Source organism: Lagopus leucura, unplaced genomic scaffold (assembly GCF_019238085.1).
Source record: "Lagopus leucura isolate 7727_CA_CO unplaced genomic scaffold, USGS_WTPT01 Super-Scaffold_54, whole genome shotgun sequence".
Classification (NCBI taxonomy): Eukaryota; Metazoa; Chordata; class Aves; order Galliformes; family Phasianidae; genus Lagopus; species Lagopus leucura.
Genome location: NW_024962251.1, coordinates 145,710 through 217,798, shown reverse-complemented (window position 1 = coordinate 217,798; position 72,089 = coordinate 145,710). Strand labels below are relative to the sequence as shown.

Here is a 72,089-nt window from a genome sequence, read left to right as displayed (position 1 = left end):
TGCCTGTTCTCCCATGTAGCTAGCAACAGGATGAGAGAGAATGGCCTCAAATTGCATCAGCGGAGATGCAGTCTGGACGTTAGGAAATACTTCTCCAAGAGAGTGTTCAGGCACTGGAAAGGGCTGTCCAGGGAGGTGGTGGAGTCACTACGCCTGGAGGTGTTCAAGAAACATTTAGATGTTGCACTGAGGGACATGCTTTAGTGGGAAATAGTGGAGGTAGATGGATGGTTGGACTAGATGATCTTAGAAGTCTTTTCCAACCTTGGTGATTCTATTCTAAGCACAGGCACACAAGCACATGACATAGGAAGATAATATGCAGGCTTGTGCAGTATCTTGGCAGGGAGTACAGTAAAAAAGTGTATTGCATGCTGTGTGAAAATGGTTCCCAAATAGTATTGTATGAAATCACCAAAAGTTATGTGTCATTAAACATGATCATGCAGTTCTCTAGATTGATTTCTTAAGCAATATTCACTTAGAATTCTTGGCTGCAATTAGAACTTTGTGGTTGCAAAAATAGTTCAGAAGAAAAGGATGATAATGTCTGGATTTCTGATATAGTTGTCTGTAATACTATTTTGTCCAAAAACTTGCATCTAACCTGTGCTGATCAAGAAGAGAGATTAGGACACAAAGTAGAAGTATTAAATATAAATATTTATTCTTGTGCATGAAGTGATCTGGATATATTGGGACATTCTGAGTGTCTTTTACACAGATTTTATATCTTTCAGGTATAATATAAATTAGCCAGTCACTAATTAACACAGACTAATGACTTCCACTCACAGTAAAAATTAGCAAACTCAACTATTACTTATTTTGTAACAGTTACTTATCTGTGATGTCAGACAATGATGAGCTGGGCTGGATTTCAAGAGGGGGCTAAGATGCTAGCACTACCTTGGTTGCTTTGCTTGTAAGTCTCTACTACTCTGGTCATCTGAGTAGCAAAGTCTATATCTCCAGGGCAATGTGCTTGTGCCCTTTTAGTTTGCTTACCCAAGCACATACAATACCAAAGTCCCCAGTAAAATTCCACTGATCAGCATATGAGGCAAACAAATGCACTGTAATATTTAATGATTGATTGGTACTTTTGTCAGGGAGGAAAATTTCATCACAATGAGGAATGTTAATGGAATGGAAATGAGTGGAAAGAGTGAGGTATGTACGTGTTTATCTAGAAGTGGTGACAGTTATAGTCCAGCAGGAAGAGTATACCGACTGAATGCACACAACACGTGTAGGAGAACATTTTCCCCATGCTCACTGTGTTTCAATTGATGAACAACATTCTAGAGGATGGTCCAGCGCCAAGAACTTGACAGGCACCACTGGTGATTCCCTTTTTCTGTCATCAGGGTGGAATAGCAGCTGCTTCTTCTACTTTATGAGAGTCTCTATTCTGCATCCCCACTTATTCTCTTTTATTTACTTCTTTCTCAGTGCAAGTTGCTCCAAGTGCAACTCATATGGTCTTTGCCTGTAGCAAATTCTTTTGCTGATCTCTGTCGATTTGAGTTTTTTTTCTTCCTTTGTAATTTTCCATCTGATACATGATCTGACAGCAGGACAGTGTTGACCTGATAACAGTGGAATGTCACTTTCCATTGTAGGTAGGTCTGAAACAGTCTCTTTAACAAAGGGGGGTAATGCTGAACAGAACCTATCCAAAGCAAAGTGCACACATTCTGGGTGAAGAGCTCTCCTCTTCCAGGCAGACTCGAAGGCTCTTTTCCACCCATGTTTCTCATAGACTGCTAGGGAAAATCAGGTGTCCACATCTGTCATCCCACTCCCCACCAATACAGATATGTTGAGATGGAGAAACTAAATAGCACCTCTCTACCTCTGCATGTGCTTCAGCGGTCTATCAAAACTTGCCTGTTCTCAAAGAAAATTAAAGGCAAATGTCCTGGGAGGAACAGCACAAGTTCCCAAACTTTCTCCAAAAATGGCATTCATCAGAAATAAAGGTGTACTGAACTCATTTTCTGTCTCTTCACTTACTGCTGTAAGCTTGACAGTAAAGCTGTCATCCTTAGGATTCAGAGGAGGTAAACCTGAATGGGTCCTACCTGGAGCTGTGTCTTCCTCAGACACAGGGCTGATTTGGGCAGCTCAGGGTCCATAGGTGATACGTGAGTGATGAATTAGATTAAAAATAAAGGATTGAAATTAAGCTGCTAGAGTTCTACAAAGAGGCACTGGAGGAAATACTTTCCATTCAGCAGTGGTAAGCATATGCAGATTCCTGCTGACACAAAACAGCTATGTGGGGAGAGCTGCATTAGCTATTTTAGATTGAAACCTCCACTGCCCAGATAGGTGCTGAGGAATGGATCCTCCATGGGAGAGTCTCTGTGGATATTTCACAGAGTCATAAAGTCATGGAATGGCTTGGGTTGGTAGGGACTCCAAGAATCATCAAGTTCCAACCCCCCTGACACAGGCAGCACTGCTAGCTGCTAGATCAGGTACTAGATCAGATTGCCCAGGGCCAATAGTGGGGGACAATCACCTCCTTGTCCCTGTTAGTCACTCATCTTCTAATGGAGCCCAGGATATACTGGCCTTCCAGGCTGCACTGACTGTGACCTTCTAACCAATTCTTTATCCACCAGATAGTCCATCCTTCCATACCTCTCTAATTCAGAGATAATGAAATGGTGGGGGACCATGTCAAAGGCTTTGTGGAAGTCCAGGTAGATGATATTTGTTGCCTTCCCTTTTTCCACCAATATCGTCACTCGTAGAATCGTAGAAGGCCACCAGACTGGTCAGGCATGATTTGCCCTTGGTGAAGCTGTGCTGGCTGTCTCAGACCACCTGCTCATCCCTCGTGTACCTTAACATGTCTCCCAGGAGGATCTGTTCCATGATCTTCCCATCACAGACAGAAGTGAGGCTCACCAGATTGTACTTCCCCAAGTCCTCTTCCTTCCTTTCTTATAAATTTTTCCAACACCCAGGGACTGCACCTGACTTTTCAAATATGATGGAAAGCATTTCAGCAGCCACCTCAGACTGCTCCTTTAGGACTCTGGGATGCACATCATCCAGCCCCATAGACTTGTACACATTCAGTTTCATGAGTCCATCTTGGACTTGCCCTTACTGTTTGGGGGTGTTTGCTCTCCCGGTTCCCACTTGGAGGTCCAGGTTCAGGGATGTAAGAATCTTGGATGACAATAAAGACAGAGGCAAAGAACTCACTGAGTATAGAGAGCATTCTCTGTATCTGTTGTAGCCAGTCCTCCTTTCCCTTTTAGCAGAGCAGGTACGCTCTCTGTGGCCTATCTCTTCTGACCTTTGTACATGTAGAATCTCTTCTTGTCTTTAACATCTCTTGCCAAGTTAAGTATTTCATTAAAGACCACCAAGAGTTAATCTCCAACTGAAATTAAATGGAATATCATTTTCTGTATTCTAGTTCCAGGACTGAGGCCCAGGTGGAGTTCAAGCTGCATGTTGTAGAATATTTAAAATACTGAAGCGCTTCATTTTGGTTACACAAGTTTGAATCCTTGGGAAAAGTGGTAGCATCTTTAAAGAGGACTGGGTGTGGGATTTTTGATAAATGGTATGTTTTTTCATCCTCCTGCACCATCAAAAATGAGAACACAAAATTCTTCCCATAGGGTATGAAGTGCCTAGATTTCTGAAGTAACTGGGACATGATATTCTAGGCCCAAGCCCTGTGCTTATCATCTGAATTAACTGAGGCTTTGCTGAATTTCTCCAAAATCATAGTCTGAAAAGGTCAAAGGAGAGAAAACTTGTCTTGAGAATTCCCTGAGATGATGCAAATCTTGAATTAGTTATCATGAGGTGGGTTTCTGTTCTGATGTGGGTTTAGTCATGATAACAATATTGCCAATAAAATTAATGTACTTGCAAAATTCTTTGGGACATACAGATCTCTGTGGCCACCACCATGTCTAGAGTGTTTTGTAGAAGGACAGAACATTTGTGAATGAGTGAAGAATGAGCAGTGCATGCAGGCTGGCATCCCAAAGGCAACCAGGGACCTCCTGCCAGGGTAGACAGGGCTGCAGTAGAGATGAAATCCGTTTAGGTCACCAGATCTTCAGTAAGTAAGTACCAGTTCCACTTTCAAGCTCTGTCAGTGGAAGACTCAGCTAACTTGGAGCACGGATGACCTGTTATGTTTTTTGAACCTGAGGGCAGCTACCCAAGCTGTGCCATGGGTGTCCAAATTTTGGCTTGCCTGAGCCACGCTGAGTGAAGAGTAATAGTCTTGGGACACATATACATAGGTAATTCTGAAAATAATGGCTTCTTAATTATTTCCAGGGAAACTACAACAGATACAAAGAGCACAGTAATACTATTTGATAGACCAAATTCTCAGCTACAAAACCTTATCTTTTCAACATAGTCACAACCATTAGCCACCCATTTTTGCCAGCAATGAAGAGCCCGCATGGCATGCTTATGAAAATCTGTGCCAGCTGAAGTGATCACTCATGCTGTTGCCACTGCTGAAACACAGCACCCATAGCCTCACTGTGCTGACATCCACCGTTTAGTCTGCATAAATGTTCAGCAAGCATCAATGAATGTCTGGGTGCAATTTTTTCCCCATGGAGAAATTCAGTTCCACACCATTGCTCCACCTATACTTCCATGTCAAATGCCATTTTGTCTGACTGTCCCTCTGCTGCTGTCTCTCACATTGCAACAAAATGTAAAGGAATACTGGAGGGAAGTTTCAACCTCTACTGATGTATCACCAACATCAGCCTCTGACTGATGTCATGGGCTAACATCATAAAGTAGGGAGCATTACTTTTGGAGCAACTCTCATAATACATATAATATAGTTAATGTATATAAGTAATGACTTATTTTAATGTTTAATATTTTTTATTAAAACATTTTTTAAAAAAGAGAACAACAAGACCATAAAAGTAGTGGGATATTTGCCTGGAGAAAAAAAGGCTGCAGGGTGACCTGATTGCAGCCTTCCATTACCTAAAGAGAACCTAGAAAAAGGAGGTGAGTCAACTCTTTGAAAGGGTAGATAACAGCAGGACAAGGGGAAATGGTTTTAAGTTGAGGGAGGGAAGATTTAGATTGGATGTCAGGGGAAGTTCTTTACAGAGATAGTGGTGAGGTGCTGGAACAGCTGCCCAGAGAGGTTGTGGATCCATGGAGGTGCTCAAGGCCAGGTTGGATGGGGCCCTGGGCAGCCTGGTCTGTTATTAAATGTGGAGGTTTGTGGCATGTGGCATGGGGTTGGAGATTCATGATCCTGAGGTGCCTTCCAACCTGGGCCATTCTATGTGTCTATGATTCTATGACATCTTTTTTTTTGTGATTTTTTGAAACTAATTACAAAGTCACAAAGTCACAGAACTGTAGGGGCTGGAAGCTGCTTTACCAATTGACAGGGCCAACAGGAAAGACACAGACACCGACAAAACAGATAGGCCTATTTTACAGTCTGTTTAAAAATAATACTAAAATGAAGCAGTGCATATAGTTAAAAGATAAGGTTAACAGTAAAGAAAATAAGCAAATCTATTCATTACTATATGAATATAGTGATTAAGTGATACAGTGATTAAGAATACAGTGATTAAGTGATTGGAAAATACTTCACCAATTGCCCTAATAATTTACCATCAGCCTGATCCAGTTGCCGGGGTGCTCCGGTTGCAGCAAGGAACTGGAAAACCTATTCTGGCAATTGGAAAGTTTTATGGTGGTGCATCCACCCCATAGGTGCGGCCTCCAAAGTCACTGCAAGCAGATCCAGCCCTTATACCACTGAATAAAAAAATCTATGTAGCAGCATAAACTAGGTGTTAGGTATGTCTAGACAGAAAAGGTAATCAGTGCTTTTCTACACATATTGAATAGGACAGACATAGATGGCTTGCGTTTGGAAAAGCATTCTACTTTGAGTACTCCACTGGCTGCTTGTTTGCAGCCTCATGAAGTATAGATGTCCTGTGTTCACTGCCAGTGAGCGCACCTGCTGAGAGTAAGCTGCTTAAGTGTGTGCAGAGCTGACGGTAAGCTCTGACATGAGATGCATTTCCTTATCAGGTATACAGGATCTTGAACGTCACTGATTTCACTTCCTGAAGTTGAAAGGAGACTTAAGCTGAAGAGTGGAGGTCTTATTTTTGCAAAGGATTACCTTTACTCACGCAGTGCAGCTTTCTTTCAGCCGTTATGACATTACAGACAGAAATCTTTGCAGAAGGCAAGTGATGCAATTCCTTGAGAATTTGCTCAAATATTCCTGTGGGAACTGAATAGTAAAAATCACTCTGCTTTTAGAAAATAGCACCAATGTAAAAGAAGGGATAACTATATAAATCATCTTTATCTGTGACACACACTTTCATTACTCTGGCCAACTCTCTCACACATGTATTTTGAACCTTGCCTTAGAAAAGAAAGCAGATGCATACAGGCATTTCCTTTTTTTTTTTTTTTTTTTTTTTTTTTTTTTTTACAGTCAAGGAAACTAATAATTTTTTTTCTTTTGTACAGAATGCTTCCATCTACTTGAAATGAAAGTGCTGCTTGTCTTACTCCTGAGAAAATGCTGTTTCCTTTCCTGTATATGGACATTGCTTCCAAGAGAGGGCAGCAAACAAACACAGAAACCACATGCCTGGTGCTACAATAGGTTATATGTGAATTTATTCCAAGGGATCATTAGAACAGAACTTTGCATCTCACCGTAATTATGTTTGAAGCATTTAACTTGCTGCCAACTCATTCCTACTCCAAAACAAGCCTTTGGTTTGTTTCTTTTTCTTTGTGTTTTCTCTCGAACAAAAGAAATGAGCCAAAACATTTGCTGAATCATTTGAAAACAATTGCTGCAATGTGAAAGCACAACCAGATGCACTAAAGGCTGCTCTGGAGTCAGTGCAGAAGGAACAGATTCCACCCTGCATTCCCACTCCTGCAGCTCACAGGGTACTAACAGCATATAATTAATCAACAAGGACACATAAAGCTAAGTTCTGTCTTCATTTCCATGTGTAAGATGTCTTAACTGTTCATGCTGTAACCTTCCCATTGCAGACTTTTACAGATAGTATGTTGTCTTGCTCTGCAGCAGGTAGCACTTTTTCTGAAATCCATCACTGTTGTAATTTTAGACCCATCTCTCTCCTGTTCAAGGCTGCACGACCAGATCAGCACGTGTTATTAAAGACATTTTATTCTAGCATCTGTTGACCATATCTGTGAGAATACAAGAAAAACTGTTCAGAGCAGCAGCTGTGGAACAAGATAAACAGTCTGAGAACCAAGGACACCTCTAGAAGAAGAAAAAACATCTCACGGCTCTGATTAGATAAGCACCTGCATGAACAGTTGAAGAGTGTTTGTAGAATGCTCTGTTGACATGTAAAGGTGGATGGGAAAGATGTAGGGGCGGATGGGAAAGCTAGAAAAAGAAAACTTGTGAAGATATGTAGAATCATAGAATCATAGAATCACTAAGGTTGGAAAAGACCTAAAAGATCATCCAGTCCAACCGTTCACCTATTCCCCATAGCTCCCACTAAACCATATACGTGATGTGAGAACTTGTAATAAATTATTTGGATTGTTCATGTCTGAGCTCGTGCATCAGATGCTGTACATATCTAGGCTGAACATGTTTCAGGCACAAAAGCAATTCAGCTGGGGCAGCTTGTACTTTCAAGATCTCAAGATCAGAGCATCATATTCACTTTAGGCCCTCACTTAGAGGGAAGTGCCACATTCCAGTAGAGGACACTTGCTCCACAACAGGCCTTTTCCTGCTGCATGACACATGCACTGTGGCTGCCCAAGCCCTGCTCCTCCAGTGCCAAACAAAGATAATAGTATTTCACACAGCTGTGGGGAACACCTGAGGCTGTAGTGGTAAAGCAGAGCTAACATTTAGTGACGGAAGGAGCAGAAACCAGGACCCAACACTCCATACAGAACTGAAAGGATTTAGAACCATGGGACAGCACAGTATAGTAGATGATTCCTGTCACAGGTCCTATGCTTGGACCTGAATGAATTTATGTGACTTAATCTTGTGCCCAAGGAAGGAAAAGCTGCAAGACAGACTTGACACAGGAAGTAGCTGTGAGTGCTCTTGATAGATGTCTCAGAGCAGGTAGGGCAGGACAGCACCTAGCCCACCATCAGCATACCCAGACCTAGGGTGCTTGCTTAAGAAGCCTCAGCCTGGTAAGGGAGGACATCCATGGTGGATTTACCTGTGGATTTGCTCATGTCTGTAAAATGTGTCCATGGTTATTAAGCATCCCTGCTCTTCCAGCTTATTTGCACAAGGGGAGGATGCCCCTATATGTTTAGCTTCAGCGATATAAACAACAATTAAAGGAATAAACAGGAATGAGACAGCTCAAAGGCTGTTTGTGTGAGTTTTCCAGTGTGTTCTCCACCTCATCAACTTTATCTGGAGCGGAGCACAGAGGGATGGATAACCCTCCAGCCTGCACTCTCAGCAAAGCATCTCCCTTCACGGGACAGGCTCCATCTATGATGACAGGTGTGTATCCACATGATACATCAGACTTATTCATGAGTGACAGAGGGCTCAGCATCTTATTCATCAAGGAAGAGGGCTGGCAAGTATTGAACTGGAAGTGTGGCTTTTCTCTCAGTTTTTCTTTCATTGCATGATAGCTTCCTTCAGACAAACCGGTATGTGGCATTTTAAAAAGACAGAGAATTCTTCTTCAGCGTTGCCCTAACACTTTGTAGCTTTTTTGCTTTCTTATTTCTTTTTTTGTTTGTTTGTTTTCAGAGAGGAGACAACAGATGCTAGTCACATCAGCAAACCTTTCCAGAGCATGACTATTGTAATAGGCAGTTCTAAGCCCAAACAAACTTCCCTCACCAGACAGCTGAGAGAGGCTAGCAACCAGAATACAGGCCAGAGAGACTCTACGTTAACTGATAATCTGCATGGTCAATCTATTGAAATCAGAGCTGCTACTTTGAGAAATAGGTATGTAGATATTTTGACTTTGTTGCATTTGTGATGTTTTTATATACAAAATCATTTTCAGTTGTGCTTTGTTATTTCAATGGAAACATTCTGGCTCATTTACATTAAATACAGGTATGTTTTTTAGAGGAAAAAATCAGACAACTGTGGTGGAGATAATGGTCTTCAGGGTAACTGTTATGAGCTGAAGTGGGAAGACCCACAGAACTTGCATTGTTTTGAATCACTTTTATTTTTGTTTCCAAATATCTAGGCTCTTTAGCCATTATGGACAGAGTTAAGAAAAACTTTCAGTGGTGCTTTTTCCTCCTGTGTTTGATAAAACTGCCACCTGTAATTCAGTAATCCACCTTATCTTAGTTTTCAGAATAGTTGGGTATTGCTGGTATAGACTGCAACTGCTAAAAGAACATTGGAAATCTTAGTGGTTTTTTGTTTGGTTGGTTTTGTTTTTTTTTTTTTCCTGGAGGAAATGCAATCAAAGCATAGCAGATTATTATTTTCTGAAGAACAACAAAAAAAAAAAAACAAAACATATTCTGAACGTGAGGGCAGTCATCTCCTACAGCTGTAAGCAAGGATAGCAATTCATATGTCATCTCCGGCCAAAACTGTGCTTTGCTGAAGAGAAAAGACTGTGAGAGGGGCTCCAATGTTGGGATCTGTACTGACACTGCAGTAGTGAGGAGGCAGCCACCATGGTACTTGTGCCACTGCCTGCATTGCAGCATGATTGTGGACATACGGTTTTGCATTCTGCCTCTGTTCTACTTTGCAAGAAAGGAGAATATTAGCTGTGTATTTCTGCCCCAAAGCTGGGGCAAGAACCATTTACAAACACACAAAGTGCTCCAATGCTCCAACCACCTGCAGGTCATACTCCTGTGCCATGGGAGAGGAATGCACAGACCTGGGGACGTGCTGGGGCAGCCCTGACCCACCAAGCCCCAGGTGTCAGGTGCGCTGCCCACGTGGACAGGCAGCTGCCTTCAGACAGAGGCACACTTCACCATAAGTGGAGGTGATATGCTGCGTCCCTGAATCTCTCATCCCACTGGCACTGCTGGAGCTGCTGGAGCAGAGCCACAAGGAAGGTTCCAACTGTGGGTGTATTTCTGAGTTCCTCTCCTGGTGCTGATTGTTTTAACTTTTCTTACGGTATCTTTTTCTTCTGTCTGGTGTAAATTTAGATTTTCCTGTAATACTTAAATTGGTAAATGTAAGACAGCCCATCTATAGTGTACAGTATATAAAACCACACTTCTGGGAAGATTATGCACAATAGGCAGAAAATAAAAGGAAAGGAGAATTGGAAAAATCTCAGAGGAAACGGAGGAGGAGAGGTGAATCCCCAGCTATTATGCAGCCAAATATTTCCAAAAAGGGAAGCTTATTCTCAGGCTCCTGCTCCTTAGCTACCAAGTCAGTACACCGCTGTTAGTTGTTCTTTCCACTTCTATAAAGTCATTTCTTCTGGCTGCTCCCAGGAGACATCAGTAGCTCTGCAGTAAGACACCAATACTTGCAAGCAATATCCTACTGTCCTGCTTCCAGGCAACGCCTGGGAGCAAAAGTCTCCAGGTCATGCATGTCTAAATGCTGTTCTCTTTCATGAGCCATTTCAAATGAAAAATGTTCCCGCAGTGTAATACTATCTGCTGATGCTGCTGCATACTCCCTGCAAGAACCACACTTACAGCTATTCTGCATGCTAGATGCCTGCCAGTAAAAATTATCATCTCATTTTAGTATCGACAAATGCAGCTTGTCATTACTGGTGCCATGCCCAACCTCTGTTTCAGAAATCTTTACCTTTCCCATTGTATGATATGTGCCTGTAGCTGAGCACTGCTGGACTTACTGGGCTGCTTAGTGTGCTACCCAGCAGCAGCCAGCTGCCCAGCCATTAAGAGCCTGCCAGAGAGTTTCAGACCTCAGCTAAGCAAAGCTCCTGTCACAAGATTCAGACTGCACCCTCTGTTGACTGCTGCTTCTACGTGCCTCTTGTAAGTTGGCTGTGTTTGGGCTGTCTGCAGTGTTCTCAGAGTATGTATTTTCCAGTGCTTAAAAGAATGTGTGGAACTATTATGAGATGAAATTTGTATCTGTGTATTTGTATATGTATGCACTAAGAAAAGCCTGAGAAATGTGTAATGTAATCCAGCTATGATCTGCCCTTGCTCTCATGCTTGTGATGTGAGCAATGGAGAAGCTAGCTGGGTCACCTTACCCCATCAGCAATATGGTAAAAGAATTTGTGAGCATACCACCAAGTGAGCAACAGAGCACAATACACTGCAGATATGAAATTAAGTCTGAGGCTGAATTTCCCCTCTGCAGAATATGGAGCGCAGTTGCCATGACAATAACATTTGTAGATTCTTCCTTGCATCCCAGAGCACACTGCAACAGACAGCCCTGACATCACCTCTTCCCTATGAAGGTCCCGGATTTGGAAATCAGTGGTGGTGAGGCTAAGGGCTGCTCCAAGCACTTGCATCTCCCACCCACTCTGGGGCAACTTGTATGAGGATGGAGACACCTTCCTGGTGCCTGGGTATTGAACAGCTCAATTGTTCTGCAACGTGTCTGGTGGGTTAGGTGCTGAATGGCCTCTCAAGGCACAACAGCAACCTCTGTGCCTTATTACTTACAGCTGTAAGCAAGGATAGCAATCTGTATGTTGCTATCTGTATTTTATTTGCCAAAATTTATTAACTGGAATAAGACATATGCTCTTTTTTATCTCACTAAAAAGTATATTCCTGTTGCAAAATTTCTAGCCCAATCAACTTGTCATGTGGCAAACATGAAGCACAGGTGCCATGTCACCTATTCATCCCATAGAGAAAGGGCAGGGTTAAGTTGAACTAGAAGCTCTTCTTCTCAGAAGATAGAAATTCTCATTCAGCATAACTGCTAGGAGGGACAAAAGGCTATCAAGACACAGCTATTCAGCCTTCCCACGCCTTCTCAAATTTCAGTGCCAGGGATGGTTTTCCTGAGCATCTTGGCTGGCAGCCAGAGCTGGGGGTACCTAAGGAGAGGACTGTGGCTATGTATCCAAGGTATTGCTAGCATAAATTCAAGGGATCTATAAATCTTAAATAAACTAAGGCCATCTGTGAAGAACAGGTTTAATAAGCTCAGTGTCATCAGTGTAAAAAAAAAAAACCAACAAGCAAACAGCTCCAATCTGCTCCAGAAGCCTCTTCTGAGGAGTGTTTGTGAGAAGCCCTACTACAGTAAAATAATCTGTGCAAAAAAAAAAAAAAAAGGAGAGAGTAGATGCTCATATATTGCAGCAATGGAACAGGGAGGCCTGATAAGGAGGGAACTGGCTGCCGTGTATCTGCTGGAGATTTGCTCAGAAAGGCAAACTAAGGGTTGCTGCTGAGGGGGTTACACAGGCAGATAAGGTGGCCAACGGTGGCTGTGGCCAGGAGCAAGCAGCTCCATAAGGAGAACTGTCCCCCAGAAGTCCAGTCTTTCTTTGCAAAAAGCCACCAGGCAGACAGGCAGAGGAGACATTCCCATGCAAGGGAACTGGAAATATTGAGAGCGAAGCCTTGTGATGCAATAAGCCTGCTAGCCTAGAGTGAAGCCAGGCTTTAAAATAGCTTTCTGACCAGCCAATACCAATATTTCTCAGCAGTAAGTTGGGAACAGTGGTCAGAAGTAGACCAACAGAAAAGTCACAACTTGCAATCTAATGAGAAATAGCTCCCAAAGATGAGGGGCAGCATATTTGTGTCTGAGCAGCTGCCACTGCAAATGTTCTGAAGGCAAAAAATGAGAAGCCCCTTTTTACCTGCAGACTCCCCTACACACACAGACAGCGCACTGGCCTGCAGGTTTCTGGTTATATCCAGGAAGACAACACTCATTCAAACTGCATGTTGCTGCTGCTGCACACTTCCAGGGACAGCTACAGCTGCAGATGTCTGAAATGCAGGGCTACACATCAAAGCCTAGGGCTGGAGGATAGCAGAACATTCCCAGCCATCCCACAGCTTCTGCTGCAGCTGCTTCATGCTGTGCCAGGCCATGCCATGCAGTGTTGCAGTCCTGCCTGTTGCCTAGCATTCATGTTGTATTGTGTCTATCCTTTGTGCTAGCGCTGCTTACAGCAAATGCAGCATTTCTCTGGTTTCCAACTGCTCCTGTTCTACTGAGTCTACTTGAGGGAAAGCAGCTTTTTACCACAGAGATGCTTGCTTCCAATGCTTTGGACCCCCTAGAGCCTTCTTGAGCTCTGTTTCATTTCAGATGATCTGCTCCCTGCTTTTTCTGAGTGTGATCTAATCAATCAGTGGAGGGATGCATATTATCAAATATCACAGCTAGCCTAATAGGCACCATGGTAGGTGAAATACTTGTACTATATTTAGAAAACAAAGGTTATTTTTTGTTCTACTCACTGAGGAGATCTTTTCAGTTTCATACCTACAATTCCATTTATCTGTATCAAAGCTGTCAGGCCTGGTCTTTGCCTTGGCCTGTGAGCAAAGAAGGGAAAAGAGCAGGAAGATAATATGGATGGGGTAAAGAAGGGCAGGACAGAGACTGAGTAACCTCTCCCAGGATTTTACTTGTGTAATAAACCAGAACAGGTATAGCCTGCAGGATGTAAGAGGCTTTTGGTGTCAAAAGGTCTTGACCTGGATTTGAGCAAATCAAGGGATTAGTCACACCAGCTCACTGCACGCAAAGCCACCACACACAACCAGTGTCTCTCTGGTGGTGGATCCCATCAGGGCACAGCATGTCTTGCTCTGGCCTGGATAGCACCATGAGAATTACCACCTATGTCTAATAGTTAAAGTAGAGCAGACTAATTTTTAATGTGTTTGCTATCTACAGTTCAGTCAACTGCTGTCTTGAAACAACCATACCAATCAATCTGGGAATATTTTATAAGTGGCAAATAGTGCTTAAAGAAAGAATTTTAATTTTGGCAGTTTAAATTTAAATTATGCTGTATTAAATTCACTAGTTTTACTGTTTGGAATAGCACTTGTACACTTTCAATTAGTAGACCACTGTGCACATTTAGGGAAGTGAATCAATAAATCACTTTCCATTATACATGTATATACATGTATATGTGTACATATATGCATATAAATAATTTAAAAGCCTGCAAAATTGGTGTGATTAGTGCATGTTTTTTACATGCATGTCATGGTTCTATGTTTTTTTTTTTTGTTTTTGTTTTTGTTTGTTTTTGGGTTTCAGTATTCCACATCAAAACATCATGTAGTGTACGGGGCATTAAAGTGTCACTGCCCCAATCCCAGGTACCTATCCCTGTACATTACAGCAGTCACGGGATCTGGCCCTTCCGGGTGGGGGGGCGCTCTCTTGCTGCCTTGCAGTGGGTGCTGGAGGGTGCTTTCCTAGCCGTTCGAAGCTTTTCAGGTTTGAATCGGTCCCGGGAACTCTCTCTCTCTCATCTTGAATGATTTATTAATCTCAATTGCAATTAAATTGTATCTATTGTGTTATCTTGTATTCCAATATTATAGTAAAATAAGTTTTCCTCCATAGATTGTTGCCGCTGCTCTTTTCCTCCCTTCCTTCCTTCCCATTTTTGTGGGACTGGGGTGGGGGGGGGGAGGGCAGAGGCCTGTCGCCCCTGTCACGGACATAGATTGATCTGGTCAACTCCGTGACAGATTTTTGGCGCCCAACGTGGGGCACGACTGCTTTTTAGCTTTTAGAACGAATCTCTTTTTCCCTCTGCTCTTAGAGAGCTTCGTTAGGGAGCATTATCAGTAGTTCAGGTTTCTGTGCTGGAAAACCTGACCTTGAAAGATTAGGCGTACTGCCAGTGTTCTGGGATATTTGTAAACTTTGAGCACTACTTCGTCTGGGTAGTGCCTTTTTTTCTTTTTTTTTCTCCTCCTCTTGTTAGCTTCAATTCATTAACCCCTTTTTAGCAGGCACCACTGATGAACCCACTCGTTATCGTGGGGGCACTGTGTAAAGGATTTAAAGCAATGGTGTTACTCACAACCTACTGGCCAATAATCCATCTCACACTTGTGTGTTTTGGAATTGCATCCGTATATAACTATCTAAGGGCACTGATGGAGACACCTATGTTTTACCTACTTGCAATGTGGTATGATTTGAATTTTGACATTTACATCCCAGAAGGAATGGCTAATTTCACAAACAACTACATCCCAGAAGGAATGGCTAATTTCACAAACAGCTACATCCCAAATGGAATAGCTAATTTTACAAACAACACAATGTTCAGACCAGTCTCCGGGTTTTCTTCTCGGTTTATCAAACGTTTTTCGAATCTTGAATTAATACTCATGTTGGTGAGTGTGTCATCAATACTCATGTTGGTGTGCATGTCGTTAATTCTCCTGAATGTACTCCAACGCATTCGTAATAAGGAGTCTCCTCCAAAACTAGAGAATGATGACTGGCAGGGAATATGGAGAGGTTTAGGAAAGGTTTTAGAAGCATGGGGACCCACAGTGTCATGGGATTTTACTCTTGAACACCTGTGGGATCCTGAGAAACTAAGCCAGTATTTGAGTCAGGGACTATGCGGCTTACATAAATCTAAGGAGGTACAACTTATTTGGGGTTTGGCTTGTGCTTACCGTGCCCTATATAATACCATTCTGGAGAGAGAGAGTTTCTGAGCTGAAGTTCAAGCCAAAGGGGAAAATCCCCAAGTCAAATCTAATCAATCACAGGAGACACCAGTAACAATACCGGTTGCTCCTGTGGAGGGCAAGAAATGGAAATGAGTGTCTTCGCGTCTTGAACGAAAAAGAGAAGAAGAGGAGGAGAAGGGGGAGGAAGATCCAGGCGAGGGGCCCTGCTCAGAACCACCACCATCGCGAAAGGCAAAAGCGAAAACTAAGAGACATGCAGAAGAGAGCGATGAAGAGGAAGTCTCTATTACTACTCGCCGGCCTCTAAAGATGGCTGAAATCCAAGGTTCAAGAAAGGAGTTTACACAGCGCCCGAATGAAAGTCTTGTTTCCTGGTTGGTTCGCTGCTGGGACAGTGGGGCCCATAGCTTGTCTCTGGATGGTAATGAAGCTCGCCAACTAGGTGCCATTGCCAGAGATCCAGCTATTGATAGAGGAATTAGTCGATGTTCGGATGAGGCTGCCTCCCTCTGGGAACGAGTGTTAACAGCCGTGAAGGAAAAGTATCCCTTCAAAAATGGCTTGAAGATTGCAATGAAAAAATGGGATACAGTGGAAAAGGGTATCCAGTATTTGAGGGAAATAGGCGTGGTGGAAATGCTGCATGACCCTGACTTTGTTCCTAACCAACCACACCAAAACCGCGACCCTGAAAAGGTGAGGACGACACCTGAGATATGGCAGAAAATCGTGACAACAGCGCCGGACAAATATGCCGCTACACTGATGTCAGCGTGTGACAGATACCAGGAACAACAGAGAACACCCTTAATTTATGAATTAATTCTTACGCTCCAAAACTATGAACAATTGCTGTCCCCATTTCATGCTGCTGTTGCTGCTATATCAAAAATGACGGAGCAAGTGTCTCAACTGATTAACCGTGACAAACCTGTAGCAATATCAGAAACGTTTGATGAAGATCAGGATAATCAAATGAGTCTAGCGAAGGAGGTGAAGGAGATGATGAAATTTATGCGAGCCCACCTAATTAAAGACGATGAACCTTCCTTCTCACGTGCACCATCAAAAATCTCAGCTGTTAGAAGCAAACGCTCTCCAGCTCAAGTAAGGGATAATACACCGCAAATTGTCTTATGGTATTACCTACGTGACCATGGAGAAGACATGAGGAAGTGGCACCGTGAACCTACTGCTGTACTGCGAGCAAGGGTGAAAGAATTACAAGGCAGATCAACCACCAGTGCAGTTGCTCCAGTTACCACAGGTAATGAATAGGGGGGCCCTGCCCTCAGTCAGGGGGGGGGAAAGGGATAATAGAGTATATTGGACTGTGTGGATTCGATGGCCTGGCACATCAGAACCACTGAAATATAAGGCCCTGGTGGACACTGGTGCACAGTGCACTCTGATGCCCTCGAGTCATGAAGGGACAGAATCAATCCATATTTCTGGAGTGACCGGGGGCTCTCAAGAATTGACTGTGTTGGAGGCCGAGATAAGCCTCACTGGTAAGGACTGGCAAAAACATCCTATTGTGACGGGCCCAGGGGCTCCATGTATACTAGGTATTGATTATCTCAGAAGGGGGCATTTCAAGGATCCTAAGGGGTATCGATGGGCCTTTGAAATAGCTGCTGTGGATGCAGACAACATTAAGCAGCTGTCTGTTCTGCCTGGCCTGTCAGAAGATCCGTCTGTTGTGGGGCTGCTGCGAGTAAAAGAGCAACACGTACCGATTGCTACAAAAATGGTGCACAGGCGGCAGTACCGCACCAACAGGGATTCTTTGCTCCCCATTCAGAAGTTAATTCGTCAATTAGAGAGCCAGGGAGTGATCAGCAAAACTCACTCGCCTTTTAACAGCCCCATATGGCCAGTGCGTAAAGCCAGTGGAGAATGGAGGCTGACGGTGGACTACCGTGGCCTGAATGAAGTCATACCCCCAGTGAGTGCGGCTGTGCCGGACATGTTAGAACTCCAGTATGAACTGGAGTCAAAAGCAGCCAAATGGTATGCCACCACTGACATTGCTAACGCCTTCTTTTCCATTCCTTTGGCCAAAGAATGTAAGCCACAGTTTGCTTTCACATGGAGGGGCATTCAGTATACCTGGAACCGTTTGCCCCAGGGGTGGAAACACAGCCCGACCATTTGCCATGGGTTGATCCAAACTGTATTGGAACAGGGCAGTGCTCCTGAGCACCTGCAGTACATTGATGACATCATTGTGTGGGGCGATACAGCAGAAGAAGTCTTCACAAAAGGAGAGAGAATGATCCAAACTCTTCTGAGTGCTGGTTTTGCTATTAAGCGAAGCAAAGTGAAAGGACCTGCCCAGGAGATTCAGTTCCTAGGTATAAAGTGGCAAGATGGCCGTCATCACATCCCGACAGATGTGATCAACAAAATCACTGCTATGTCTCCACCCACTAGCAAAAGAGAGACACAATCTTTTCTGGGTGCAGTGGGCTTTTGGAGAATGCATGTTCCAAACTACAGCCTCATTGTAAGCCCCCTTTATCATGTGACGTGAATGAGAAATGAGTTTACATGGGGCCCTGAGCAGCAGCAGGCTTTTGAACAGATTAAACAGGAGATAGCCTGTGCCGTGGCCCTAGGGCCAGTACGAACGGGACAGGGTATAAAGAACATCCTCTATACTGCTGCTGGAGAGAACGATCCCACTTGGAGTTTGTGGCAAAGAGCCTCAGGAGAGACCCGAGGCCGACCCCTGGGATTCTGGATTCGAGCCTACAGGGGGTTGGAAGAGGGCTACACTCCAACTGAGAAGGAGATCTTAGCTGCTTATGCGGGGGTTCGGGCTGCTTCCGAAGTAGTCGGTACTGAAACACAGCTCCTTCTGGCACCTCGACTGCCAGTGCTGAACTGGATGTTTAAAGGAAAGGTTCCCTCCACCCATCATGCTACTGATGCCACTTGGAGTAAGTGGATTGCACTGATTACACAGCGAGCACGGATGGGGAACCTCAGCCGTCCAGGAATCCTAGAGGTCATCATGGACTGGCCTGAAGGTAAAAAGTTTGGAACACCACCAGGAGAAGAAGTATCACGTGCTAAAGAAGCCCCACCATACAATGAACTACCAGAGAATGAAAAGAAATATGCCCTGTTCACAGATGGATCGTGTCGTATTGTGGGAAAGCATCGCAGATGGAAAGCTGCTGTGTGGAGCCCCACACGACAAGTTGCAGAGGCCACTGAAGGGAAAGGAGAATCAAGCCAATTTGCAGAGGTAAAGGCTGTCCAACTGGCCTTAGATGTTGCTGAACGGGAGAGGTGGCCAATGCTCTATCTTTACACTGACTCATGGATGGTAGCAAATGCCTTATGGGGGTGGTTACAGCAGTGGGAGCAAAATAACTGGCAAAGAAGGGGTAAACCTATTTGGGCTGCTGAACTGTGGAAAGACGTTGCTGCCTGAATAAAGGATATGGTTGTAAAGGTGCGCCATGTAGATGCTCATGTGCCCAAGAGTCAGGCTACTGAAGAACAGCAAAATAACCATCAGGTAGATCGAGCTGCCAGAATTGAGGTGGCTCAAATAGACCTGGACTGGCAGAACAAGGGTGAATTATTTCTGGCTCGGTGGGCCCATGAGACCTCAGGTCATCAAGGGAGAGATGCAACATACAAATGGGCTAGAGACCGAGGGGTGGACTTAACTATGGATGCCATTGCACAGGTTATTCATAACTGTGAAACATGTGCCATCATCAAACAAGCCAAGAGGATGAAACCTCTGTGGGAGGAAGGGCGATGGCAAAAGTATAAATACGGGGAGGCATGGCAGGTTGATTATATCACCTTGCCACGATCTCACAATGGTAAGCATTATGTGCTTACTATGGTGGAGGCAACCACTGGGTGGCTCGAAACATATGCAGTACCCCATGCTACCGCCCGAAACACCATACTGGGTCTCGAGAAACAAGTCCTGTGGCGACATGGCACCCCAGAAAGGATTGAGTCAGATAATGGGACTCATTTCAAAAATTCTCTTGTAAATACTTGGGCCAAAGATCATGGCATTCAGTGGATTTACCATATTCCCTATCATGCACCAGCCTCTGGTAAAATTGAACGATACAATGGATTGTTAAAAACGATGCTAAAAGCACTGGGTGGCGGAACATTTAAGCACTGGGAAAAGCATTTGGCAGAAGCCACCTGGTTAGTCAATACCAGAGGATCTATCAATCGTGATGGTCCTAACCAATCCAGTTCCCTACATACCATAGAGGGAGATAAAGTCCCTGTTGTACATGTAAAGAACATGTTAGGAAAGGCGGTTTGGGTTCTTCCAGCTTCTGGAAAGGGCAAACCTCTCCGTGGTACAGTTTTTGACCAGGGACCAGGATCCACTTGGTGGGTAATGCAGAAGAATGGGGATGTTCAGTGTGTACCACAAGGGAACTTGATGCCGGGGGAGTGCAGTTACTAATTCTATGTATATGTATATAGCCAGGTGTGTGTAATGCATTTTAATCAATTTTCTTTTTTTGTTGTTGTTGTTGTTATGTTTTGTTTGTATATATGTATATATATATTAAGCATGATGTAACGATGTAGAATAAGGGGTGGAATGTCATGGTTCTATGGGTTTTTTTGTTTTTTGTTTTTTTGTTTTTGGGTTTCAGTATTCCACATCAAAACATCATGTAGTGTACAGGGCATTAAAGTGTCACTGCCCCATTCCCAGGTACCTATCCCTGTACATTACAGCAGTCACGGGATCTGGCCCTTCCGGGTGGGGGGGCGCTCTCTTGCTGCCTGGCAGTGGGTGCTGGAGGGTGCTTTCCTAGCCGTTCGAAGCTTTTCAGGTTTGAACTCTCTCTCTCTCTCATCTTGAATGATTTATTAATCTCAATTTCAATTAAAATTGTACATATTGTGTTATCTTGTATTCCAATATTATAGTAAAATAAGTTTTCCTCCATAGATTGTTGCCGCTGCTCTTTTCCTCCCTTCCTTCCTTCCCATTTTTGTGGGACTGGGGTGGGGGGGGGAGGGCAGAGGCCTGTCACCCCTGTCACGGACATAGATTGATCTGTTCAACTCCGTGACAATGCACTATTGTAACTATATTGTAACTAGATTGATTACTATTTCCTTATTTATCTCTCCAATTTTTTAGTACAACTATAGAAAATTAGTGAGCCAAATACTGATGTGGCTTTCAGTGAGGTAAAATCTTAGCTCAGCTGACATTGTTGGAGGCAAAGTTTCATCTTTTCTCTCCAGAGCACATGGGCAGAGGTGCTCATTCACCTGCTGAAGTGAGGAATTAAAGGACCAGACCTCTCCCTCTTGGCCTGTGTCCACGCGTGAGCTACAGAATGTAATTCACCGTTGTGAATTAATGGCCCAGGGAGAAGGAAAGCTAACAGCTTGCAGAGTTGAAGCAGAGAAGGGCTTTCTACCATGCAGCCAAGCACAAACACTACTCAGGATATATGCAGGCTGGGGAGGGGTCAGAAGTTTCTCAAGCCTTCCCTCCAGCTTTGGGGCACAGGTTTACATCCTCTGGCCAGCTCACATGACACAGTCCTATACATTCTTCCTGATTTAACTCTTGGCCAGACCAGCCTGGGTAACTGAGTACTTCTTGAGATAGGACATGAGATATGTAAATGATGAAGAACAGCTGGAGCACACATCTGCCTTGCAAAATGCAGCACAGAAATGTAGGAATTAGCTCAGTATCTAGCAGAAGTATAGTCATGCTGGGGGGTACTCCATGGCCTGTGATGAAAAGTGGGATAAAAAATTTCAAGGGATCTCCATGTTAATAAAGACTTTTAGTGTCTACACTGAGAGCTGAGATACGGCTCCTTCATGAAGAAGCTGCAGGTTGCCATGAGGCCTCCCCTCAGTCTCCTCTCTGGGCTGAACAAACCAAGGGACCTCAGCTTCTCCTCATACATCTTCCTCTCCAGATCCTTCCCCATCTTTGTAGCCCTCCTTTGGCATTCCCCAATAGCTTTGCATCCTTCTTATATCATGGTGCCCAAAGCCACACACAGTGCCTGAGGTGAGGCCGCAGCAGTACAGGGACAGTCCCTCTCTCACTGGCAGTACTGGGTCTGTGCACCCCAGGGTACAACAGGCTCTTTGGCTGCCAGGGCACACTGCTGACTCAGCTTCAGCGTGCAATCAAACAGAACCTCCAGATCCCTTCCTGTGGAGCTGCTTCTCATCTCCCAGTCAGTAGATATAATCATGGCTGCCCCACCCAGGTGCAGAATCCATCACTTGCTCTTAAACTTCACGTGGCTGGTGGCTGCCAGGCCCATGTTTTGTCAGGAACTCTCTACAAGGCTTCTCAGCCATCAAGGCAGCCAACATCTCCTCCCAATTTAGTGTTGTCCACAAACTTAGTATGTCTCCAAGTCCTGAATCCAAGTCACTGATGAGAACACTGAAGAGAACAGTCTGTAAAATGGAGCCTTGCAGAACCCTTCGTGACTGGCTGCCAGCCTCATTCAATTCCATTTACAGAACACTTTAAGCATGAGACTTCTGCTAATTGTTCACCCATCACAGTATGTTTTTGTCGAGCTGTAGGCTGGGTATTTGGTCCAGAAGGATACTGTGAGAAACAGAAGTGGAAGTTTTGCTGAAATGCAAAAATATTACATTCATGGTCTTCTCTTGGTCATCTAGATGGGTGACCTTGTCATAAAAGCAGATTAAATTAGTTAAGCAGGACCTCCCTGTGTGAAGTCACGTTGGCTGTCACCAACTACTGCACTTTCAAATGTTTTTCAGTAACTCTCAGCACAACTGCTGCTACGTTTTATTTAACAATTTATTTCTGTTTAGATCCATTGGTTTATCACTTCCCTATTCCCTAAAGGGCAGACCTGCTCCCTTCCCCCCAGCGCACTACTTATATACACTGTGTGTATATGTTATATATATTATGTAACACTGTGTTATATACACAGCCCAATCCCATTGTAAACACTGTGAAAGCGCTTCCAGAACTTCACAAACGATTCCATGCTAACGGCACCTTCCTACCAGGATATTATTTTCGACGCTCAGCACGCACTTCCCTCTGTTCACATTCCCCCCACACACCGCTGATTAAAACTTGTAAGCCTTCAAATCACTCCTCAGTTCCATCCGCGTACCTCCCAAAGCTTCCCTACCCCTTTATAGCTCCCATTTACACGCTTTTGCCTTTTCCTTGACCCCACAACCCACACTAACAGCCTCCACCTCCAGGCGGGGCCCCACAGTGCTCACTGCGTCCCGCGCCACGCGGAGACCCGCCCCTTCCGCCCTCCGCCCCCCGCCCCCCGCCTTGCCGCTCTCCCGCGGCTGCGCAGTCCCTCCCTCCGTCCGCCCCCAGTGGCTGCCGGGCGCCCGCGCGGGTTCTTCATTGGCGGCGGTTCTGCCTGCTAGGCTACGCTGCGTCCTGGTGTGCGGCCGCGGCTGAGCGTCGGCGGCGGGCCGCGGTCTGTCATGGAGACGCTGGAACGGGGGCGGCGGGCGGCGGGAGCGTCCGCGTGAAAGCGGCGGCCCCGCGGGAAGGTAACCCTTGGTCCGGGCAGGGCGGTGGCGGTTGCGCTGCCGCGGGCAGGGCTCGGTCCGGCCGCCGTCCTGGGGCGGCGCTGCACGGCGCCGGGAGGGTCCGCGAGAGGCCGCTGGGTGGGTCGTGCTGGGTGTCTGCGGGAAGGGTGGAAGCATTCTGGATTGTTTTTCTTGCAGATCTGTCAAGGAGAGGCGGTGATTGGTCTGGACCTCGCTCACGGACTCCATGTTGTCCCGTCTAGGTGAAACCGACCCGAGAGAAATTGAGGGGCTTGCTGTTGAGCGGTTGTGCTGCCGGGAGGTTCGTGCTCGTGACTGAAAGAAAAGAAGCAGGCGTGCATCTGCCCGCAGCTGGAGAGGTGCAGGCTAGATGGATCTAAAGACAGCGGTGTTCAATGCAGCTCGTGAAGGCAAGCTGCGGCTCCTTTCCAAGTTACTGGCAAGCAAAACAAAAGAAGAGGTGGCCTTACTGATGTCAGAAAAAACCGATGGTGCCACACCACTTCTGGTGGCAGCCCGTTATGGTCACCTTGACATGGTGGAGTACTTGTTGGACCATTGCTCTGCATCCATAGAAGTTGGTGGTTCGGTGAGTTTTGACGGTGAGACCATTGAGGGAGCTCCACCGCTCTGGGCAGCGTCCGCTGCCGGCCACTTGAACGTGGTTCAGTCCCTGTTGGATCGTGGTGCTTCTGTCAACAACACAACCCTGACAAATTCAACGCCCCTCAGAGCTGCCTGTTTCGATGGCCACCTGGAGATAGTAAAGTACCTTGTGGAGCACAAAGCAGACCTGGAAGTATCAAACCGCCATGGGCACACGTGCTTGATGATTTCCTGTTATAAAGGCCACAAAGAAATTGCTCAGTATTTACTTGAAAAAGGAGCTGATGTTAACAGAAAAAGTGTCAAAGGTAAGTTGTTTTATGTTCCTAGATAGAATTACACCTTTAGGAGACTGTGAGAATCCAAAAATAGTCTCATGTAGATGAGGAAGAGATGAACTGTACTCAGCTATGTCGTTACTGTTTCTTCAGTGTACACTGTTAACACTGACAAGACAATTTATTTCTAGACTGATTAATATTATTAAGCCTCACATTCCTAAGATGACATATGAACTGACACCTACACACATGCAAAAAGCGCACAAACTTCTGCTGAGAACGACTGTTGGTTAATAGACTCAAGTACTCGAGTGTATAAGCATGTATTTCTAGCTTTTTAACGCTGTTTCTTAAAAAAAAAAAAAGCTGTACTTAAAATTGACTTGTGCCACTAAAACTGGAATAGAGAAAGATGTAAGAAAAGAGAAAAGAATCTTTCCTACTCTGTAAATAAATGAGAACTTTACTCTTCCCCCTCCTCTCCCTTCAAATTTTTGCATCTTTTTGGGACTTTATTTTTTTAAATGTTAGTAAACAAAAGTGTACATTACGATTTAAAAAAAGAAAAGTTGTTTCAGGTGACTGAGCAATAACATCAGGATATCTATGAAATAGAAGCAAAGTTATGCCCTTCACAATTCACACCATTGGCAGTCCTGCTGTTGCAGACTCAAAGTGAAAATTTGACTTTTTGGCTTCAGTAGGAATTGCATAGCCTGCTTGGCTGAAACACTGCTATGTTTTGCTATACATCAGAGTTTTATGTGGTTGTGATATTGGCCTAAAAAAGCGTGTCAAGTATTCCAGGTTGCAGTTAATTTTTATCTCACTGACCCAGGATTGTGTGTTTATTGTGTTTCAGTGGTTTATTTTATGTATTTTTTTCTCCGTGTGTGTGTGTGTATGTATATATATATATATATATATATATATATATATATATTTTTTTTTTTTTATAAATAAAAAATTTTTTTTTTTTTTTTTTTTTTGAGTAACACTTCCACTGCCTGTTTCTGGTTAACTTGTATCTGTTGGAAAATAATGCAGTTAATGGTTGATTCTGTCAAAATTTACTTTGTACGTGGATTATCATATTATACTGGTAAATGCCAAGCATGCAATTAATGTATTTGAAAAAGCTGTTAAGCAACTATACTCTATTTCAGCAAATCATGCAGACATGTGAGGGCTAACGTAAGCAAGATAACACAGATTTGTCATAAGTGTAGGCAGAGAAAAATAAATCCTCCTTTTTAAGGATTTAAGCTTACTTATGAATCATCTTGGACATGTGTTAGGACAAAAATGTCATTTTTCCTCAGAGTGTTCTCGGAACAACACATTGAGCATAAAATGTGCATCCTTCTTGGTTTTGAACAGAACCTGTTCCTTTTCACAATAGGTAAGGGCAGAACAGAGCTGTTAAGTATCTGATGTAATGGGGTGAGGGGGGACGGGGGGGGGCAGGAGGAGGAAATCTGAGTCTCATTCCCTTCATGTTGGTGAAGTAGACTTTGATTTGCTGCTTCTTCTTATCTTACTTTTCTACTCTGTTAGGGTTTTTTGTTTGCTTAAACAGCTGAAGGGCACTCCTGAGAGTTCTCTCCTTACTCTTCATTTCTGTCCTCATTCCTTGCTCTGTTTATGTCCTTTGGTTTCTGGTGTGATTCATACCTTAGGCACATAAGCAAAAGTTACTAAGGTGTAACTGCTCCCTGTTGATTTAAAAGTTGGATTGGATATGATTTAGGTTGTAATAATTCAGTACCTTGAGCTGCAGTACATCGGAATGATTCTGTGTGGATGATATCTCTTGGCCAGGTGTGGCTTGCCTTTTTGTTTTTAAAAGTTCTCTCTTATGTGACATGAGCATGCGTTTTGGCATCTTAAGGTGGTCAGATCTGTGAAGTTATTCAGTAAGCAGTGACAAGGTATAGCGAGAGAGTAAGTGCTGTAAAACCTGAACTTGAGAGATGAGAGAACAGAGCTGAGTAAAACTGAGTAGTATGTAGCAGCATGAGTGTCGCAGTGGCTGAGGCTCAACAAAGTAACCTTCAGAACTTTCTTTTGCAATGATATTCAACTGCAGTTAATTTCAAAGTGACTATTAAGAGCCACAGAATGGTGGAATGGCCTGAAATAAGCCATTGGTCCTGAAAAGGTCCTGAAAATGAGCCAATGGCCTGAAATGGTCCTGAAAAGGACCACAATGCTCATCGAGTTCCAACCCCCTGCTGTGTGCAGGGTCACCAACCACCAGACCAGGCTGCCCAGAGCCATATCCAGCCTGGCCTTGAATGCCTGCAGGGATGGGGCATCCACAACCTCCTTGTGCAACCTGTTCCAGTGCCTCACCACCCTCTGGGTGAAAAACTTCCTCCCTCACTCCATCAAAGTGTATTTTCCTGTTTCCAGCAGGATTTGTGCTACATTGTCGTATTCCACCTCTTCATTATTTTTTCTGTTTCTCCTCCCAGCTGTGTATTAAATAATTGGCAGAATGTAAGGCTAGGATAGTAGAAAGATGGAAGACTTGAGTGTTCTGCTCTTGAATAGTAGAACTTGTTCCTGTACCTGAGCTCTCTTTTTAGATAGCCCCCTTCCTGGGCCATTAATGGGGAAGCCTGCTGTTCTGTGAAAGATGTGAAAGCTGTATTTAATGTAAACTTTGTAGCACTTAGAATTACCAAGTTGTCTATAAAACCAAAGTGGTGCAGCTTCTCTAGATGTAGACCTGGAGAATTGCTGACTGTGGGAGTTTATTACATATTTTCTTACATATACTATTCTCCAAACCAGAAGGGAGTAGGGTTAAATTGCTTGATCTACCCACTGTATTTCTCCAACAGAATTTTATGTTGTAAGATAGGATTTTATTCACATTTTCAAAACTCTAAACATCTAGGGAGAAATGTGAAGGCATCTGTGTTGGCTGTTCCAGGGAGGAAATGAAATATATTCAGATGGAAAGCTGGAGTGTTTGCCTAGTTCATAGGCATTTCCAACACACTATTCCTGTCTTGAGAAGCTATAGAATAAAATGAATAGAAATGAGTGCTGCTCTGAAAGTAATGCCTCCTGTTTTATGCTGTTGGTCCAGAATATCAGAGGTGCATGGTGGTGGTATGGCAGTACTGTCAGGAAGACTCAACTTCTATTCCACTGAATTTTGTTGCTGTGCAACAGATAGCAGTGAAGGGACAGTATAAAAAATGGCATCTGACATGGAAGTGTGTGTGAAGCAAAGGTGTGGACCTGAATTTCTCCATGCAGAAAAAAAAATGGCACCTGTTGACATTCATGAATGCTTGCTAAATGTCAGTGGGGACTTAACAGTGGGTGTCAGCACAGTGAGGTGGTGAGAGGTGTGTTTCAGCAGTGGTGATAGTGGGTCACTTCTAGCACAGACTTTCAATGTGGCTTGCAGGCTGTATTTCACTCTAGGCAAAAATGCATAGCTAATGGTGGCAGCTATCTTGAAATGCAGCATTCTGTAGGAGAGAGTTTGCACTATCAAATAGCATTACTGTGCTCTTTGTATCTGTTGTAATTTCCTTGGAAGTAAACAGGAAGCATTACTTTTGGAGCAATCTACATATTAAAGTTTCAGTGTATAAAAAGTCTTGGGCAGCTACTAATCTGTTTATTTTTTCTTTATTTTTTTTCCAAAGAAAAGCTCTCATAATTTAAAGATGCTCCCAAGTTGCTTGTTAACAAGGAGATCAGAAGCAGATCTGGGTTTTCTTGTGAGAAGTTTGACTGCTGGTCGGTTGAGGAGGAACCTTCCATATTTTTGCTGCATGAAGTTTCCTGTTTGTCTGTATTGAGAATTCTGCAAATGATCTGTAGTTAAGAGGCAGTGCTCTTTTGCCATGTTAAGAATAGTCTTGTAGTTTCTTGAATACATCTTTCACTGGTGAATTTCTTCTAGTTGGTCAATACAGGGAGGAAAATGGCTACTGATGCACTTGAAGTGATAGCTGTCTTTGCTGTACCTTGTGATTACTGATTTGGATTCTCTTGGTGATAGGTATGGAGTTGTGTTTATTGGAATTGGGTTTTATATTTAAATCAAGTATTTCGTGTAATTATTTTGCCCTCTGACTGTTTTTAAGCAAATCTTGTAGTTGGAACTCCAGACAAAACATGTAGATCTTGCATTGCAAGGATCAGTTATACGTGCTCTGATACTCTGCATTATTCTTTATTTCCCCCGTCCAGGCCTGGTGCAGTAATAAATAATATAAATTCATTTGCTTGTTTGAAACTAACAAGTTAAACACACGAGTTAAGCACACAATTGCAGTCTGCTTTAGTTCTGCTATAGTAATGGGAGGGAATAATGTAGTGTTATCTTTGCATTTTCAGAGTACAACTAAAAATCTTGCTCTCCCTAGGTTGTTCTAGCCATAGCACAGAATTTGATTGGGATGACCTTATAAAATAACATGAAGGATGAGTATTGTTTACTTGGCTTGCTTATTCTGAAAGCCATGTAAGGATGCAGACCTCAGTCACTACAAGTTCTTTATCAAGAGTATTCAAACAGTAGTACTCTATTTCAGTTCCATTTTTTGTGTGGGAGCCTGGAAAGTGTAATGCTCAAAACTGTTGGGAATGGAAAAATCTTTAATTATTGTTTTAGCTTTTTAATTTCTCCTTGTTTTGGCTGAGCGCTGCATTTTTGGGTATTCTGTGTATGATGCGATGTGAACCTCAGCGGAAATGACTGTGAGTAAAATAAGGAAGATACAATTCAAAGAAATAAATCATCAGTTCCAACTAAAGAGGAGATTATAGTGAAATTAAATGGTTAACAACTGCTTTGTATTGTTAATCTTGACAATAGAAGTTATCCTGAAATACATTTGTGAGCAAGGGACGCAGTTATTCTTGTTATAGAATATCAAGAATCCACTAAAACTTATTAAGCTTAGCAGTTCTTTGCAATTTGCCCTTGATTTCTTTTTACAAGGAAGACCTACCTGGAGCATTTCTTTGTTACGCATACTGTGTGTAAATAATGTGAAAGTTTACCTTATTTGTATGTTACAGTGCGGTATATCTTTTTTTAATAAAAAAAAAAAACAAACAGTACAGCTGCTGAAGGATTTAATTGCTTCCAGTGCTGTACTGAAAATCAGTGTTACACAAACAATTTCATTTCAAAAAAACTGATTAACTTAATCTGTAAGGATGCTTGAGTAGATACACATGGCTAGTTTTCCACACTAGTCAGTCATTCTAATTAAATCTTTTTTTCTACGATGTGTAATGTTCAGCAGCTTAGTATCCATTCTCACAAACAGATCCTGGATATGAAGTCAGATTGGTAAAACATTTTAATACAAGTTTTACTACCAGAAATCTGGTCTTTTTTTTCCATCCTGTTAGGAAGTGAGTGTACTTAATGTGGGTTGCAAATCAAGTCTAATAATTTTCTGTGTCACTGCCTTGCTTTCTTTTCATTCCTGTGTCACAAGTCTATTCTGGGAATTACTTCTTTCTGACATAGAAAGAGACGACCTCATTATAAATTTGAATCCCTACCCAAATGAGTGTTTTTTAGCACTGGAGACCTAGGGATTTGATCTGTGGTATGGAAGATGTTTTTGTAATGCTTGTGATATGTTAAAAAAGTATCAAAAGAAAAAAGCAGGCAGTAATGATGAGAAATGACTAGCTTTTTCCCTAATCTTTTCTCGCAAGGTTTGGGGAGACCAGAGGTGGGAGTTACTTGCTTTTCATTTTGTTACGGTTTTTAATTAGAATAAGTTATTAGGTAGTGTAAGAGTAATTTTTTCTTATTACAGACAGAAAGTTGTATTAGCAATGTAGTGTCCCAGCAGTAGATCTCTAGCAAAGAACTACCCAGCATACCGTAACACTGCCAGTTCTGTTTTCTTCCTGTGCAAAAATGATGAGCCTCCCATGTTCTTGTAACATCTGCTGTCTTCTATATGTGATTAAATTCCTGCAAATGATTTCAGAATTGAAAATAGACTAGCAGCATTTAGTAATATATCATTTGAAATATCATCCACAACTTTAAGAGAAACAATAAAAATACCCAAACTTGCAAAAAAATATGTCAAATTCAAGTTTTGCCACTTAGAAAGTTGCTTACCAAAGTATGACTTTCAAATGCCTTTCTTTAAGTCTTTTTAATACAGCAGTAGATATGTTTCTTTTAGTAATTGCTAAATAAGTAATGTTACAGGTGTTGGACTGGTTAGCTTCTGAAATGCATAGATAACACATAGCTATGTTTATTCCTGTCACTGGAGATGGTGCAGTATTTTTGAAATGGATGGAATTTTTAAAGTCAGAATAATGGTTTATCACACTTATTTGAACTGTTCATAGAATCACAGAATGGCCTGGGCTGGAAAGTACCCCAAGAATCACCAAGTTCCAGGCCTTCTGCCACACACAGGGCCACCAACCTCCCCATTTAATACCAGCCCAGGCTGCCCAGGGCCCCATCCAACCTGGCCTTGAACACCTCCAGGGACGGGGCATCCACAGCCTCTCAAGACAGCCTGTTCCAGCACCTCACCACTCTCATAGTGAAGCACTTCCTCTTGACATCCAATCTGAACCTTTCCTCCTTGAGCTTGAAACCATTCTCCCTTGTTCTACCACTATGTGATAAATGTTGATTCTCCTCCTTTTTTTTTTTTTTTTTTATCCTCTTTTAAAACCTGAAAGGCTGCAGTAAGATCTTCTCACAGCCTTCTCTTCTCCAGGCTGAACAAGCCCAGCTCCCTCCACCTGCCTTCATAGCAGAGAAATTCTATTTCCTATACAGTATGTAGGATATAGGCTTGATATCTTTAATGTTGCTGTCACAATGTCTTTTAATTATTTCAGTGCTACCTTCTTGTTATTGCACTTTTACTATCTAGTGATAGTAAGTGAGATGTAGATATTAAAAATTGATGGTAATGATCTTCCTTTATTAGCATACACATTGTGGTCTTCAAGCCCTACTACAGTATAGGTAGCTAAAAAGTTACCCTCATTCTGATAATGCTAATAGTAACCAGTGTTAGGTCCTGCACAACGTCCTTATTTCTAAATTGAAGAGATGGGTTTAAAGGTTGCGCTATTCAGTTGATAAGGAATTAGCTGGAAGTTCGCAGTAGTAAGAGAGCTACTGAGCTGGAGAGCTGTGGTCAGTGGCTCTGTGTCCAGGTGGAGGCCAATCACGAGCGCTGTCCTCCAAGCTCTGCCTTGGGACCAGAACTCTTTTCTACCTTTGTCAGAGTCCTGGGTGATGGCACTGAGTGCACCCTCAGCAAGTTTGCAGGTGGCACTGAGTTGAGTGGTGCAGTTGACACAACAGAAGGAAGGGATGCCATCGAGAGGGACCTGAACAGCCTTGGGTCCATGTAAAGCTCATGATGTTCACTGAGGCCAAGTGCACTTGGCTCAGCGCCGTCCCAGCTATGAGTAGAGACTGGGAGAGGAGCTCCTTGAGAGTTGACCGGCTGAGAAGGACCTGGGGGTCCTGGCAGATGACAAACCACATGAGCCAGCAGTGTGTGCTTGCAGCTGGAAAGCCAACGCTCTCCCAGGATGCATTAAAAGAGTGGCCAGGAGGGCAATGGAGGTAATTGTCCCTCTCTGCTCTGCCCTTGTAAGGCCCGACTGATGGAAAAGTTTCAAGAGCAGCAGCTGTTTGTTGATGGATCTACAGTATGTAGTACAAATAGCTTTGTGGATCCTACTCTCAAAGCCAGCAAAATATTTAATCATTGAAGCACTTGTGAGTCCAGTATTACTAATGTATTTTGTCTTTAGTATAGTTAAGAGGAAAAAAATGTCATAGCCTAAAATGTTGACCTGAAGGTAGGAAGCAGATGCAAATTCCTGAGTTCCTGAGCACTGCTTTGAGTGGGGACCTGGGCTTGAAGTGGCTGTATTAACTGATGATTCAGGCAGCACCCAGATGCATCTAGTTTTGCTTTCATCAGTAAGTGCAGATGGCCTTAGGAATCAGCCAGTCTGTAGTTATGGTTTGAATGATGTAATTGCATTTTTAAATAGATTTTCTGTGGCGTAGCCAGACAACACACATAATGTATGTGTTGGCAAGTTTCACTAATTTTCTCTACTTTTTTACTTCATGCCGTCTTAGGAGTTTAGAGGTCAGATGCTCCTATACCTACTGAGTTACCAAAATACAGAGAGAGGGAATTAAATTTGTTTAGCTATGCTTGCCAGACTTATAATCTGCCTGAATTTGGGAAAATCTGTTCTTGTAGTTGGAAAATTTGTTGGTCTTAATAGCACTCTCCATTAGTGACAATAATTGACTACAGTATTAAAGCTTGAAAATCACTTGTCAGTGTGTGAGCTGGATTTAGCTTCAGAAGTCTTGATCTAATAGATAATTTCGGGCACCATTTTGAGTTGGATGTCTTTATCTGCTTACTTGTTTTACTTCTCAGTAGATGATAGTGAAGTAATTGTCCACCATTGGAAAATTTATTTGGAAAAGAACACTTTGCAAGTTCGCTGTCTGAAATCAGATACTGTCTCTTGTTTGGAACTTGTACTTAAAATACTGGTTGATGGGCAAAATACATCCATAGCTATTTTTCTGCTGCAATTGCAGCTTTTTGAACTTTTAAGGTTTAGCATTTGAAAAGAGTTGTTTGTGCTTCTCTGTATGAATTTGATTAGGATGGCAGCAATTTATTTTTGTTGTTATTTGGCGTGCTTGAGTTGAGATTGTTAGTCCTAAAAAGCAGCCGTTTGTCCTTTCCTTTATTTTCCTGTCTGTTGGAAATGAAAGCAAGAATGACGTATTGAAAGTGCTGTCGGATGGGTTGCAAGCTGATTTGAGGAAGAAGCAGCAAACTAATTTTCAAGTGAAGCTTTGAGAAGTGAGAGTGAGAAGGGGCAGTGATTGAGGTAGTTACGGAGGAATCAAGATAGAAGGCTCTGTGTCCTTTATAACATTTTTGTCTAAACAAACCATGAATCTACGGATTTTTGCTATCTGCCAACAGCCATAGAAGTGTTGGATGAATATTTCCTTGTCTCAGCAGTGTACCAACATGTAAAAGCGTACTACCACACAATAAACTGTTACTTGATGTATAGCGACTGCTTTGCACTGTGGATCTAGATCATCTGGTTCTGCTGGTGATAGGGAGGCATGAATTTACAGGAAGTTATCACAGTCTTCGCAGATAATTGTGAATTTTGCTTCTGTAGGGTTTTTCTTCATACTTCAATTTTGTATCTGTTATTTTCTTTTTAGGAAGTAAATGCTCTTAAGTCATATTCTGAAAAGCTGGGAGATTTAAATTTGTGGAGATCTACATGAATTCTCAGAAGGGTAGTAATAAAGGGAAAGATTATTTTTATTTCTGAAATGTAATTTGTAAGTGTGAATCATTTTTTCATGTATGTAGAGACATTCACAGTGCCAACTTCATACATTTTGTGTCTCAATTTACTGTATTTAAAGCAGGAGAAAGTAGAATGGGAGATAAAAGCTCAACTTAGTTTGCTTATATACAGACTTCAGCTCTTAGATGTCCAGATTAACATTTCATTAGTTAAAATATTCAGTTCATTCCTTTTTTTTACAAATCATCTCTCAGGAGAAGAAAAAAAGTTAAGAAAAAAAAAAAAACCAACAAAACCTAAGCTAAATGTGTGCTTTTCCAAACATTGCATTAAAATTTCAAGACTGTTGCTTTGTTTCCTAACCTGCTGTCAGTCTCATGAGGGCCTAGGGGTACAACAAAGCCTGCTCCAAATTGCTGTCTTGTTGGCATACAAAAGCCTAACAGAAATGTAAATGAGACAGTTCTGTGAAATTTCTCTCTCATTTTTTTAAAAGCAAAATCCAGTGACTGTGATCTTGGAAAAGATCTTGGTTGGGAGTGTGGAAACTTACTGACGGTGTAATAGAGATGGATGATCTGGCAATCAGTTAATTAGGATTTCACAGTGCTAATAATATTTAAAAAAAAAAAAAAAAAAAAAACCTAATGGAAGCAATAGGAACAAGTTACATGAGCTTTCTGTTAATTATTTTCGTATTGCTTAGTGGGAGGCTGAAAAGTTAAGTCAGAATCTGTAGTATTCATAATACAGTGTGGGTTTTACTTGTGGTTGTTTCTGAATTCCACAGTGTGAGGTTCTGTACTGGTGGAGGGGATCAGGAAAGCTTATCCACCTCAGTCACTTCTCAGTGATGTATTTGTGTGTGAAACTGGGCAAAGTTATTTGAAATGTAGTAGTTCAATATTTAACTGTTGTGTCTAATGTTATTTTTAATTAGCTTAGTATGTTATTTTTAATCAGATGGTACTGGTGCATGCTACAGCTTTCTCTATAATTTTTAAGACTAGAGCCCTCTTAACTTACAAACTATGCAGTGGCAGGCATAGAAAAATAATCTGAATGTAAATAAGATTCTGTGTGCTGTGTTGAAGGAATTTTCTTACTGTGTTAGCTCACCTTCAGCTTTCATACAGATAACGTTATTTTTAATCATTGGTGAAGATAGGGAGGAAGAAAACTTGACAGGTGAAGAAGGAAGAAGAAAGCATGAAGATAACAAACTTCAGAGTTTTTTGCTTCCTCTTTAGAAGCAAATCTAGAAGAAAAATCTCATGTGTAGTGGGGAAGTCTGTTTTAATTTTCTCTTTATGAATGAGACAGAAAGGCCCGTAAGATTTGCCTAATTCCGTCAGTAATATCAAGCATTCTGATTCCTTTAACTGCCTTTGTAATCTCGATGTTTTAGTCAGATCTTAAAAATATTTTAACTGCCTGCAAAGCCTTTCATGTTGCATAAATGTCAAAACAGACCTTTTAAAACGGTTAAAGCAGTAGGATTTAGCCTATGATTTGATTGTTTGTGTAACTGATTTTCTTCTCTTGTGTAGGAAACACCGCACTACATGATTGTGCAGAATCTGGCAGTTTGGAGATCATGAAGATGCTTCTCAAGTATTGTGCTAAAATGGAAAAGGATGGTTATGGAATGACTCCACTTCTGTCAGCTAGTGTGACAGGCCACACAAATATTGTGGACTTTCTGACCCAGCATGTGCAAACCAGTAAGGCTGAATGCATAAATGCTCTGGAACTTCTAGGAGCAACGTTTGTTGACAAAAAGAGAGATCTTCTTGGTGCTTTGAAGTACTGGAAGCGAGCTATGGAAATGAGATACAGTGATAGAACTAATATCCTGAGCAAACCAGTGCCACAAACACTAATTATGGCCTATGCTTATGCTAAAGAGGTAAACAGCTCGGAAGAGCTAGAAAATCTTATCGCTGACCCTGATGAGATGAGAATGCAAGCTCTGTTAATTAGAGAACGTATTCTGGGCCCATCTCACCCAGATACATCCTACTATATTAGATACAGAGGTGCTGTCTATGCGGACTCTGGGAACTTTAAGCGTTGCATCAACTTGTGGAAATACGCGTTGGACATGCAGCAGAGCAACCTAGATCCTCTGAGCCCTATGACATCCAGCAGTTTACTGTCATTTGCTGAGCTTTTCTCCTTCATGCTGCAGGATAGGGCGAAAGGCCTACTAGGCACTACTGTTACATTTGAGGATCTGATGGGTATACTGTGCAAAAGTGTTCTTGAAATAGAGCGGGCCATGAAACAAACCCAGTGTCCTCCTGATCCAATACAGCTGAACAAAGCCCTTGCCATCATTTTGCATTTAATTTGCTTGTTGGAGAAGGTACCTTGCAGTTCAGAACAGGAGTATTTTAAGAAACAGACTATTTATAAGTTTCTTAAGCTTCAGCCTAGAGGGAAGAATAACTTCAGTCCACTTCACCTTGCTGTTGACAATAGTACTACATGTGTGGGTCGCTACCCAGTTTGTAAATTCCCTTCTCTACAAGTAACTGCTATCTTGGTGGAATGTGGTGCTGATGTAAATGTCAGAGACTCTGATAACAATAGTCCATTGCACATTGCTGCACTGAACAATCATCCAGACATAATGAATTTTCTCATTAATTCAGGTTCACACTTTGATGCCACAAACTCACATAGAAAAACTGCTAGTGATTTGCTGGATGATAAAGAAATAGCCAAAAACTTAATCCAGCCCATAAATCATATTACACTGCAGTGTCTTGCTGCTCGTGTCGTAGTGAATCGTAACATACGCTACACAGGCCACATCCCTGAAAAACTAGAGAACTTTATTTTGCTCCATAGATGATAGTATGAAATGCCAGAGCACTGTTTTCTCTTAAGCACGACTAGGTGACAATGTTTTGCTTTGAACAATGTTGTGATACACCAGCATTCTCTTAGCTTGCTCCATCTTGCTTTCATTAGCTAAAGCATTGTTAGCATCAGTTTGGCAGAGTTGGTTACCTGGTATTTAATGTATGCCATATATTATATTTTGTGAGTTAATTAGAAATGAAATGCCATATTTAGACTTAAAACTGTTTGCCAAAGGCTTGTCTATTTTGGTCTTAATTGCCTGATGGCTGTTTGGAACTGAGTTGAGTGTTTTCCACTGAAGTCTTATACTATAACTGTCGTATGGATTTTATACACTTGGAAGGTCATCTTTTTTTTTTTTTCTTGAGCATTTCTACTCTCTTCTTTTTTATGGACTCACTGTAAAACTGTTTAAGTTGGATGGACTTGTTAACATTTGCAACAACCATAAGTGCTTTTATCTTTTCTATGCACTAGTTGAGTTACGACTGTTGCGTGTGAGCATACTTCTATGCAGCACTTGGCCAATTTTGAACTAAATGTACATTTCATTTTGCAGTTCGTTTGGAGATTTTGTGAGAATGCTGGCTTCATAGTATGACACATTTTGAAACTAATTATCAGTTCTCCACACTTAGATTTTACTTCTCTGAGTGCTGTAACTGAGGTTTCTTTCCTCTTGATCCTCAGGAGATTTGAGCTAAGTTTAGGAGAAGAAACTCTTTCACGTGATAATTTCCCTGAACTTTAAATCTGAAAATCATTCTGTTGCATCATACAGTTAGGGGAAGGGTCTTCATTATATACAAGTGACACCTTCCCCTTTGCAGTCATGTCTTGCTTGTGCTGGTTATGTGACTAGATGTGAAGTTTGTTCAAAGTTTAACTGCAGACTTAATACACTTTAATGAGAAGTAGATCAAATGAATGCTGTAGTTTAAATTTACAAATCAACTTTAGCTACAAAAGAAACTAAAGCATGTTGGTGGCATGACGCTTATCAGTCCAGGTTTAGACGTCACTTAACATTATTTTGACTGTGTGGCTGTATGGCAAGGTATTGGAAGTTCTATAGAAGTGTCCCTTTTTTTCATTTGGAATATCTTTATAAATATTTGCATGTTCTTTTCTCTAGTGTGTCAGCTATACTTTAAAAAAAAAAAGCAGAGGTTCTGTTGTGTATAAAGCTCCTGATGAAAGTACCTATTTTTATAATATTTGCACAACAGCTTAGCTTTTACAACAGAAAGGGCTCTTTTGACTTGTTAAATCTATAAATGGAGATCATAAATGTGCAATTCAGGTAATTAATATAATTCAGCACTTTACTGTTGATTAATAGTAGATTATATTATGGCACATTAGCCCTGTGAATGTCTTGAAGTGAAATTCAGTTCTGTTGATTAGAATACGCTTGTAAGTTTCTTAGCCTAGCATATTGGATATTGTTAAGGCTTCATTCCACTGGTGGGTAGTAAGCATACCTATGGGCTTCTTGCTCCAGAGTTTCAGTAAGTTGGCTTATGGCTTTCGACAGATTTGTAGAAATTTAAAGGACAAATTAACTAGATAAAGCTATTATAGAAGAGTAATTTTTTATTTTCTAACCTTATGTTGGAACATCTTTAAGTTGAGGAAGAATGTATCTTGAGGGAATGTTAGAATAGTTCTTCATTGCTTTCTGACATTTTTGGGGTTCTTTTTAAAGTGTACACTACTAGCTTGGTCATTCTTGAAAAAAATACTGGAATGCTTTTAAACAAAGATATGTTGAAAGTGCCATTGGTGTATTGCCACTTTTAGGGTTTACTAAAAGTGACTTCCACCTGTTTATCCCACGCCACATGTACACTTTTGAAAGTCTGGGAATGAAGAAATCCAGATAAGGCAATGTATTTGGAAGGTAAACAATTGAATTAGCTGGCTTTTTCTGGTTTCTGATTATTAAAACGTGTGCCACCCAAATTGTCCTTTGTGAGAACAACAGCTTGACTTTTATACTCCTTATTTTTATTTTTTATGCTTCTCTACTACTTTGTAAGTAGAGGCAATCAAGAAATGATGCCACAGTACAAATAATCCATGTTATTATACCAAGTCATAAACGTACTTCTCTTTCTATAGGTTACAATTTATTGGTTCTATAAATAGACAGATTTTAACATCTTTGGAATTTTTTAATACTCTGGAATCTTACTTGGTGTTCTTTGTTTAAATTTGTGTTCATAATTTTCTAATAACCAGTTTAAAATGAGTTATTTGGACATGGTTAGCCTAGAAATACAATCTCAAAAAAGTTTACTGTTAGCAAACAATATTTGTTCTATTGAGTGGAAGACATTTCCAAAATGGTTGGAAAGCAGATGGTCATTAAATATATGTAAATCCAGTGGAGACTAAGTTTTCAGGAAGGCCTATTCTGTGAACTACTTGCTTTAATTTTAAAAACTGTCTTATGTGATAAAGTACTGATTTATTGTGTACAGTTCTGTCTAAATACCTGTTGATATGTCAATTCTGAAGCGCATCAGCTCCATTCAGAAGTCAATTTTTCATGATGTTGAGGCTATCTGCTGAACTCAGTGTTGTGATTTTTGCCAGATACTTGATGCATTTAATTGTCTTTTCCATTTCCTTCTTGACCTGTATGTTTACATTAGTCTTTAATTTTTGCTTCATTTAAAAAAAAAAAGAAGTCAGTACAGGGCCTGTGTCAGATGATACATTATGGATTAATTTCAGGATTTTTTGATCAGGAGAGGCATGGCAGGCCTTGTCATGTATGCTCGTACTGTTGTGGCCAGTGCTGATGGGAAGTAACAGATTTTCTTTCAGCTCCTGATTCAGGCCAGTGTTGTCTCCACTGCAATCTAGATATCAACCTTCTGGACAAAAGGTTTTGTTTTGCTTTTAAGTCTTATTACTCATTCAGAGGTGGCAGTAAAATGATTTTAGTGAAGCCTATTGATGTTATATGCAATAGTACAACTAGCTGAACTTGATGTGTTCAGGGCAATGAACTAATGAGCATTCAGAATACAGTTTTTTGTTGTAACTTTAACTATTCTTGTCATAGCTGAGCTTCTCTCTGGTGAAGTGTGCAGTTCCAGAGCTACCAGCACAAAAAATGTTGAGAACACTGTGGAAAAAAAAATTGCAATGCTCAGCAAGGGTGACACAGGTTTTAAAACTGATTAAGCAGTTTACAAGTGCAAAGATACCTCCTTGCTTGTTAAGACCTCTTTAAGGTGTATTTTGGGGATTATGAGGAGGGAGCAGGGATAGAAATTCTCATTGGCGTTTTTCTTCTATTCTTCTTGGGCTTCAACAGAAATACTTCAGCCAGGTAGATGAACAGTACTGTAGTAAAAAGTGAGATGCTGTTCTTATCAAATTCTAAGATTATGTTCCTGCTCTTGTATCATACTGGTAACAAGGTTCCAGCTGTCTGTGATGTCTGTGTTCTTTTTAAGTGCAATATGCATGCACTTTCTGAAATGCAAGGCAACAATTCGTTTTCGTTTGTACTCTGCAGCAGTCCCTGGCTAGGAAGCTATTTTGTGTATTTCTGAAGTCCTCAAAAAGTTCTCTCTTAATAAATGTTTTGCAGCTCATTGAAATTAAACTTTCAATTTTTTTTTATAAAACACTTAAAATGTAATAAAAAAAAAAAAAAATTAAAAAAAGGAAGGAAAAAAAAAAAAAAAAAAAAAGGAATAGAATGCCATAGCAAAATCTTTACAAAAGTATTTTAAAAGGGGATAAAAATGTGCCTCTCCTCAGTTTTATATTGACTGCAAGGTGATGGTGACAGAACATGACTACTGTTGAAAGATCTTCCTCAAGCTTTAGAATATACAGAGTGGAATGCATGTTATACTCTGGAATGTGTTGACGGATGTGTCCATGTAGAATTAACGCTGATTTCTATTTTCTGTGACTGCAATAAAGTCAAGTGGTATTTGATGTTTTAAAGTAACTATGAGGAAATCAATGGGAGACCTACTAGACTGTCCGTAACTCTTGGCTTCGAGTATGAATGTACTTGTTGAACCCTCAGTGAGGGCAGAATGAAAAGGTATTGTTTGTTTGGTTTTAACTGATTTTGTATTTGTTCCATTCTACCATAAAGAATTCCTGTGCAGGGTGAGCTTCATGTATGGAAACATTGCAGTTTCTTTTTTACGTGAAGTAATTAGCTTTAGCATCAATGTTTAAAAAAAAAAAAAAAAGAAGAAGAAGAATTACAAGCATAATTCTGTGCTTACATTCTCTGGAGGCTCCAGATGCAGATTATATTAAAAATATGTTTTGGAGAATACCTGTCTGAGTCTATAATATCCCTTTTCTTTAAGGTTATACCAGTGATGGTTGATACGCCTTGGAGTTGAAGGTAACTAATGTCAGTGATGGAGCATTAGACTTTCATTTTCATGTCATTAAGAATTGTACCTTAAACAAAATGCAGTGTGTTTCATTCCCTTTCTCGCTGTGAAATGGTGGTCTGCTCAAACCATTGTATTCTGGTAATGGGCAATAGTTAGGAAAAGGCTTAAACTGAGAGATTATTTCTAGATGATGTCTGTAGAGGTTGTCTAGGCCAGTTGCTAGGTAATGCAATTAGTCATGCTATCTAAGCATATTGCTAGCTTATAGCACAAAAGAAATTTAAAAGACCTTGTAATAAATGAACAACAGCTATTTAAGAAAGTTGTACAGATTAATTTTCTTAAAGTTTTTCAATTCTTCCCCACATTGCTTGCATCATTTAAAAAAAAAAAAAAAAAAGTTCTACAAAGGTAGGAGAAAAAAAAACTAAGATATCTTTCTTAAAAAGAACTGCAGAATGGAAGATTTGACAAGCATTGCTATCATAATTGTAAAATATCTCTGTAGATAGACATGGTAGTCACAATCCCATGAGGTAGTGTCCAATTCAGAGAGCTGAAGTGTTAGTTTTAGGCCTAGTCAGAAACACGTGCATCAAAAAATGATGTTCTGGATGAGATAATCCGATTCAGAGCTTTCACACTCTTGTTAAACAGATGGCTTAATAATCTGAACATGGGTTCACTCAACTAGGAAAGGGAAAAACCAGAAATGGTAACTTACGTTGTTTTTCATCCCTCTGCAGTTGCAGATGATGGTAGCTGTTTCATTTAGGAGTGTCCACCTGAGCTGTATACCCATGCAAAGTGCTTTTTGGCAATAACGAATGCTGGCTGTCAGTTGAAGATGAAAATTCACAGTCCCACATGGAGAGAGCAAAAGAGGCCAAGTGAATGGTAGGCTACTCTGCCAAAGTCAGTGCACTTGTGGTTTTTTTCCTCCTTCACCTAATTTTTCAAGAGCCACTTACAAGAACAGTGGAAAATAAGGTCACACCTCTCTCCACTCCTTACCTTACTGTCTTTTCTGACACGAAGGAATAAAGTTGATAAGAGTGGACATGGAAGCACAAAAGTTACAAATGTGCACAAAGGAGGAAAAGACAGAATTGCTTTCTGACTCCTACAAGTGCCTGTTTCAAGTATGAGGCTGTGATGTAAGCAGTAGCCTTGACTCCCTGAAGGCTGTAAGAAACATGGGTCGCTGTCTGAAATTCTAAGGATTCCTTCCATTGCATCTCTTGAAGTTTTATCTAGTTGTAATTTCCTTGCCAAATTTTTCTTCCTTGATCTGTTTGGCACTTCAGTCCTTCAGTGAACTTAATTCCCCTTCAATGTTTACTTTTTTCCACAGTTACTTATGTTCAGTAGTTTCATGCTTCTTTGTCCTTGATGCAGAGAGTTAACCTCCCAGTGTTCAAGTGAAAGGCAGCAAAAATGCTCAAATCAAACTTTCTGAACTGAGCAAACAGTGTCACCCAGTCAGTAAAACCAACCTTTTGATGGCTTGGTTCCTCCTTTTTTTCACCTCCCTTGACCTGCTGGTCCCGCTTCTCTTGATGCAGCCCAGGAACAGCTGGCCTTCTGGGCTGCAAGCACAGTTGCAATACTGAATTATTTTCTCTTAAGGTAGTATAGCTTTTATTGTCCTGTTCCAGTTCTTGTTGGATACTTCCTTTCAAGTACTGCATTAGCCTAACTGAAAAGAGAGGCTAAATATACTGTGTGTGAGACAAATTATTTTGTGTTGTCCTCCCATAGTTTCAGAATAGCAAACTTGCTTTTCTGCTTTGCTCTCCTCATGCACCTGTGACTATCAGAATTGCACTGTCTCTTTTAAATTTCTCTGCAGCTTTGCTAGCTGTAGTCTGGCAATTCTCTATTTGCTATCCTGTATAATTAAGTTCTAAACTATCTGTGTGCTGCTTTCTGGCTTCATTCATCATGTTTTTGTTTCATCACATTTAATATAAACTTCAAGGAGCCGAAAATAAGTAAATCAGGACCAGTTAAATATTAAAATTCTCACTGAGGGAGATGGTCAGCCAGTTGCTAAACCAGCATATGGCTTATTTCAGTCCCAACTCATGTTAACCGTGGAGCCAAAGGGCAAGTTGTCCTGCAGCGTAGCTGGCCCATGCTGAGTGAGCATGCTTCTGAAGCAACTTTGCCATTTGCCTTCTCTTTCTGTGCTTTTGTTCACATCACATGGTTGTTTTATTCCCTGTCCTGGATTCCTTTTAAATGAAGCTAAGCTGAAAAATGTTTTTTTGCAAGCTCACATAACAGGCACTTAGCACTAATGGGGTGTTATGTTTGTGGGGTTAGATGCTAAGTTGTTCTGAAATGAGCACTTTTTCCTCTCCTTTTTCCCTTCTTTACCCCAGAAGTGTGCTGTATAACTTCTGGTTCTTGGCACCAGCTCTGTTCTGCAGATCTACTCCTTCCTAACACAAACATAGTCATAATTTTGTTTCTCTTCCTGCCTTAAATGCAGGTTGACACATTGTTTGGTGTTTTTTCCTCTTCCTTTTAAGTGGTTACTGCATTTCCAACATAACACCCTGTAATTTGTGCAATGGTTTGAACTGGAAAATGAGATAATGTGCTTGATTGCTATGGTGGACCTACCACATCATTAGCTGTTGGAAAATGAATCAGCCGTACTGTACGTGCCTGACAGCATGATTGACCTTAATGCAAATGCTGCCAGTGTGATATTAAGAAGTATGTGCTCTATTACAGAAATGCAGAAACCAAGGCACGGGTTCAGAGCTCTCTCAAAGTGACCCTGGGAAGCTTGCCTGTAGCAAGTGCTCAGGTTATCCGGCTCTGGGAATGTTACTTTTGAGACCCTTTGCAGCTGGTATGTTATGGCCTTGGTGATTTCACATACAGAGACTCTGCTTTGAGGAAAAATAAAAAGTTCTCATCTGTTTCTTTAGATTCACTTCTTAGGGAAGTGAGGCTGATACCACCGCATAGTCATACTGTACATGTCTATCCTTAATAGTTTTCTGACATCTTCAGCCAGTTTAGTATATTCAGCAGAAATAAGACAGCCTTGAAAATGTCAGTAATTTTCTCAGTAGGCTGCACAGAAGGCAGAGATCCTGACAGCAGTTTCCACTGTAGAACTGGCACAAGCTCGGCTGTTACTAGGTGTGAGACCATCCAGATAGGGCTAGATTACTCACAACCACAGGAGAAGCCTTTGGTATCCCACTTGTTATTAGACAGCAGCAGCTGCAGTTGCTGGTCAGGGCGGTTTGTATATTTGTTACACCACATGTCACATAATCCTTCCACTTGCTCATCCAGGTGGAGCTATCTGACCAATGGGGTTATAGTTTGATTTCTCTTAATTTCATGATGGCGAAGAACAAACAGGAAAGTTGGCTGAGATGGGCAAAATGAGACCCTCTGACTGTTGATTGTTTCTTCACATGATGTGTTATGCCTTGTGTGAGACTGCTTGCATACAGAGTAGTTGTTGATGGTGTAAGCTGTGGTGATTCTGTAAGCAAATCTCATTCCAGAGTCAGTAGCATTGGATTTCTTCCCATGCAGGTATATAAAATTTTGCCCTCTGTTGAAACTGCCAGTCCTATGTTTTCAAACTTGCTGATTCTGCAGTTTGTGGTTTCCCATACTGGAATTAAATATAGAACTATTTTCTCTACATCCAAAGGAGGGGAAAAAAGACAGCTGGACATGCTTGCAGGAAGTGAAGCACTGTGTGTGCAGTGATTGCGCCCTAGCCCAAGATACAGGCACCTGCTGGTGGGTCTGGAGAAGCATATAAATGCACTTTTGTCTGAGCCCTGAACATGCTCACACCATTGCTTATTGCCAGCTTCATTCTGGCTGGATAATAACACCTCTGGCTGTACAGTAAATAGCACTGATTGCACAGAGCTCCCGAAGGCTCCTCAGTAAAGCAGGCAAAAGAAAATCTGATCTCAGACTGGTAGAGGGCTGTGTTTTAGAATAGGGGAAGGAAGAAGGGCTTAGAAAGAGCTTTTAGGAAGGAGGAGGATGTGCTGGGCAGTTGGACTTTCAGAGGCTATATGTGAATTAGGGAATTAGGTGAACAGATGCCTATTGTCAGCCCTTGTTCATCAGCTCCTTGGAGTAGTCTTTCCTTGTCATCTTTCATGCTGTTGGGCAAAGCTCTGGGCTTGATTCTACTGCACTGTGAGCAAGGGAAAAGGCCAAGAGGCACACTTCAGCTCTTGCTGCTTTGGCCAGCACTCCTTTCGTCTCATGCACACAACAGCCTTGCTTTTCTGCTGTTGAAGCAGATGCTGTGGAAACAATGTGCTGGCACAGGTAGCTCTCCACTTTGAGCTGGGCCATCATCTAAGCTGGGATGGAGTAATAGTCAGGGTGCCTGAAGGTGTTGGTCTGTCTGTAATAGTATTGAGACAAACTGGAGGGGTGCTACTCTTTTCTATACCCATCTGACTTAGTCTTCAACTGTGCAACATGGCTGTACATGAACAGAAGGAAAGTGAATGAAGAGCATGCAGCTACCTCAAACCAGGCTGGTTTAGCAGGCAGTTGTATGTTTTATTTCAGCTGTGAGAGGATACTGAAAAAACGATCGGTGGGAAAATGAAGTGTCATTACTGTACCAGTGGCAAAAAGCAACACAAGGCAGCTACTATAGATAGAGTACTGGTGTCTCTGTTCACATACAGTAAACTGCCAGGCTAGAAAAGAAATTTTAAATAATACTTCAGTAATTTTAGCAAGCTTCAAAACCAAAAAAGATGCAAGTGCAAATCTAGCTTTGTCTTCTCTAGCAACTAAGATTTTATGCGTAGTCATCAAACCATTCTCTGGTATGGTGCTAAAATCTCCACCACAACAGATGCAAAATCACTGTAGTGTTTTCTGTAATGGACCACTCAGTACAAACTTTGGTCCTGCAAGCAACTCAATGCTGAATAAATTATTGTTCAGAAGGTAGAAAGAAACATACATAGAATCATAGAATGGCTTGGGTTGGAACGACCACAAAGATCACCTAGACCTAAGCCCTGTCATGGGAAGGGTTGCCAACAGCTAGATCAAGCTCTAGATCAGTTTGCCAAGAGCTCCCACCCAGCCTCACATTGAACACCTCCAGAGATGGAGAGCATTGATGGCTTCTCTGGGTGTACAACAGCATGGCTTATGCTGAAGGGCATCTTAAATCTAGTTTCAACTCCCTTGCCGTGGGCAGGGTTACAAGTGATCAGATGAGGCTGCCCAGCTTCCATCCAATCAGACCTTGAATGCCTCCAGCAATGGTGCATCAACAGCTTCTCTGGACAATTTGTTTCAGTTACTCACCACTGTCTGAGTAAAAAATTTCTTTTAACATCTAAACTAAATCTCCACTCTTTTAGTTTAAAGCCATTCCCCGTTCTCTTATCACTGTCAGACCCCTACTGTTTATAAGCTCTCTTGAAGTACTGAAAGGCCACAGTGAGATCTCTCCAGAACGCCAAGATAAACCAGACCAACTCTCTCAGTGTGTCTGTAGAAGTCCAGCCCTCTTTGTGGGCCTCCTCCAGACCCTTTCCAAAAGCTCCACACCTTTTCTGTGTTGCAGGCACCACAATTAGGCACAGTACTCTGGATGGTGCCTGAAAAAGGCAGAGTATAGAAAGATGATCGCCTCCATTGTCCTCCTGGCCACTCTTCTGATTCAGCCTGAGACGCTGTTGGTTTTCCAGGCTGCAAGCACACACTGCTGGCTCATGTTGTTTGTCATCTGTCAGGGCTAAAGACAAAATACATTAGTAATACTGGACTCACAGGTTCTTCAATGATTAAATATTTTGCTGGCTTTGAGAGTAGGATTCACAAAGCTATTTGTACTACATACTGTAGATCCATCAACAAACAGCTGCTGCTCTTGAAACTTTTCCATCAGTCGGGCCTTACAAGGGCAGAGCAGAGAGGGACAATTACCTCCATTGCCCTCCTGGCCACTCTTTTAATGCATCCTGGGAGAGCGTTGGCTTTCCAGCTGCAAGCACACACTGCTGGCTCATGTGGTTTGTCATCTGCCAGGACCCCCAGGTCATTCTCAGCCGGTCAACTCTCAAGGAGCTCCTCTCCCAGTCTCTACTCATAGCTGGGACGGCGCTGAGCCAAGTGCACTTGGCCTCAGTGAACATCATGAGCTTTACATGGACCCAAGGCTGTTCAGGTCCCTCTCGATGGCATCCCTTCCTTCTGTTGTGTCAACTGCACCACTCAACTCAGTGCCACCTGCAAACTTGCTGAGGGTGCACTCAGTGCCATCACCCAGGACTCTGACAAAGGTAGAAAAGAGTTCTGGTCCCAAGGCAGAGCTTGGAGGACAGCGCTCATGACTGGCCTCCACCTGGACACAGAGCCACTGACCACAGCTCTCCAGCTGTGACCTTCCAACCAATTTCTTATCAACCAAATAATTCACCTTTTGAACCCATATGTCTCCAATTCAGAGATAAAAGCACATCATTATTTTAATGATTAGCAGCTGGAAAAAACAAAAACAAAAACAAAAACATTTCCATCATCTGTAAAAATTGGCTAGAGACCTCCAGAAGAATGATAGCTGAGATTGTTCAGATATTTTATTGTATGTTCTCTGGAAGATGATTTATGGTGCTTCTTCCAGAAAGTGCTTTTGGCTTTCAGTGGAATACTGTTCAATAACTGTCCAATTAGGCTGATGAATTCTGGGAATGTTGCTGTTGCTAACTAAATCAGGGAGATGGGCAGCTTCCATGTGGAATTGGGATTTTTATCAGTCAATAGTGCCAGATAGGCTTACAAACCAAAAATTTTCCTAGAAATGGTAGTCTCTCTCTCCAATCTGAGCATGTAAGTTCTGCAACCTGCTGCAATGTGTCCTGAAGCTCCAGCACCTAGCAACTGGGGATGGAGGAAGGCGGGTGCTGAAAAACAACTTGAAACATGCTGAAAACATTCCTTTGCCATTAAAAACGCAAGGCAGCAAGTGCGCCTGCCTTAAGTAAAAATTTTTGTATAGCTCATTGCATAAATATGCATGTGCGTATTTGGTGCAATGGACAGTGCATAGGCATGCCCTTACAAATAGGGAAGCAAACTCTTTGTTGCAAGAGCTGTGAACTTTCCTGAGTAATTAACTATGATTTTAATGCATCTCCTGGAATTTGCAGTAAGTAGCAAGAAAAGCCTCTTTTAAATCTTGAAGTGGCAAACTCAGAGATCACAGCTAGCTAAGCTGAGGCACTAAGAGAAGAAGAAATGTAAAAATGTCTGTGACAGCTTTTGTCTTCGATGCTGCTGAAAAACAAAAAACAACTGTGAGTGGACAGAGTTATTCACTGAGCAAAAAACTGATTTTCATGAGATTCCTTGGTTTTATGTACTCGGGCGTTTGATGCAACTGTGTGTATAGATAGATAGACACTATTTTTCTGTTTTGGTGTGGTTGTGTGTGTGATAACTTAATATTTAGAGGAAAAGTAATCCATGCCTACCTTTGTTTCCTTTCCTGCTGTGAGCATTTCACATGCCAGCGCATGCGCTTTGATTGCTCCCCCAGTAGAGAGAGGTCCTGTATGAAATCTGACAGTTCATTTGCAAAACTAAACTTACAAAACTCAATTGAGAACTTGTCTAGAGGATTAGAAATCTTTCTGGCTCGTCTCAGGGGTATGAGAGCATCCAGAGCGCAATAATTCCCCACCCTGCTCAATGGAAAGTGGTAGCAGAGAGAGTGTGGTTTAGTTAGGATTCACCTCAGTACACAATTACTGTTACTCAGATATGTTCCTAGCTGTGTTTTATGCTGCAGAACTTGTGCTTGACACCTCTGAAACAAGGCAAATTACACATGTAGGAGTTAGCAGTGGGAAGCTTTCAGAACAAGCACCTCTCTCTCGTGCCCCTGATCCCTAATTTTAGACTTTTGTTTTATAAAATTGGATGAAGGTGTTAATGTTTGTGGATGTGACACTTGCATTCGGAAGTGAACCAGCATTAAACTACAGATCTCATGTTTGCAGACTGTCTGGAGCTTCAGCATTCAAAATTGAGTTGTTTTTCAGCCATCTCTCAAGTGTGACAATTGTGAAAGCTCACAGCAATATTATATTTACCTAGTTTTCAAGTTAGATGCCAGTCCAAGCAACTACAAAAGGCAAAGAAGCATCAGGATTATTAATACTGTTGGCTTCCAGCAGTCATTCAAAATTAGCAGAGCACCATCATCATTCCTATCTTGCCTAATTCCTGCTGTCCTGGTGCTGTGGGCACATTCCAAAGGGGGTCCCCCAAAAGTCTGCATTTGGGTGAGGTGCATTCCCTGGGGGCTTGTTTCTGCTTGCTGTAGAAGGGTGACATCCTTTCGAAAGACATCTGTGCTGTGTGCTTCTTTCTGCCACAAACACCACTGACTGCTTGCTGACAATGTGCAGTGCTCTCTAAAGTCTCTCCTTTACTGTCATCTGAGGTGAAGACTGTTGTGAAAGAACATCCACATTGTGTAAGGGCTTGCCAACAAAGGGAAGTTATTGCCATCAAAATACTTGGTATTTCAGCAGCAGGGTGATGGCATGTTCCCTGTCCTCCAGGAGTTCAGGTTATTTCTTACTGCTTCAGAGTATTCTGGAGACAAATCACAGAATCACAGAATGGCCTGGGTTGAAAAGGACCACAATGCTCATCCAGTTCCAAACCCCTGCCATGTGCATGGTCACCAACCAGCAGACCAGGCTGCCCAGAGCCACATCCAGCCTGGCCTTCAATGCCTCCAGGGATGGGGCATCCACAGCCTCCTTGGGCAACCTGTTCCAGCACCTCACCACTCTCTGAGTGAAAAACTTCCTCCTAATATCCAACCCAAACCTCTCCTGTCTCAATTTAAAACAATTCCCCCTTGTCCTATCACTACCTTGTAACCACCCTTGTAAACAGTTTTTCTCCCTCCTGTTTATATACTCCCTTCAAGAATTGGAAGGCCACAGTAAGGTCTCCCTGAAGCCTTCATTTTCCCAAGCTAAACAATCCCAATTCCCTCAACCTTTCTTCATAGCACAGGTACTCCAGCCCCTTATCATCTTAGTGGCCTTCCTCTGAACCTCCTCTAAGATCTCCATGTCTTTCCTGTACTCCAGATGGGGCCTCATAAGAGCTGAGTAGAGGGGGACAATCACCACTCTATCCTTGCTGGCCACTAGATTTTGCCAAGGAGAGTAAACACACAAGACAATAACAATGCAGTGAAGTTGGGGAGGGAAGCGGATGTGGCAGCTCTGCAGCAGTATGTCTCTCTTCCACTGGTGGGCTTAAGGCTTCACAAACCATGGGGGAACCCTTGTGCTTAGCAGTGTGACACAGCTCCCCTGCAAGGTTAATAAGTCAGAAGGGCTGGAAGTGGCTGGATTGCTTTTTTCTGATTACATTCCTGCACCCGATGTGGTAGAGAGCAGATGCCCAGCAGAAGGGGGAGTCAGGAACAGCATGCCAGCAGACATGGGGGAGATGTTTCTGAGGAGGATGCTTCTTATAATGTTTCTTGTGGTCCCTCCAGGGTACCTGTAAGATAGGCAGGGGAGAGGCTGTGGGATTTCCTTCCTCCCCTCTCACTCCTGGGTGACCACTGCAGCTGCAAGGGATGAGGCAAGATGCTTAGCTGCTGGTGTGCTCAGTCCTTATCAGGGCACTCATCAATCCTTCAAAGCAGGATTAAATTGTTCATACAGAGATAGGAATAAGTAAAGCACTGTGCAAAGCTGAATTTTTCCAGGCATCGGCATGATCAGCCTTTTAATAACATAAAATCTATGTTGTCAAAGAGGACGTGGAATGTCTAATAAAGCCCTAGTTGTGTTTTCAAGCACACAAAAACCTTTCAAAATGTATTTGCAGCATAAACATTCTTGTCTTTCCTTGGCAGACTACTGTCTTTGATGGCCTCATGGATAACTTTCATCCTTGTAATACTGTTGGAAGCTTAGAGATTGGAGTAGCCTTGGAACAGTGTGTTTTACATTACCACAGCCCATCCGGTTCTGTTTGTACCAGGCTGATAGCTGAGTGTGATTCTGCTCAGCTTTTTCCTGTGAATAGCCCTGCTGCTGCCAAGGAGACTGGAGATGTACTTTATGTTTGACTCTCAGCCAGATGCTAAGTGTGCATCAGACACTGCATGTTTTCCAGCTGCTGGTTCCATTCGGTGTCTTTTCTGCGATAGCCCAGCTTGGAAGGGAGCTTGAGATCTTTCTTGTTCAACCTCTAACTGAAAGCATGGTCAGCTATTAAGTCAGGCCAGGTCGCCTCAGGCTGCACCCAGTTGGGTCCTGCAAATTTGGGTGGTATGTGATTCTTACATCTTAACCCTCTCCCCGTCCTTGGACGTGTTTAAGGCCAGGTTGGACGGGGTCCTGGGCAACCTGATCTGAATGTGTATGTTTGGTGGCCCTGCTAGGCAGGGGGGTTGGAACTACATGATCCTTGAGGTCCCTTCCAACCCGGGTGATTCTGTGATTCTGTGATTCTGTGCTGAGTGTCTGGTGAAAAAAAAAAAAACTCCTCAGTTCTGATCTTAGTGTAGTCATGTATGTGCTTTACCCAAGTCAGGATGTGGTATGTGGAATTCTGCTTTGTCTTGGCTGGCTCAGTGCAGTAGCCTCTGCAGAGTAAGCTCCAAGAATGCACAAACTGGGAGCATTATCTGAGCTGAATTTGTCCCCTTGGATCTGTGTATTGAGCAGATGTGATTTTGAATGTGAGTCAGGGTAGCGTACTGAAAAATGTGACTGCTGTTCTGTGTGGGAGCTGTTGGTGCTGTAGAGCCCCCGATGCTTGCCTCCAGGGTCAGTCCTCCTTTCTGCCCTCCTGCTTCTCACTTTCCATGTCTAAACCAGAGGAATCATTCTTGTGGCCCCAGTCTTCCAGCAGAAGTGGTCACCACCTCTGTTCCCATCAAGTGCATAATCAGAAGAACTGAAGTAAGGTTTCCTGTGAGGCTTTTGATTTCGTAATTGGAATCTTCTGCTTCTGGAGTTTGCATTGGCTGCCCCGTACCTTCAGTTCATCCCTTTGATCTGTCACTTAGTTTCCATCCACAACACATGAGATGAGGCCTTTATGGGGCAGAGAGCACACAGAGCAGGTGGGGGAATTCAGCTGTCAGCTCTATCGCTAGTAGTTAGAGTGATTTGATGCTGCAGTACAATTTCTGCCCATCTTGGTAGAAAATGTTCTCCTTCAGATACTGCAAACAAGGACAAACAAGCATTTGCTCTCCTGCTACTGAATGGTGTATTTTGGTAGGAAGCATGCAGCTCACCTTCAGTTCCCACCAAACACTGGGAAACACAAACAGATGCATAAACTGCCATTCATTTGGGAAGGGACAGACTGCTCCTGCAGTCCATTTGGTAGTGTGCACATTGAGTCTGATTTAAGTAACAGTGGTGTATCACAGGTCAGGGAGGACTGCACACATCTTGCACGATCTCCTTATAAAAAGCACTAACTAGCTAGAGCGTGATATTGAGCCTGTCAGTTCAGGGCAGAAATTTCAAACATGCAAGTAACAGGTGTCTCAGCAAAACCACGGGTCTCTGACGAGGGGCTGTGCTTTAAATACCCAAGTGACTGCATCTGTTTGGTGACAGGTCACCCAGCAACCCGTGCTGCTGCCCCTGGGCTGCAATGTGGTGTAGCCTCTGCAGTGCTTTGCAGTACGGTCAGCACTGCATGCGTGGTCCCCACAGTGCTTCCTGGGCAACCAAGCTGCCCAAAAAACTGTTGGAAGGAAAAAAAACAAACAATATCTTCCAGAATTTTGAGTGCATGTAAAATATACAAGGTGCAAAACTGTGTGACTGAAAACAGAATAAAGTTACATCCTTGGCCACTTTTCCCTCTGGGAGCAATGCTCCAGCATCTGTAAGACTTAACCTTAGCAGTCGGTCACACAAAATTTAGCTTAGTGAAGCAAACTAGGGTCGTTCGTCACGAGGGACATAAACTCACTCCTAAAATCTCTGAGACTCTGACAGCAACATCTCTGCTCAGGATGCCAGTGGAGCCTGCTGCAGGTGGGGGCTTAGGATGTAGTTACGACTTTGCCTGTGTCCTACAAACACCTTTGTGATCAGCAGGATGTGTTGCTCGTGAACCAGCAGGGGAGCTTGGTTCCAGACTGCTGTGGGGTGCTCAATTCTGCCCTTTGCACAGGAGCTGCAACCTTGAGAACCCAGTGGTCTTAAGGTGCTTCAAAGTGACCTAGAGTGTGCTTTTGTTGCTACAAGGCTAGACAAATACTAGAGCGAAGCAACTGAGCAAAAACAGCCTTTCACCTCGCCTTTGCTGATAGGAGTGAGCTACTGTGGAGAATGAGTGGCCACAAGTGGTATGAATAGCTGGAAGGATTAAACAGTAATGCTGAAATTTATCCTAGGAACATTAGTGAAAAAGCACTGTGGAGTCACTTAAGAGCACTTACACACTAAAATGCATTGGCACTAGTAGGAAAGCTGGATGCTGGCTTGCATGGTCATGGCACTGTGATTTTTGTAACAAAAGAAGCAAGGAGTGTGTAATTCTTCAGTGATGTCACACCTCAGTGTTGCCATAGTGTGTTTTAGCATATTTGCATTTTATAAAACAGAAGTTACTTGAGTGTAGAGATGTTTGAAAGTGAAAGATTTCTTTGTTGCTCCCCACTCCTCCTCAATAAGAGCAGGGCATGCGCCCCAGTACACTGCATGTGTGATGTGAAAGCAGTGCGACACAAGGAAGGAAGAAACTCTGAATTCAAAAGATTACTATCAGGTATTAACTGGAATGGACATGGCAGTTCTACAAGCTGCTGCAGAAAGATGAATGTGTGAGATAGATGATGGTACATCTTGCATTTACACTTTCACTTTTTAGATCACTTCTTAGAATGCCTTTCGTAAGCACCAGCACAGTCAGTGCTTGGTGCCATAGTGGGAGATTATAAAGGAGCAAAGATAAATCTGAACTTCTGATGGAACAGCTGCTTGGTTGTGCCTCCTGACTCTCCCACCTACCAGGATGATGCTTCCAGCAGCATTCTGGTTTACAGGTGCATCCACACAGGCTGTGGTGGGCTGCTCACATGCCTCTCTCACTGCAGCAGGGCAGTGGGTAAGGCCAGGGACTCTGCTGTCCAGAGCTGGTCATCTCGCACCTGAACCTGCTGACTTCTGGTCAGTTAGACAAGTCCATTAATATCAAATGTATCTCCCTATTTTGTTTGCCTCAGTTCATGCACCCCTAGTTTGGAAAAGTGAAACACTCCAAAAACATCAGTGGGAAGCAAGGCTGGGCAAGCAGAGCTCTGGGATACTGCAGGCTGGGCAGAGGGGATGAAAGACATCCGTGGGAGTGATGAACAGAGTGGGTGCCCTGAAAAGACTTGAAGATATTAGTGATTAAAAAAAAACATTTTGCTACCTCTTGATGTGTTTCCTTATTGGTAGTGCTGAGGGCTTGGGATCAGCGTTCCCCATAAAAAGCAGACTTTTAAAATAAAAATAGTTCAGTGTGAGTTGCAGCAGAAATTACAACAGCACTAGACTTGTATTTTCAATTTTAGTGCGATCCTTTCTTTACTATTCCTGCATGTCTGCCTTTATTTCCACAGTACTAGTGCTTCTTAGATGGTCCTGAAGGGAATAATGCAGTGGAGAAAACGTGATTTGTTTATCTTTCAAAAGCTTTCCTTGAATGGGAAAATCCTGCAGTCAGCACATGTATGATGTTCTGCAAAGTGTGGCAAAGGAGCAGGCTCTGGTATTTGTGCTACAGAGGCTCAGGAGCACGTTGCTGTTCTTGCAGCTTTCATAGCTTCCATCGCCTGCTTGTTCCATCTGTCTGCTCCCCACTCTGTAAGGGCACAGAACTCAGGCAGGCTTGGGCACCTGGACAGACATGTGCAAGCTGTTATGGATATACAGAATATTATCATATGTATCACCACATATATCATGTAATATATATTATTATGTAAATTATTAACAATTCTGACTGCTGGTTGTTTGTACATGGAATGTTCAGGGGAGTGAATCTTGTTGCTAATCTCGTGCCATGTGTGCACAAGGATCCTTCAGAAATGGAACATAAAAGCAAAATAGAAAGAAACTCACACATCTTTGGGGTCAGTCCTCCACCACTGGTTCTATTTTCTCAATAACTATGACACAGAGTGATAGCTATGCACATTCACTTCTCAGGATGCTAGGAAAGGTTCTATTTTCTCAATAACTATGACACAGAGTGATAGCTATGCACATTCACTTCTCAGGATGCTAGGAAATTGATTAGTTTATGCTTCAATTGCATTGTGGCACCTTTTCCCAAGCATTTCTTAAACTTTTGACAAGATTTGACCTGATAGAAAGCACGAGATTTGCTTTTTAGGTTGAAATTTTCCACTCTGTCCTCAGCTAAAAATGGGTGGTATGAATGTAGAGGAAGATAGCCTTATTAACAGCAGTGTTGGTGTTAGATCAGGCACAAAAATCAATTGATCTAGAAAAATTGTTGAAATACCTCTAGAGCATGTTCCTAGATTTCCATGAACAAAGCTTCTGAATGTGATTCCTGCTGTAATGTAAAATGACAAGAACAGCCCAGCACATAGCCTCTTGGGAGACCTCACTGTGGGCTTCCAGTACCTGAAGGCAGCATACGAACAGGATTGGGAATGGCTGTTTAAGAGGGTGGATAGTGATAGGGGGAAAGGGAGGGTTAGGTTAGATATTAGGAGGAAGTTTTTCACACAGAGGTTGGTGACGCACTGGAACAGGTTGCCCAAGGAGGCTGTGGATGCCCCATCCCTGCAGGCATTCAAGGCCAGGCTGGATGTGGCTCTGGGCAGCCTGGTCTTCTGGTTGGCGACCCTGCACATAGCAGGGGGTTGGAACGGGATGAGCATTGTGGTCCTTTTTAACCCAGGCCATTCTGTGATTCTATGATTATACTGGGAAGTATGGCACTTCATTGCTACCTTCTGGAAATTAAATGGTTAACAACTTGATTAGGTGAAGCAATAATAAATAAATACATTCAATATACCAGCTGGAATTAATGTTTTGCCCTATTTGACACCAACTAGCAGTCAGATGAGAGCACTATTTACTAAGTCAAGCAATTCCTAAGCTTCAGAACAAACAAACTAGTCTGAAGGTTATATTGTTGAAAGACGCTTTTATGAGTATAAATTCCCCAGTTCAGTGTGAGAAACCTACTCTCTATTCCAGTGGACTTGGGAGTTGGAAGCTTTCCAGGGAGAGGTATGCTTCTCTTGAATAATTTAAAAGCAGTATTTCCTTGCTGGCACTCAGATGAAGGCGACTGAAGCTCCAGGCAGGGAAAGAGGACTCTGAAGCTGTTAGTGAAGCTGCATCATTGCTGGAGATGAAGCAGTCAGAAGTAAACATCAGCAGCAGCAGTGCTGGACATCAATGCTACCTGTGCTACTTTGCCACAGTGCTGAGGGACTAAAAGTACAACTGGGTCCAGAATGGGATTAGATGAATTAAACTGATAATTCAGGGCCTCATCTGTGCCAGTACTGTTCAGCAATGGCTCTGTGCCTGAGAAAGGGCTTTCTCTTCTATGTTCTTTATGTCAAATCAGAGCCTGGATTGCCCTGCACATACTCCCCAAATCTAGACCATTCCCTCCTGCTACAACCAATGTCTGAAAGCTATGAAAGGTGGACAGAAGCCCCAAGATGAGCAATTAATGAAGTTCTTATTCCAGCAATTGAGTTCATTTCATCTCATCCCTACAATAATCAGTCATGTAGCACCTGAGCATGATATCCAGTGTAGGATGCTGTTTCTAACCCTTTCACCTTCCCAACAGATTTCAACAGCTCCCTGCCTGGATCCTTCCCCTGCAATGGTCAGGCAGCCCAAGACAGGGGTCTCCAGAGCAAAGTGAGTGCACAGAAAGAACAAGTATATTTTAAGTGACTGGAGAGCTGGCTGGAAAATCAAGACCTGTATTAGAAAATCATGATAGAAAGTGCTACAGTACTGGGACAGGTCTGGTGAATGCTCCGAGCTCTGCCACGGGCTTGGGTATCCCTTACTGCCTCATTTTTCCAATGGTAAAATGAAGACCACCTCTCATTCTTGTGCTGTTTATTTAGATCTTAAGGCCTTGTTGGCAGTGGCCTCAGCTTCCCACAAGGTTTGTGATTCTGTGATTCTGTTATTCTGTTTGTACAGAGCCCACATTGATATGGGGTGGAAGGTCAGGGTCCCACAGCCGTGCCTCACAGTGAGCAGAGCATGGTGTAGCTGCAGGAACGTAAAGAGGTTGGGTCTGTACAAAAAGAGGGCAGTGACTAAATTTGGAATGACCTACTTTGGCCATGCAAATTGAGTTACTAGGTACTAATGAAATCCCATGTAAAGAGTTGCAAGGCAGTGAGCAGAGGGAGCTGCAGTGACCTGTTGAAGGTCACTTTCAGACTTTCCCATCTAGAGTACGCATGCAAATAAGGAAAAGGGCTTGGAAATAGAAGTGACTGAAGCAGTAAGTAAGCCTCCTGCACAGAATTTCAAAACAGCACACGAAGGTCTTAGACTGCCTTTAAAAATCTGTCAGTAAAAATGCTGAATAAAGGTCAAGGGAGAATCATCCAGACTTGGTTTGTTAGAAGAGCCTTCCCCCATCCCACTTCATGGTGAACACCTCTGCCAGTGTAACACACAGAGCTGTGATGGAGCAATCTGTGAGAAAAGGGAGGGATTTGTTAAGTGGTGTTCCCCTCTTATGTAATGTTATGTAATATGTAACAATATGTACGTGGATCTGTACGTGGATTTTATTGCGTATCATTTGCCCTTATGGGACATGTGATGCACTTTGAGGCAGTGATAACCGCACTGCAGCACAAGCAGAACTTCCTTGGAAAAAAGTCCAAAGGTTGGATTCTGTTCTTGGGAGAGTTTTTATCCGGATGTTTGAGGCCTGAACCTTGGATCTTGTTTAGTACCTGAACTGCACATGGCAAGGGCTGCAGTGTCAAGGTGAGCTGGGCTTCGAGTAAACTCTGTGTTAAGTCACTGAGATCTTTGCTGTTGAAGACCTTGGCTCGGTGGGTGAACTGAACGTGTAGGGGTGGGACGCCGCACAGCAGAAGTGTTTTGTACTGACCTCCACATGTGAAACCTGGAACGTGCATGGTCCTAGAGATAAAATGTCCTTACTGCACTGTGGAAGTATAAAGCTGAGCAGACTCAGGGTGACGTGAGCTGTCAGGGCTTCTGGGCCTCCTAAGCAGCAGGTCTGTTGAACCCGTTGTTGCTCCAAATTATTTTTCTTAAGAGTGGGTGGGAAAAAAGAGAGATTGCTACTTATTACTTATTTTCTAAGTTTGAAATCAATAGATTATCAAGTGGATAGACCCTGTCTCTCCGAAAGGAAGCTCCTCATCTTGCACACACCATTGCATTCTCAGACTAGCAGGACACATGGACACTTCAGTCTTTGCCCTGTGGAAACTACGTAGGAATTTCCAAAGGTAGCCAAGAGCCTCACCAAAATAAATTAAACTATCATTAATAGGCTGGAATTTATAATGAAAGGTTTGCATGTATCCTAGCAGTCTAATTCCAGCCTCCTGGTTGTTATCCATAACACGTAAGCCAGCTAGAAAGATCTCCCAAAGTGAAACACGATCGTTTCCTGGCTATTTGCCTTAGCTTCTCTTCCAAGCCAATCTTTGCTGGGAAAATAACCACCTGTTCTTTTTATGTAAGGCAGCATTTCTTAGGGCTCTCTTTGATGCATGGTCACTACTGGAGATTTTGGCCATACCTTCCTAACTATATGACTTGTCACCTGCAAAGGAAATACACTGCAAGAGCAGTGTACAGGCAGCCCAGGACAGTTGCTGTGAGAGCTGCTAGCTGCATAACATCTGCACCAGGACTGGGGGAGCAAATTCCGGCCTTGACATTGCTTTGATTGACTTTTGGTGGTGACCCCAAGGGCCAGAAGCAGACCACCTCAAACTCCAGGCCCCACAGGGGATGCATGCTTTGCATTCACCCTGTGCTGAGATCTCCACAGCCCAGCATCACAACTTTCAGGGCTGCAATGCTGCAGCAGTTCGTGGAAGCAGCATACATGGAAGAACAGATCATCAAGCATACTGCTATTCACAAATGTTTATTTAACTTCTTCCAATGTGGACACATGTTCTCACTTCCATTCCTGTGGCACACACTTATCTCCACGACTAGGTTGAATTTTTAAGGAAAGTGTGTAATACACCCTCGCACCTGATCTGGGCTGAGTAACAAATGGTGATGTTTTTCCCAGGCTAAACATCAGTAGATATTTTCTTGATGCCAATATCTACTATAGAGGATTATAGATCTGCAGAGAACTATCACAGAGCTGGTAGTGCTCTGATTGAGATTTCTTTCCAATGATGAATGCATGAAGAATCTCTGCAGCACAAAATCATGCTGTATTATTGATAGGAAGATTTTGGAAGGAGTGCAGAGCACATCTGGCAGCTTCTGGTTTACATTTCCTCTTTCCATGAATAATTGGAATGCTTTAATTGAATTGCAGTCTTGGCTGTATGTATTTATCACCAGACTTTTTGGAGCCTTTCATCCAAGAGTCTTAAAGCAAATTATTTAAGTCACAAAACATCCTCAGGAGAAATACTGTCATTTTACTGATAGACAAAGAATCCAGGATCACAGAAATAGTCAGTTGGCCAGAAGACACAGGAAACTTTAAGGAGTGGGAGGAAGGAAGCCAAGGTCTCTTGGGCTTTCTGAACAGTGTGCTCTCAGCTGCAGCTTCTTTATGGAAACCAAGCAAGATATTGTATCTCTGTTACTTCAAGATACTTGTACTGGAAAAGATGATTTCTAATATTCCCCTTCCAAGGGCAGAAATACTTTCCTGATCTTCTGAAAATGCAGTGCTGATCCAAGGCAAGGTCACTGCACTGTTCCTTCTGCTATGTTTAAAAATATCTCACCATTATAGCTGAAGTAAACAGGTTGCCACTGCCAGGGTGGGCCTCCAAAGTGCTCAACTTGGCATCACGAATGAAGTTGCCTTTGAGTAAACAACAGAATAAATAAAAGCATGTTGACGGTTCTGCATACTGAAATTGTACATTTTTTCTGTCTCCCTCCATGGGAGTTATGAACACTTTATTTCAACAGTTTCCAGAGAGCTGTGGTCTGCAAAACCTCCTCTAACATGGCCACCATAAGCCACCTACATGACAAACTGCAATAATCCAAGCAAAAGTCATTCTGGCACTTCCACGAAATGTTGCCTGTACCACACTGCCCACCATGCTCTCTTGTTGCTGCTTTTCATGACAAGCTTTCTCCTGCATCTTTATTTCATCATTTTCCATAAGTACACTGCCATGCTTCCAGCAAAACGATTCTTCCATTGCTCTGGTAACTGTACATCCCTGTTTGCTCAAATTTGGGATGGAATTTAATAGAGCAACTAAAGCAGACTTAGTCCTACCAAAGTGAAGCTTTCTCAAAATAAGGTAGTCCCACTTGTTTCTCAGATCTATCTCCTATCTCTTTCGTTACAGAAAGGGAAAAAATCAGTCCCCCTTCTACCTAGAATTTGATTACAACACAGTTTGAAAAAGGAAAAAGATTCCTCACCTTCATGCCCAATGAAGCTCTCTGGTGTAATAGCCCATCTAGCATGCAGAGCACTCCTGAGCATGGATATGCAGCCGTTGTTAAACATAACGTATCATTTCATAACTGTGGGTATACTTGCAGATGGGTGTCAAGTATATCTAATATACCTGCCTGAAAGTGCTCTTCCTGTGGGTGATGCAATGACTCGTTACTCACTACTGACTAGCCTAGCATTTCATTTCACTGTCTATCTATCTGCTTCTCCCCCTCCCAGGAGCATGAAGAAACCTAAAAAAACCACCATCTTTAGCAAAGCAGAGACAGAAAAACAGCAAGACCAGCTGAAGAAGTGCCATTCCTTCACAGATATGCTCTGCAGTTCATTTGCTGCAATACACTGGCAATTGCTGTGTCTTCCCATGGGATATCACCCCAGCTACAGTTGGAGAGGTGGTGGTGATGCTTTAACCTGAGATCAATTGTGATGGTGGCTTTTAAGCCCCTGTGCATGGCCCCAGCCATCCACTAGATCCAGTTAGGAGAAATTTTTTTTCACACAGAGGGTGGTGATGCACTGAACAGGTTGCCCAAGGAGGCTGTGGATGCCCCATCCCTGCAGGCATTCAAGGCCAGGCTGGATGTCGCTCTGGGCAGCCTGGTCTTCTGGTTGGTGACCCTGCACATGGCAAGGGGTTGGAACTATTTGATCATTGTGGTCATTTTTAACCCACGCCATTTCATGATTCTATGATCCTTGCCAAACAAAACCTTCCCCAGCCCCTGTTGGTGATGTTGTCGTGGCATCCTGTGACCAGAAAAAGCCTGTGCCCTTTTAAAAATCCTCTACCTCTCTCAAACTCAAGTTCAACATCAAGGAGATGCCCCTACTCTTCACAAGGATACAGGTACGTTTCTGGACGGGACAGGAGAGTTGAACCATCTGGTTTCATGTAATCTAAAGTGAACAGAGAGTTGTATGCATTTTAGTAGTTTTTCCTGGGAGAGAAATTAATGCTCAGAGAATAGCTGATGTGACCAAAAGCTCAGAAGATTTTTGTGCCTGTGTCTAATTGGATACACAGTGATAGGAGATGTTTTTCATCTGAAGAAAGCGATCATCTCAGACGTATGGAATGGGAAACCTGAGCTGTAGTACATTTGTACTGTGTACAGATGATAGATACACATGCACATATTTGTACATGCAACGCTTTATCTGAAAGAAAAGTACCTTTGGCATTATTAAAGTCACTGAATTAGCAAAAGGTGAACTTAATTTTGTGCGTAATGCCAAGTGAGTTAAGAAGAGAATGCTCATAAAACTTGTTTATCCAGTTTTGAAACCACTATACAAAGCACTTCACCTCAAGTCAGAGATTTATTTCCTACCATGGGGTCTACAGGCAATGACACTAAGGGTAATAGCATTAGAGAGATACCTGTTTTGTTCTGCAGTTTTCCATAATAGCATGGCAATAGGCATTTTATGTCAAGCAATAGCAAAGGACTTCACAAAACAAGCCTAGCATAACTGAAGAAATGTAGCACTTATGTTCACCAACTAATTCCTCCCAAACAAGAGAACTATGCATGCGTCAGGGAGATAAAAATAATGGGTTAATTGGAGGAAGGAGAAAATGGACTGATGTTGTTAACCTAACATCAAGTGCATTTCTTTTCTTTACTCATTGACTGGCTGATGCAGTGTTAAAAATCTAGCTAACCAAATCGAAGGACAATGCCAGCAGTAGATCCTGCACCCAACGCAGTACAGTTTGCCCTGCAAGTAGTCTGGTGTATCCCAACCAGCGCATGTTAGCCACAAAATGGCACCTCTTGTAGCTGATTAATGCTTTGGAATCAAATATACCTTACAAGATTCTGAAAAACAGGCAGCTGGGAGGAGCTGAGCACCCCAGGCAGTGCTTGGGTTCAGTGCCCATGCTGCTATTCTCAGCCCAGTGTTCCCAGGGGGGATTAGGGCTGCCTGCCTTTCTGCGAACCCTTAAGTGAGGTCATCTGCAGCTTCAGTGTCTGCACCCCTGCAAGTGCTGCGTCCTATCTCACAGATAGGCCTTGCTATCATTGCTGCCATCTACACCAAAGCAGCCCACAGCTAGGACCCTGGTGGCCAAAAAAAACCAGTTCTTCTCTACAGCAGACATTTGCTGCATCAGTAGAACCCAGGAAAGATGCCAAAACTCCGTCCGAATAAAAAACATAGAATGACAGCATTGAAAAATGAATGTTCTCCACTTAAAAAGTGCCTGTTCTGACATTTTTATTAAGTAGTATCACAGATATCTCAGCCTGCAGAAGAGAAGGCTCCAGGGGATGTCATAGCAGCCTTCCAGTACATGAAGGGACCCTACAGGAAAGCTGGGGAGGGACTTTTTATAAGGGCATTTAGTGACAGAATAAGGAGAAATGGTTTTAAACTGGAAGAGGGTAGATTTAGACTAGATATTAGGAAGAAAATCGTGACTGTGAGGGTGGTGAGACACTGGAACAGATCGTCCAGAGGGGTTGTGGATGCTCCCTTCAAGGAAGCACTCAAGACCAGGCTGTAAGGGGCTGTGAGCAACCTGGTCTAGAGGGAGGTATCCCTGCCTACAGCAGGGGTTTGGAACTAGATGATCTTAACAGTCTCCTCCAACCCAAAACATTCTATGATTCTATGATGTGTGTGTTGCTTGTATTTCTCAATCTCTTTTTGCTGAGAATCTACTACAGAGTTTTAGTAAACTGTAGTCAATTGGGTCCAAATGTACTCCTGTCCAAAGCTGATGAGTGACACCTTTGGTATTCATAGAATCATAGAATCATAGAATCACCAAGGTTGGAAAAGACCTAAAAGATCACCCAGTCCAACCGTTCACCTATTCCCAATAGCTCCCACTAAACCATGTCCCTCAACACAACATCCAGCCTTTCCTTGAACACCCCCAGGGTCGGGGGTATTGCTTATGCCCATTCAACTTTTATTATCCTGGACCTTTGTTTTCACATTTCCAAGATTTGGTTGTCAGTTTCAGATTTTGAGAAGACAGACAAGGAGTGTGAAGAGCTTTTTGAAAAGGAAAGGCACACGTTGCTGTTTCATAGTTATAACGTCTGAGATTGTTTTATATGCACCATGCAAGAGAAGTATTTGCCAGGAATTACTGATTGCTTCAGTGTGGAAAAATAATGCCTAGCTGACTTTTTCTGGTATGTAACACATTCAAGCCTGCAGCTGATACGTTTAAACAGTTCTTCCCAGACTCCTATATGAAGAGCCCTCCCTGTGAACTGTTTCTGAAGGTGGATAAAAGCCACAGTAAGTAAATATCACTGGGAAAATAGAGAGCAAGAAAGGGAAACAATAGGTGTTTTTCTCTCCTCTATAGCCATCAGCAACATGCATTGAGAAGATACATCACACAGGTCTGTTTGCTCCAGGGAAGGGCTGCAAATTCAATTCCTTGCACTGTTTCTGTCTCCAAGATTGATGTCTCTTCTTGCCAGTAGCTCAGCATGAGATGAAACTGGGACAGGTGAATGGGAAAAGCAGCAGCCATACCTGGTAAGGATGGAAGTGTTTGCTGCCTGCATCTCTGAGCAATGGAGAAAGCTTGAGGGGGGAGGAAAGCTAGGAAAGAAAACAAGAGACAGCAAGAGCAAGGAATCAACAGCAAAGAGGGAAGACACAGGGAGTATGACACCCAGTAAGGGGGAAGGTCTTCATTTCTTAGTGATGTGGGAAAGTGAGTTGAGTTGGTTCCTTAATTGAGAAGAGTTCTTTTTGCATGTGTGTGCATTCAACTAGTTTCAGACATCACGGGAAAAAAATATATATATATTTTTCTGCCTTACTATGACCCAAATTCTTTCCTTTCTCTAAAGGCAGTGACTCAGAATATGTGTATATTGACAATTCATAGCCTTATTACTACATGTTCCACAACACAACTATTACATTTAATAGTACCTTAGTCATTTCGGTGCCTTTTCACTGTAGCAGAGCTACCAGCTGGTAAGTAAAAAACCCAAGAGGCTGCTGTAGAAGCCCTTCACCCTTGCTGGGGTATCCTCAACAGAAAGACTGGGCTGGGCTTCCCCCCACTGCAGCCCTGGGGCAGACGTCTCCCTCCATCTCCTGGCAAGGCATGAGATGAAGCAAGCCACTGTCCCTTAGAAAGGCAGAACCACCACCCAAGAGATCTGCGTGGGCAGGATGGCTGCAGGTTGGGGATCAGTCAGTAACCCCAATTTGCAGAGGGCTAAACTTTGCCAGCTCTGTAGTGATATGCCTTCTGCTTCCCATTACAGCCTCACAGTTGTATGTCACATGCTGTAACACCCAGCACAGCTGTATGTGGGCACTACCACAAACAGCTTAGTGTGCTCTGCAGGTGCCTGACCCTGTCTCACACAGAGCTGAGGCAGATTTTCCTCTTACAAACTGTGTGCTGGATTCCAGTGAGCAGGTGTCTCCTTGCTGCCTGTGGACTTCACTCCTGTAAGCGTGTCCTCTACATAATGCAGTGATTTTGGCCTAAATAAAACACAGTGAGAGAAATGACCTGGTTCTGTTCATCCCACTTCTACTCACTTTTTTCTTTTTTTTTCCCATGCACAGCCATTTCCTGTGTGCTTGTTCCTAGCTTAATCAAACTTTCATGCCCAGAGCACAGTTGCAAGGAGCTTTCTTTGCTTAGAGTATCCACGTTTCTTCACATTTCTCCTACGTAACTACAAAGATGAGCTTGTTATGGGACATTACAATTAATGAGAAGTCCACGTGTTGATAGTCCCCATGTTGACTGTCAACTGACTCCTATTTCTGAGCCGTACCATCAGAATCATCCCATTTATAGGTCAGCATAGGCAGTCATGCTTTGTACTGAACTGTTAAGTTAGGCTGTGGCAAGGAAAGGCATACAGCTCTTTTTCCACTGGCACACTCTAGCTTCCTCCAGAAAGCCTCGTTAAATAAATCAGTAACTATTCTCTCCACTATGCCCTGCACTGACTCACGAATGCTTAAGGGCCTTTTCATCTCTCACTTCTTATACATCTTCATGGGGAGTGCTTTGTGTGCATCAAAGGCTTGTACTGCAGCCCAGCACATAGGCATCTCTAAAATGTCAAGGCTTAATCCTATCAAAGATGAACTGGTTCACAGAGATATAGGTGAAACAGAAAGGGAAAGAGACAGCATCATGCAGATATTCATGGAATAAATGTATACAGCCAGTGGACATCTCCTTGTGAATGTCACAGTGAGAAAGTAAGAAAGATTTCATTATGGTCTGTGTGTAGTTCAGGCAAGTAAGAAAAAGAATGCAGGGAAGATATTAGTATTCTGCTGACTCTTAAGAACTGACTTTTGTAATGTCAGTGTAAATCTCTTGTCTATGTGCCTAAGTTTCCTTGTGCTGAGAGCATAGACTGGGAATTTGCAGATACAGCACAGAACAAGCTATTTTTCTGTAGGAGTGCGAAGATGCAGAACATGAATCAGTGTTTTTTCATGGAGTCAGCATACCTAATTGACATCCTCTGAAGATGACAGACTCTTGTTGTTACCCTTCTGTTCTTCCTTACCCTATTCTCCCATTCTTTGACATTTCATTGGAACACAATAATCCCCTACAATTCCTAAAAAGGAGTCAGCAACCTCTGCCATAGCTTGCCAGTCTGCAGCAAGCCTCTTGGATTTCACCAGATCTGCAATGAGGGATAGCACTGCATGTCCCATAAATGAGCACTGTCTTTGTCAGAAATGTCCTAAGTGACAAAAAGAGCTCGTTTTCATGGAGTCTGCCATTATCTTTTGCTTTTCTTCCCAAAGGCTACTCTGAATTCTCCTTTTCAGCCCTGCACCAATTCAAAACAAACACTTGTGCAAAATTATCCATCACACACTGAGTGTGCAGCCTAGCCTAGGCGAGGCAGCAAAGGTACGTCAGAAAGTGGAACATTAGCAGCGTGCTTCTCCCTGCAGTACTGGGAGCAGTTTTGTGCTGATCAACCTCTCCGTGACTCTGCCTGCTAACTGCTGAGGAAGCAATAGCAGTTCCATGGAACCGCAGTGCACAGCACAAGTTCAGCCAGTCAGACCACTTCTAGCTGCTCTGGGGCAAGGTATTTCTGCAGCTGGCATAGGCAGTGTTGTCACAGTGCCTCTGGTATGCTTCTGGTGGTTGCCATGCTGCTTTCATACTGGCAGCTGCAATGCCAGCCAAGTTATGAAGGCAGCTGCGGAAAGGAAACTTCGTTGTTTAGGACACTGAACTCTTTTATATCAGACTTGCTGCCAGATTTCCTACACAGGAAAAACTGGTGGGTGAGGGGAAGTACTGTCTTTGATTATTGTTTTGCCTCAATCCTTCCATAATTTCAGAAAATCTTCTAATTTAAAATATGACTCGTAATCCAAGCTCTGACACATTGCCTCCCAAAACAAGGTGCAGGTGTGACAGACTGTGTATCGCAGGCTGCTTTGCTGTCATGGAATCTCACATCAAATACCAAATCCCAAGTCAAATCACCCCACCTCAGCCTTGCCTACATTTCCTACTTCTCAGTGTAGAGGGCCCTGTGTTTTGTCTGAATTCATTTGAATCCCATGAAAAACATCTTCTTATAACATTGTGACCTACTGCTGGGCTATAGAAATCTATTCTTAGCAGCAAATGGTGCTATGGCAACTGTCCCTGCAATATGGCACATTAGCAAGAATTCTATCTTCTTTTAATCCATAACTCCCAAAATACCTTCTGCACATCCCAAGCCACCTGGCTTTTCCCATCCTCCTCAATGTCAGGGAATCAGCTCCTTCCCAATTTATTTTTCTAGTTCATTTTGAGGCAAAGTTATCTTGATATGTATATCTGAAATAATATACTCAGTCCCAGCTGTCATAACCTATATTGCAGGATGCTCTCTTGCTTTCCTGTAACACTTCTCCAGTTGCTCATATCTCTCTTGCTGAATAATTCTTTGACATAGGCTCTATCCTACGCTGTATTCCTCTTTGTAAATCCTACCAAAGACAATTCATCATCTTGAAATGTTCTTCTTAAAACATTTGTGGTAATAATTAATAAATTATTTACTTGGAGTTTAATACAGCTGTTCAAAGCCTCCTATGACAAGACAGGCTTGTGTTCTATGCACTGGTTTATCTCCATTAAAATAGCTGGAATTTTGTGAGCTGATGCACATCTAGAGCTTGCTTTGGTTGGGAGCTAGGAAAGCACATGCTGAGAGTTGGGCTCTGCCTCAAAGAGCTGCAAATCAGGCATTATAGACACACTCCAAACTAGTTGATCACTCAGATCCTGGTGCACTTTAGATAATAGACCTATAAAACAATCTGAAATGTTTCATCTCTCCCTGCCCACATTAATAATCTACAAAATTTTCAAGTGTGCTGTGGGCTTGTACACAGCATCCTGCTAATAATCTGGTACTGAAAATGCTTGAATACTGAGCCACCTACAAGTTTCACAGCATTTGGTCAGTAGTTGAAGGATTTTTGTGTTTCACTACATCCCATATGCCACGAATGCTTCAAGTAGCAACATGGGGATAGCAACAACAAAGCAACTGAAAAGTTCTGCAGATAACAGGCTAAACTCATCTCTGGTGTAACCCCAGTGGCTGGAGCTCAGTGATAAGTGCCCTAGAGCTGGAAAGAGGTGTGTGATATAAAGTGGTTGTTCCCACTTTCCTGCTCAGGTCCCTTTCTACCCCTGCCCTGCCAACATGCCAATTATACTGATTTGCTGAAGCATGGATTATAACATCGTTTACAGATCTTCAGCAGGGTCCCAAAGGCTTAAGAGTCATAAAATGTCAGTGCCACAATGTAAGCCTGATTTCTTTACTGCAATGATCAAAATTTCTGGTATAAATTATGTTAAACTCCTTCCTCTCATAAAAGGTTTTTTAATGCTTCAGTGTGAAAAATGCTCACAGACTATAATGGACGGTGTTTTAAAATCTTCCTCGTTCTTTCTTATTTCATTTTAATGATCCTGAAGAACTTTTAGTGACCAGCTCCCTATCACGAAACACAAACTTTTGTTCCTCACGTGGGTTTTTCCATGCTTGAAATACTCGCTACTCCCATTCTGTGTCCTTCTTCCATCTTTCCACAGCATGCAAACCACTGCACTTTGCAGAAAGAAGGCAGGAAAGTGGGAGAAGGCCCATGTGACTGGTCCTCCTCTGCCCAGCTGCCAGGCAATGGACTCAAGCTCTGCACTTGGCCCTGGAGCACTGGAGCATTACATTGCATTGTGTCAGCAGCGCCCAGGCCTGGCTTTGTCTCCTGTGCCTCAAGTGAATGCCCTTAGCCATCAGGCCCAGCCTAAGAGTCCCTCTGCCTGTCCAGTGGTTATTGAGTTACCTTACGTCTCCAGGAGAGAAAGCCAGAGCACTGGTCTGTCTGCTAAGCACCATGGCAGGCCTCTTCACCTGGATAGCTTTGTGCTCAACTGAGCTATTTATGTTATTCATCTACTTAGTTTTATACATAGCCATATTTCTGTCAGCAGACGACCTGTTGCTGCAAATGCTGCAGGGAGTTTTTGACAGCCCCACGGATAAACTGTAGCCTGCCAATATGAGGCTTACAATGCCAGCAAAACAATGCTGGGCAGTGATCCCCTCTGCTCTGCCTGTGCTCCTCATGCAGGATGGAGCTCATCCAGCCACACTGCCTTGCATCCTCCTGATCTTCCTCTGAGAACATCTGTACCACTGCCTGCCAGGACCTGAGCTCAAGCAGCCTCCTCTGTTTTACATTAGGCTTGTTGACTGTTAGCACCCAGCATGCACCCAGCACACATCTCTAATGGGGCAGTTTTTCCTTATGCTGAGCACATATTCAAGCACCATGTATTCAGCCCATACCAATTTGTGTGCTGCCTCTGGACGCTATCACAGTTGCCTTGTGGCTGCCTCAGTTTGATGGAATCCAGGCATCCTTCTCATGAGTTCATTATCCACTTGCTTACCAGTTATATTCTCAATCACAATATTATGGTTATTACAGTGTCCCAGCAATTAGATTTCCTGTTTTTCAGGCTTGTCTTTCAGCCTGCTCAGGCTATTATTTTTGCCTGCAAGCACACATGTGGAACGAGTGTTGCCAATTTGCACTGCATGCTTACTGAAGGCAAGCTGCAAGTACACTGGGTGTTGCAGAGATGCAAAAGCACGTAACATCACCCCTCCTGCACAGACATCTCCAACAAAGGATACAATAAACCCTGTCCCTTCCAGGTCTTTGAACAACTGATAAAACATTTATATTTTCATACAACCTCTACATCTCATTAGCAGTTTGATTGTAGAAGTACTTAAAATCGGCACACAAAGGAACAGGAGCAAAGCTGTAGGAACTGAGATTTCCCAGCCAGTTAGCCAACTACATCACAAGTAGCAGCTCTAGTACTTCAACTACATCTTCAACACCTTCAGAATTTACTTGCCAAATACAAGTTTCCTACAGTAAATTGTGTCATTCATAAGCAGTTTCTGTACATATCCATTCCCATATGGATGATTTGCGATAGCACTGTATTAACATGGAAATGCATTTATTTCCTTTAGTGATTATTTGTAATTAACACATTTTATTCCACTCTGTTTGTCACATTGAAAGGATTATCTCAGGCTTGGGTATTTTCCTGTTCTTTTATGAAAACATGATTTTGTTCCGTTTCTGAAAATATTGCAGAATCTACTCAATAGTAAACTACCCCCAGGCCCACCCCCTCCATTACCAGGTTTCCTACACCTTGATTCTTTATGCTAGTGAAGCTGGTGGAGAAATCCTTTCTGCTGCATGAAATCTTACTCATTAATCAGCAATCTCTTATATTTAGCAGTGGTTTCCTCACCGAGTATGCTTTGCAGTCTGTCACAAGTACCTGTGGTTTCTGTTGGAACTTCACTTTTGTTGCTCGAATGTAATTCCAACCTTAGAGAAGACTGCTGTGCATCCTTTCCACTGAGTTGTGGAAAGGAGTAGAGTCATTTCCAGTGAAGCTTTTGGGTCAGCTGGGATTGAAATCATTACAGCTCTGGCCAACGAACAGCAGCACGGTAAGCCACCTATGAACTCCAACATAGCTGACATTGGAAGACTGGCAAGGATGCTACAGTGGGGCAGGCACTGGGGAATGTGGATCACTTATGGGTATGTCCAGGGGTAAAAACATTCAATTAACTGTGCAGGACTGCAAGAGCCAAATCGATGTTAGGGACCATACAAATGCTGGGGCTGATCTTCAGCCTGTCCCAAAAAACCCATGATCTGGCCAGGTTCGTTATGGTGCCTGACTGAGATGCTGTGATTTGGCATAATGAGTGGGTGGGTCACAGGACTGGGGATGGTGCTGAGTAGGCGTGGGCAAAGAAAAGGTGGAAGGGGCTGTGCCTGCACACTGAAGTCATTCCTCATTGGACATCCTGGTTTTATAGTTACAGGACAGCCTTTAGAAACACATATTTATTCAGTACTGAAAAGTGTCAAAAAACCATTAAAATAACAGCTGCTTTACTTCTGGCTCAGTAAATATGAAAGAGTCGGTGCAGTTTTGGTATGAGCGTGTTCTTGTTTTTACCAGCTGTGCAGCGTGTTTCCTACTCCCCATATCTTCTATAGCATTTCTGAGTTCTTTTTAAAATGCACCTCTTAGTGATGTCCATAAATGTTGACCAGTTGTGCCATGGTAGCTTTCATCAGAGGTTGCACAAGTTGCTGTTTTCCTTTCCCAGTCCAAGTGCCATTTATTTCTATGCACTGCTAGATCCAAGGCACAAGTACAAACGAGGGCCCAGCTAGGTTCTAATGAATTTTTTGCAGTGTTTTGAGAAATAAGGAACACTTTTTCTGAGCTGTTCCACAACAGCATGAATGGTGCAGTCTTATCTCTTCCTGGACACTACTGACCAGAAAACACTTCTTGGTGCCTGCAGTATGAATCATGATCAAAGGGAGATTCTTTTTGGCTATAGAAACATGACAAAGAAAATCTCCCAGGTCAACAGAAAATCCCATGCATTTTCACTCTTATTAACCTAAGCAGGGTTATCTTTATCCTTTGGTGCAGCTTGGATGTGAAGTAGCCATACTTTTCAGAGAAAATTTAACTGGTAGAAAAACAGGAAGATCAAAACAGAAAATGACCACAGCTCCATGGGAACCAGTTACTAAATACATCTGTACTGGGCACAGAACTCTCCCTTAATTCAGAAGGCAATTAACAGAGTACCAGAAGAAGCATTTTATTACTGCATTGATTTTAAGCATAACAATTGCACAGCTTAAATGCACTTCAGAAGCTATTATCACTTGTAATTTGAGTTCTGGTTAAAATGGAGGCAGAATAAAAGTCATTAATGTCACATAAAAACTTCTGTATCAAAAGGTCATTGCTTGCAATTCCCTTTGCACACAATTGTATCAGTGAGGCTAACATGTTTGTGTTCCCATAGTCTGCTGCAGCCCACATTTGTGGATGTGGGTGCTGGCAGAAACCTGCTGATAGCTTTGCCCCAGCAGTGCTCTCACCCACAGAAGCTCTGAAATCAAGCACCACCGCTGCTCTTTGAGACGAGCAAAAGAGCAGCAAAAGTACATTGTAAACATTGTCTTGATATTGAAAAGTCAT

General features: G+C 42.6%; 1 protein-coding gene across 1 annotated transcript; it reads left to right on the top strand.

Annotated features, from left to right (window-relative positions):
• The first annotated feature begins 23,149 nt into the window (after positions 1 to 23,149).
• FEM1C (fem-1 homolog C) lies at positions 23,150 to 39,970 on the top strand. The gene is made up of 3 exons (XM_042874243.1): positions 23,150 to 23,226; positions 23,404 to 24,140; positions 35,030 to 39,970. Exons 2-3 carry the CDS (start codon positions 23,597 to 23,599, stop codon positions 36,337 to 36,339), a joined length of 1,854 nt encoding a protein of 617 aa, XP_042730177.1. The 5' UTR covers positions 23,150 to 23,226; positions 23,404 to 23,596; the 3' UTR covers positions 36,340 to 39,970.
• Positions 39,971 to 72,089: the final 32,119 nt, after the last annotated feature.

Coding starts and splice junctions, on each gene's coding strand:
- FEM1C (XM_042874243.1), top strand. CDS start 23,597: ATGGATCTAAAGACAGCGGTGTTCAATGCAGCTCGTGAAGGCAAGCTG. Junction 24,141..35,029: donor TAACAGAAAAAGTGTCAAAG/GTAAGTTGTTTT, acceptor TCTCTTGTGTAG/GAAACACCGCACTACATGAT.